General features: G+C 40.2%; 2 protein-coding genes and 1 non-coding gene across 3 annotated transcripts in view; 2 read left to right on the top strand and 1 right to left on the bottom strand.

The window, feature by feature from the left end:
- Positions 1-21,309, bottom strand: part of GPR180 (G protein-coupled receptor 180) — a 26,322-nt gene extending 5,013 nt beyond the window's left edge. The window contains exons 1-6 of the mRNA XM_068984722.1: positions 21,165-21,309; positions 18,895-19,053; positions 11,129-11,329; positions 5,457-5,637; positions 5,265-5,314; positions 2,127-2,284 (exon numbers count right to left, since the gene is read on the bottom strand). Of these exons, the coding sequence (XP_068840823.1) occupies positions 2,127-2,284; positions 5,265-5,314; positions 5,457-5,637; positions 11,129-11,329; positions 18,895-19,053; positions 21,165-21,309 (894 nt within the window). The remainder of the gene's footprint in view (positions 1-2,126; positions 2,285-5,264; positions 5,315-5,456; positions 5,638-11,128; positions 11,330-18,894; positions 19,054-21,164) is intronic.
- Positions 21,310-24,797: 3,488 nt separating this feature from the next.
- Positions 24,798-44,083, top strand: TGDS (TDP-glucose 4,6-dehydratase). Its single transcript, XM_068984495.1, has 12 exons — positions 24,798-24,885; positions 27,151-27,217; positions 27,971-28,039; positions 29,167-29,257; positions 33,656-33,798; positions 34,918-35,016; positions 36,101-36,160; positions 38,309-38,352; positions 38,962-39,127; positions 40,524-40,582; positions 41,141-41,238; positions 42,520-44,083. Exons 1-12 carry the CDS (start codon positions 24,800-24,802, stop codon positions 42,603-42,605), a joined length of 1,068 nt encoding a protein of 355 aa, XP_068840596.1. The 5' UTR covers positions 24,798-24,799; the 3' UTR covers positions 42,606-44,083.
- Positions 44,084-69,056: 24,973 nt separating this feature from the next.
- Positions 69,057-69,129, top strand: TRNAF-GAA (transfer RNA phenylalanine (anticodon GAA)). Its single transcript has one exon. It is a non-coding gene; the product is annotated as a tRNA-Phe (tRNA).
- The last annotated feature ends 2,960 nt before the right edge of the window (positions 69,130-72,089 follow it).

The following is a 72,089-nucleotide window of genomic DNA, read 5'->3' as shown; positions in this document are numbered from 1 at the left end:
CAAAACATCAACTTATGTAGCTTAAATCTATACAATTTCTGGTTTTCAATTATAATCCAACAAAGCAGAAAAAAAATAAACATTTCCCATGATTCACATTTTTACATATTCATATGCTCATATTTTCACATATGTATGCTAAGGCTTGATCTGTAAAATACAGTGTACATATTTACGTGATCTCTCTTTGCCTGTCTTGTCCACCTAGCCTGGCTGTTGTTGAGGATTAGTGCCATGTCTAACACATTGTTCACAAATGCTTTCCTGGTGGCTTAGGCAGTAAAGAATCCGCCTGCAATGTGGGAGACCTGAGTTCAATCTCTGGGTTGCGAAGATCCTCTGGAGGAGGGCATAGCAACCCACTCCAGTATTCTTGCCTGGAATGCCCATGGACAGAGAAGCCTGGTGGGCTACAGTTCATGGGGTCGCAAAGTCAGACACAACTGAAGCAACTAAATTCAGCAGTCCTGTATTTTCACATACATATGCTAATGTGTGACCTGTGGAATATGATATACATATTTACATGATCTCTGTTTGCCTGTCTCATCCTCCTAGTCTGGTTGTTGTTGAGAAACAGTGCCATGTCTAACACAGTCTTCACAAATGTTCACAGAAAGTCTAAGGTAGAGTTATAATCTCAATTTGTATGTTTATGATAATGAATTTAAATTACAATGAAATAATGAAAATTCAGTTTTTAAAAAAGGCTACTGAGAAATGAGACTTGACCTTGATGTAACATTACTCTCCATAAACCCTGGATCAGAAATGTTAAGTTGGTAGGATCTTGTCCTCACTTTAATCACCTCCAATTCAGTTCTTTCTCATTAGCTCTCCCTTGCTGGCATTATCTTCTTTTCAGGTATAAACACCTATGATGTGGTCCCTTTCTAAATCAATCATGTAAATTCAATAGACCATCACTTGGTACTTACAGTACTAGAGGTATAGACATGGATAAAGCGCAGGCTTTACCCTCCACTACTGAGCTTTTCAATCTATTTAATGCATTAAAACAAATTATGATGTCCTAATAGAACCCAAGCGTATATTTCATTTTCATCTGTAACTTATACTGGTCACAAATCCAGTACAAATTTTTATGTTTATATCTTTCATCTAAATTTTTATAAATCCATTGCATATAAGCATACAGAGATCCTAGAATGTCTACATATCACAACAGAGGAAAACAAAGCAAGAGCAGAGAGGACCCTTCTAAGAGACCAAATTTGTTTTGGGTGTTATTTGCATTCAAAAACAAGATCCCCTTTTTTTTTATTCTACATTTTGGTTTTTTCTTTAATCTTATATTCACTTGAATTCTTTCATGTATAAAGTAGATTCCTGCCAATGAATGAATCTAAGATTCTTTAATTGACTGATTTAATACTCAGTACTTACAAAGTGTTAGAAAATATGAAAGAAAGCTCTTAATTAGAAAATGAGAATCTAACTGAATATTAAACATACTGTGCTTAAATACACTGATAGGAAGCTCAGATTCAGGTAAACTACTATGAAATTTTACAATCTACATATACTAGCACTCAGAAAATTAACAGGTTATTTGATCCATCACTCTTTTTTTCCATGTTTTTAAAAAATTGAACTGTAAGTGATTTACAATGTTGTCTTAGTTTCCCATGTACAACAAAGTGATTCAGTTACACATATGTACATACTCTTTCTCATATTCTTTTCCATTGTGGTTTATTACAGGATTGTGAATATAGTTCCCAGTGCTATACAGTAGGACCTTGCTGTTTATCTATTTAATACATAACAGTGTGTATCTGCTAATTCCAAGCTCCTAATTTATCCCTCCTCCACCCTCTTTTCCCTTTGGTAACCATAAATTTGTTTTCTATGTCTGAGAACAAACTCTGTTTCATAGATAATTTCACTTGTGTCATATTTTAGATTCCACATGTAAGTGATACTGTATAGTGTCTGTCTTTCTCTTTCTGACTTACTTCACTTATGATCTATCACATTTTAAACTCATAGTATAAAACAACGCAAATTTCTCATGGGTCCCGGGGTTCAATTTTAACAGGAGAGGTGTTCAAGTCTGCATTTTTGAATAGTATAGAACAGAAATATTTGGCTTCACTGCTCACCTGTGTTATGACCATGAATACGGCAATCCCAGTGGATGCAGGAGTAGAGTCCCACTGGAGAGGTCTGCTCTGAGACTTCTTCATTCTGACTATTGTCCAACCCATGCACAGACTCAGAAGTAGGTACAGCATTTGAATTTGGGAAGCGATGTCAAAAACTAATGGGAAATGAAAACCAAAGTCAGCTGAGCTTTTGCAATACAACAAATCTTTTCTTTTTGTGGCCATGCCACACAGTTTGTGGGATCTTAGTTCCCCAACTGAAGAATGAACCCACACTCTGGGCAGTGAAAGCTCAGAGTCCTAACCACAGGACCGCCAGGGAATTCCCAAATTTTATCCTTTTTGCATTGAGAACATAATTACTTTATTGAGCACAAAAGACAGGCACTTTCGAAAAGAAACTACCGAAATTCAATAATAAATCTAAAGAATTAAAATTCTGCCATTAAATTTGTAAACATTTCTGAAAATAGCTAACACAATGGCAAAACTCCTATTTTTAAAAATATATATGTACCTGTACATATTTTTAAGGCCAGCTTTAAATCTGTTTGTGTTCCTTATTTTGCTTAGTTTTTCTAACTACAATCTATAACTCACTACTTATGAAAACACATTTAAAATATAACTTCTGCAGTGTGGAGAACACTACATATTTCTGGGTTGTTAATGTTTTTTTGATGGCTGAATCACAATGTGAAGAATAGTTTCTAAAACTATTAGTAAGAAATCGCATGACGATAAAGAAACGCAGAGCTTCTGTGACATCCAATTATGCTGGCCTTAGTGTCTGAGTCCTGAAGGCAGATGAAGTGCTCCATGCATTAGCGTGAAGCGCCACCAGGCGGCCATCACTCACACTTCAGGGGCAGTCTGCTGCTGTGGAAAGGACGCAACAAAACTGCCCGTGTCCAGTTCAGCGCTACTGGTAAACAACCATCAGTCGTTTACCTCCACTTATTTATTCCAGAAGTTCTATTTATTGATTTTTTAAAAAAATTATAACCTTTCATCAAAGTGTATTTTGATATGGATTTTGGAATAAACATTTGATCACAATTTAACAAAATAAAACTTCCTTCAAATTGCCATTTATGACCTTGATATCTACAACTTCTCCTTCTTTTATACAAAGATATTCTTAGAGAAACAGATACAACTAGTTGTAGTATAATACTTATATTAAAAGTCACAAGCCAAAAACCTATTAATAATAGATCTTCTCAGATTTATTTTGACACATTTTTCTAACCCTAACCCCAATTAAAACTAGATACTTTACATTTAGGCTTATTTATCTGTAATAGTGAATTCTAATAATGAACTGTCACCACATTTCAATAATATGAGAAACATCATGGCCTTTCAGATTAAGGATAATTTATTTTCACCACAGATTTTAAATGACTGTGATGCTAATTATTTTTATTAAGCATTTTACAAATACATACTCAGTTACTTAAAGAAGTCAGCCAAAGGAATATACCTACATAAGTTGCTACTTAGCTTTTGCTATTTGTTTTTACAAATACAGGGTGTGGGGGGTACATTGATTTTCTGGTTCATTTCTGTGTGTACTAACTAATGCACATATTGACATAATATACTGTAACTGTGATGATAGGCAGAACACGGTGTATCTGTTCTTGGAAAAGCAACTAATTATAGACAAACTACACAGATCACACAAAAACCCCATCCTGTGGAATTTAATTAAAAATCTTGAAATTTTAGGGGCTGGTCTTGTGGTTAAGACTCCGCACTTCCACTGCAGGGGGCAGAGGTTTGATCCCTGGTCTGGGAACTATTAATTAGATCCCACATGCCATGTGGTGCAGCCAAAAATTTTTTTAAAAAGAAATTTTATCATTTAATGAACCTGTTGTCAGAACTACCAAAAATGAGCAATGTTGATTTACTGTAGTTTTTTTAAAAAAGACTTTTGCTTTTACCCTACCATGAAGATGCCAGACAGCCTGAAACTGTTTTGTCTACAGTAAAATTTCAAAAGTCCTTCATTTTAGTAATAGCTTTGCTACTGATGGGCCTCTGTATGCTTTGCCTCTCTGGACCACAATTTCCTCATCTAAAATGCATGAGCTAAATTATTTCTATGTTCTGTCCAGCTTTAAAACTCTAGGACTCTATTATAAACATCCTGAGTCATCTATGAGAAAACACGGGGACAAAGAAGGGTTCTGGTAACATCAAAAGAAAGAGAATCAACCTCTGGTCATGCCCAAGAGGTAACAGTATATACATCTTCTTCACAAGGAAAAGGAGAAGTTACAGAAGTTTTAGAATCTTAAAATAGGCAGCATCAGGACAAGCGGGTCCTGAGATGATTACAGAGATTACTGTAAGACACCCTATTAAAGAGTGAGGAGACTAGAAGAGAAACATGGAAAATATAAGGAAAGTAAATCCTAGAATGGTTGTGTATTCAGGACCTGCTTTTTTAGAGCAAATCTTAACTTGTTTTTCAGAACTGAGAATGACATATGACCTGATGTACCTCTGAAGTTCTCTTTTAAAAGTTATGATTATAGGAAATATTATTTTTTCACCATCATGCTTAATTGAAAAATTACCTCATACGAGTTCCTCTTATAAATCAAAGAACAAAGCTGAGAAGTCAGCTCAATTATAGGTTTATTCTATGGCTCCAGGTTAGAAATACAGAGAAAAAGTCAAAAAAGGGATGATAAAAGGGAAAAAAAATCTTTAGCTTTGTGGTCAGAAAATTAGGTCTAAGTCTTGGCTCTACCATCTACCAGATGACTGACATTTGTAAATGTATTTTCTGTCACTGAGCCCAGATTCTTTATCTGCAAAATAGGGATAAGCATACCTACTTCACTGAGTCTTTATTGAGGGTAAAAATGACAGAAAGGGCATAAATATGCTCTAAAGACAATGAATAGCTAAACACATTATCTATCCCTACAGAAACTAAACAGGATATGTGGAAACTAAATCTGTAATCTTATTTCCAGTTGAGCCAAATCTAATCAACCTCAGATTAAAAAAAAAAAAGAACTGTATTATGACAGAAAATAAGTGATGAAAAAGGAAAACATACAAGAAGCAGATAGCAAGTTTATGTTTTAAAGAAATGCTTAGTAAGATACTCACATTCTGCCAAACTTCCCATAAAAGGTACCCCTATTCCATCTTTGGAGTAACTGAGGAATTGAAGAGGAGAATATTAGCATAAATTACAAATGTGAACAAAATTATTCATAATCAAAGCAAATATAACTTTGGTGGACTAATTATGACTAATTAGACACAATGATGAACACAGTTTTAATGGTTTTGAGTTACCTGGAGAAATGAATGTAATTAGCGAAAGCTGAACCAGCTTGTAACAGCAATGCAGTTGTCAGAACCTTTAAAACCATGTGCATGGGTCCTCCTTTCTTAATAGCCTGCCACAATGACTGAGCATAAATGCAAGCAATCACAAAGTACACTAGGACTAGGAGGAAAAAGAACTCATGTAACCCTGTGAAGAGAAGAAAGGAACAAGCCAGTTACAGTGTTGGGTTGCTTTCAAATCTTCCCATCAACATATTTTCAGAACTTGTCTTTTAATTGGAATCATAGCCTTTATTTACTTTTGCAAGAGAAAAAAAGGAAAACCCGTTGAAACTTAAATAATCTTCTACTCTGGAATAAAGCCTTAACTCTGAGAGCACAGCTTAAACTAAAGTCAATCTATTAAAAAAAAAACAAAAACTACTGGTCAGGAAATAAGCCCACAGACTAACCACAAAATAATAGTTTTGTTTGAAAAAACAATGATTTCAACATTCAGTTACATATGTTTCTTACCCCCAAAACGGGTTTCTTCTGTAAGACATTTAAAAATAGACTTAGTCAGTCAATAATAGTTTACACACCCTGACCATGCTTCTCGAAGTGTGAGCCCTGGGCCAGCAGCAGCACCAGCACTAGGGACCTAGTTGGAAATGCACATTTTTGGACTCATCCTGCATCGAGGGTCTCAGAGACCCTTGGAGTGGGGACCAGCACTCTGGGTTTGAAAAAGTCCTTCAGTGACTCTGATGCAGCTAAAGCCTGAGAGCCACAGCTCTGGGATGGATGGAAGCCTTAAATTCCCACTAGGACAAAGGGTCACAGTATGTGTCATGACCAGAGCCTCCTTCTGAAGGAAAGGGCTTTCGTTCTGTCAAAGAGGAAAACCTATGGAGACCACGTGATTCCACTCCACAGGCGACTGAAACTAAACACCTGACCAAATGGCTACCAATCCAAAGACTAGTCATTGGGCAATAGCATCACTTGGTTCTCAAAGGTAAGAGGCTAAGCATGTTCTCTTGGGACATTAAACCACAAAACACAGAAAGGATGAAGCAAGAAAAACTTAAGTTGGAAAGAACTGATGCTAGGGCAGGTCACAGGCGTCGAGCCAGGCCATACTGAAATAAAGATTCTGAGTGAGCAGAAATTTTGAATGAGCAAAGGGAGTTGGCTGGTAAAGACAAGAACAAAGTAAATGTGCAGAATTTTTAAAATGGTGCTAGGCATTTAGTGACCTCTAGTTTCTACCAGCAACTTTTCAGGATGGTCTGCACACATTCTCAAGATAAACACTCGCTTTTCTGCATGAAGTGGAATCTTTCGACTGTGTCTTCATTTTTCAGAACTTTCAGAAAATTTTTATAACAAACCAGGGCAAGCTCTGAGTTTAACAGTTTACATATACTCTGTTACACTGAAAGTTAGTCCCAAACATTAGGGCTTTTATATTCTATCTAAATAACACTGGACACCGTGACAGTGGCTATGTAGACAGCTGTCTCTATTGAATCTGTGAATGAATAGTCTAAACTGCACTCACTTTCATCCAGCTGTGACCCCTGAACATGCTCCAATTTCCCATGTGGGATAAACTTCAAACAACAGAAGGAAATATTTCCATTATATGGAAAATCATTTTGGAAAAGTAATTCAGGAGATACAAATAGTAGGAAAAATACTCAATAAACAGTTCAATCTCAGTCATGTTTTAGCCATGGTTAGGAGAAAACAGAAAGTCTTTCAGCCACTGGGTGTCTCTCCTGCTCTTCGTACATAAATGCTGTTCGTCCACTTCCCTAGTACAGGTGAGAAAGCACGTTCAGACTTCAGGAACTTCAAATAACAGAATGGGTGTATGTTCTTTTAAAATTCCTGACAGAGAAGTAGAGTATTCTAGTTTTAGAAATAATAGGACCATAAGCCTGCGATTGTTAGAGTAATAGAACAAGGCAGAAAATAAGCTAAACATGTAACTGTGGGCTTCCCTGGTAGCTCAGTTGGTAAAGAATCCACTTGCAACGCGGGAGACCTGGGTTTGATCCCTGGGTTGGGACGATCCCCTGGAGGGCATGGCAACCCATCCAGTGTTCTTGCCTGGAGAATCCCCATGGACAGAGGAGCCTGGTGGGCTACAGTCCATGGGGTTGCAAATAGTCAGACACGACTGAGCAACTAAGCACACCATTATAACTGTGGGTCAGTAAAAGTCTTGATGCTATCCCGTGTTCTGAATCTGTTTTTGTCTTTCCTTCTTAGTATAAAGAAACATGGTATTCTACTTAAGTTTTTATTTATTTATAATACTTTACAGAATATTCATTACAAGTTAAGGTTCCAGGCTCTGTTAGGTTAGAAATGCACTAGAAAAAGAACATTCTCAGACTATTTATTGAGTAACCAGAATAGTGAGCCTCCCAAGTGGCTCAGTGGCAAAGAATCTGCCTGCCAAGCAGGAGACACAAGTTCAATCCCTGGGTCGGGAAGATGCCCAGAGAAGGAAATGGCAACCCACTCCAGCAGTCTTGCCTGGGGAATCCCATGGGGTTTCCCAGGCAAGAATGAGAAATCTTGCCTGAGAAACATGGACTGGTGGGCTGCAGTCCACAGGGTCACAAAGAGTTGGACATGACTCAGACTAAACAACAACTGCAACCAGAATAATAGAGGAAAGGACTTTTGAAAATAAGAAATATGTCACTAGCAAAAAATGTTTTCAGATTATTCAGAAAAGACTAAATGTATTTTCCATAAAAAGCTAACACTGTAACCAAATTACTTCATTGAGATAATATATTAAGTAACTTGAACAAGGACATTTGTCCTATACTTTGCTCATTGCATTCTGCATAAATTATTTACCTTGACTCTGATTCTTTAAAGATAAAACTCTGCTTTTGCACCCAGGGTTCTTTTAAACAAACCACCTCTACGAAAAAAGTCTGTTTCTTTCCTCTTCAACTTTACTTTGTTCTGCCAACATCCCTCAGAGGAAAGCAATCTATGTTCACCTTGAAACTAAAATCTAATTTTAAAACAAGTGGATACTAGGTATTAAGTCTTGCCTATACACAAAAGAAGAAAAACACTCTTAAATCACCATGCAATGGGTGACAAAGGCTTATAAGGGAATGAGTAGATTTTAAGGCAAACTCAATGGGAAGAAGCATTAGCAAAATTCACCGGGAAGAAAACTTTTAAGACAGCTTTAAAAAAATTCACCTCCGGCTAAATGATGGGAGATGGGAGAAAAGAGGGTAAGAGAGGGAGGGAGTCAACAGGTCATGGGGCAACCCCCGGAACAGTCTGGCCTACCAGTGATGTCTGTGGTCTCAGAACCCAAGGTCCATCCCACCCGCAGGTGTCTCAAGATACCTCCTGATGAGTCTAAACCAATTAGAGAAATTCCAATACTCTCTTTGCCTAAAGATGTACGCCTAACCCTAACCCTTTGACTTGTTGGTTTGCCTTTGTCTCCTTTCTGATACCTTCACTTAACATTTCTCTTACCATGTTAGATAACAAGGTCATGTGTAGAGTTCTGGCCAATGAAATGTGATGAGGGACCTTCTGGGAAAAGTTTCCTTGCTCTTAACAAAGAGACACTGAATTTGGCCATTGTCTAGATACAAGGACCAGATAACTGCAGTTAACCGTGAATATGAGGGAGCTGACAAAGCTGACAGTCAGAGGATTTGAGGTAGAGAAATGCTAAATAAACTGCCTTGAAGAAATCGCAGATGTTATCATTATGTAAGAGAATTAATTTCCTTATTGTCTATACTACTTGCAGTAGAGTTTTCCATTAAAGTTACAGAGCTAAAAGTAAGATCGATAACAGAGAGGAAAAAAGGAACAAGAGAAAATAATAAACATATCTGAAGTCTTAAAGACAGTGAGACGGCAGATGTGGAAGAGCATGTAATATTATTCCAAGAAAAATCAAGTCTACTTTAGACAATGATGCTTTAACTCTCAGGATTCTGTGCAACTTTTGGTCTCTACCAACTACAAGTAATTAACAACGATTCTAATTTTTTAAGAGGCGATTTTGGTCTCTACCAACTACAAGTAATTAACAAGGATTCTAATTTTTTAAGAGGCGATTTTATTTTATTCTACCTTGAGGCATGATATTCCTATGTAGTGTTTTGTCAAATAGCATCAAACTTGCCTTAGTCAATATTCAAAAAAACCCCTAAGTTCCTATGTCTGTAAAATATAGGAGTAATTGAAGTCTGGTAGATACATAAAATACCTAATTGGTTTGAAAGGAAACTATAAAATTTAATCAGAGTAACATGTAACATTAATTGCAGCTTTTTGCATCAGGTTATTCTAATTTGAACCTCTAAGATACATGGTTTAACAGTCTATTCTGAGTAAAAAGCATAGCAAATCAATTTTCTCTACTCAGGGCAGAAAATTAGTCAAATGACGAAAAGTTCCTAAACTGAACCTAATTATTCCCTGGAAACAAATTCTATACCTGAGGCTACAGACCAGGAAGAATCCTTCTGCAGGCTTTATGTTAAAACCAACACATTTCTAAAACAACATGGACTATGGACTTCTAGATAAGTGGGTTTGCACAGTAGAATTAGCTAAATGCCTCACTTCCACTCCAAAATCAAGTCTATCTCAGTCTCTGGGGGCAGACATCTATATTTTTCCCTAAGCTCTCCAGATACAACCCACAGCGGTGGGTTGAGAATTAATGAATTAATCCCTCAATGTAGAATTATTCAGATTTTAAGGTATCTAGATATTTAAAGAAAGAAATGATGAGATCCTTGGAAGTTACACCAGCTACCTAGCAATGAATACTTTTGAGTACTTATGGCACCTTTTAAAAATCAATCCCCACATAATAGCCTTGCAAAGAATCCCATGCTTAATGGAAATCCATATTATAGTGAGATTTTTTTTCCCCTTCATTTAAATACTCTTGGTGACATGACCAAAGTAACATTCCCCACTTGAGCAAAAGAAAGACAGATTTCAAACACACTGTTTAAGTATCAAATCAAAATCAGTCACAGGAGGAGATAGACCAGAAGGAGTCAGGACTAAGAACTGAGTCAGAACTTCAAATTCTGTCAACCTAAAATTCTGATGAAATATTTTATGGGAGTAGATTTGGTTTCAGAAAACTTCATCAATTTTGATCATTCCTAAAATGGATGCAAGCTCCAAAGTAGGCAACTCCTAAGAATATTCAAATACACTAGTGAAGGACAGCTATATGAAGTAATGGAGCTTCTATCCTACTTAATCACTGGGTTGCCTATTTAGACTGCTCAGTTTATCAGCATTCTTCTGTTCATAAAAATTAAGCTAGCTTATCATAAAAACAGATTTTAGAATGCAGAAACTATAAACTATCCATAATCCTAACAGCCAAAGTATGGAAACAATCTGTTCATATTTTTGTACTTCTTTGTTGATTCTCTGCATTTTGTAACATAATTGAAATCATACAACATAAAATTTCCAGTTCTGCTTTTAAACTTAATAGTACAGCTGTTACAATTCTATAAGAAGGTTTATTTAACCATTTCTCTACTGTTGGACACAAGTTGTTTTTAATTTTTCAGTATTCGAATAACACAACATAAAGATTCTTGGGCATAAATCTTTTTCTACACTTAGGATATCTAAATACATATTCTTACCAGATTCTCCAGCACTGAAATGATCAAACGGGTTCCCTTCAGCATCCGGGTTTAGTAACATCATTTCAAATGGGATATCTTCCACCTGAGAATCCTCATTGCCCTCTCTGCATGTGTACTTATCTGCATAGAACACGTGCCACTTTTGTGGATAAGGAATCTGGGACACTGTCAGGTTATGTTCCGTCTGATTCATGGCCACTTCAAAGAAAAAAAAAAATAGCACTTTCAAAGCAAAACTCTCAAATGTATTCATTGTTTTAGTCACACAATCAATTTGAAATTAGAATTCTTTTGTTTAGTTCTTATTGCCTCAGCAATCCAAATCCTGATGTATATTGGAGTAAGTTTTGTAAGTCAAAAAGCAGGTAAAAATATTGTATTTAACCAACCAAAGGAATCACTATAAAAGTTCTATGAAAATATGTACACTGAGTCATTCTGCTGTGCACCTGAAACTATCACAACATTGTTAATCGGTTATACTCCAATATAAGAAAAGTTCTATGAAATACCACAAATGACTAGAAAGGTTTCATTGAAATCCTGAATTTCAATTAAATATTTCTGAAGTTTTCAAGTAAGTGAGCAATACTAAAAAATTTTTTGTTGCAGTGGTAAAATGTCTACACAAAAGTTATCATTTTAATCATTTTTATGTGTACAGCTCTGTATTAAATACATTCACAATGCTGTATAAACCATCATGGTGACATTTCTGAAAATTACTTATTTGAGTTATATTTAAATATGGAGCATTCAACTTTGGAAACTATTATATCGAAAAACTATGGCTGACAAACACCTTCAAAAGATTGTCCAAAATCTCTGTTTGGTTATTCCTTTAAAAGGTACTCAAAGCAGAAAAATAGAAATTACAGGAATATAAGAGTTGTTACACTGGGTCAGATCTACATAATGTATTGGGGGGTAGAAACTGTTGGCCTCACACAGACCTGTGCTTGAATCTTGGCTCCAATATTTACCTTCTATATGACTTTGGGCAAGTTACATAAGCAATGACACTCACTTTCTCCATCCAAAAAATGAAGATAATACGTAGAGCAAAGAGCCAATGCAAGCACTAAGTTATACACTCAGCATGGTTGCTGAATACAAGTTGTCCTTTTCCTTTCTTTAAAATAAAGTGATTACACTAATCAATGGTTCTCAATCCAGGGTAATTCTATTCCCCTGTAGAGCATTTGTGGAGAAGGGAATGACAACCCACTCCAGTGTTCTTGCCTAGAGAATCCCACGGGCAGAGGAGCCTGGAGGGCTACAGTCCATGGGGTTGGAACGAGTCGGACACGACTGAGTGCCTAACTCTTGCACTCTCTTGTAGAGCATTTGACAATGTATAGGGACAGTTTTGTTGTCATAGCAGTTGAGAACATACTTGAAGCGAGGCAGTGCTAAACCTCATGCAACCCAACATAGTCTCCCATGATAAAGACCTGTTCCTACCCAAAATGCCAATAGCACTCCCTTTGAGAAACACTAAATGATGTCTGAGATCCCTTCTCAATCTAAAACTATGATTCTGACCTAAGAGAAACTCACTACCACCGTAAGTGTGGTAGGAGAATGAAGTCTCAAACACCACGTGTAATAAAGACAATAGGAGAATTAGAGGGGCAAGTCTTATAACCTTGGGACTCATCATATAAATACAACACTTAACCTCTCTACAAGTGTTTCTTCAGTAGAAAACTTAAGACACTTGCTCTGTCTGACTCAGAATCCTTGTGAGGAGCAAAGGAGACGGTATATGAAAATCCTAAGTGAAGAGTCTGATTCTACACAAAGTGTGCTTAAAATATAGGATTATGATAGGCCCAATTCCCAAGTCCAGACTGCCCCCACTGCATGCCAGCTAGTCTTGACCTTTTCCTCAAGTGAAAACACAAAACTTTTTAATAAATAAAAGACATTTCTTGAGATAACTGTGGAAATTTGCACATGGAAAAGATTTTAGAGGATACTATGAAATTGTTCATTTTCTTAGATGCAGTGATGGTATTGTTATGGTAATATTTATGGAGAAGAATGTCCTTACTCTTATGAGGTGTCTGCTGAAATATGGTGAATTGCTCAACACACCCACAGCTTATTTTGATTTCGGTTCAAAACAAAAATCACACACACACACACAAACATAAAGCAAATGTAACAAAATATTAACATTATTAAACATAAGCCAAGAATATTCAGATGCTGGTTGCACTCTGCTTTCAACTTGTATGTATAAATGAAAGTTTCCCTAATAAAAAGTTGGAAAAACATTTGTAAGTTGTCTTTATCACTGAGACAGGGACTTATCTAGACAGGATTCAAATTTGGAGGACTTAAAACTTTACATTTGGGAATTTCATTAATAGTAGTTAAAAGGGACAAGATGATTTTGCTAAGAATACCACAGCATTGGGTTTTTTTGCTGTCTTAATTTAGCTGACATTTATACTGTTTTTCTTAAGGCACAGCTTCTAGGGGAAAGTAGCAAGGACTCAAATTTCTGTTAAATATTTGAAGACCTTCAATAAGAATTCAATATACGATCAACAAGCAGTTCAGAAATAAGGCTTTTGAAATGTGCAGCTTGCAATTATATAATCTGGGCTTATTATATAAAAGCTCTGCTGTATTGAGGTTTTATCACTTCCATTTTTTCTCTTAGATAAAATAATATAAGAATTTAACCATTATATTTTCATCAATATACTTTTTGATGCTTCATTTTAAATTACCACATCATAAACAGACACTGGCTTGAGTTTTTGTCTTGCTGCCTTTTTCAGTAAGCCTAGGAAATAAGCCTCTTGACAAAATGCATGTTCATTGTTTTTGAAACAAAAGACTATAGCACAGCATGTTCATTGTATGCTGATACAATTAGTACCTCAAATATTAACAAAACTTGAATTGCAGAGAATGGTGTTGAATGGCTAATTGCCCAATAGAATTATAAAACGAAATGAACACTGTTAACAAAATTACTCAAAATAATAAGATACTAACACTTTTAAGCAATTAATAAAATATACCAAATATACAAAAGGAAATATATGCATATGATATAAAAAGACAATACTGAAAATGTTTTATATACAAAATTACATTTAATTCTTGTTATCTGACAGCAAATTTCTTTTGCATAAAACTCATTTTCTGTGCTTTAAATATCTTCTTTGTTTGCTCTAAAAAAAAAAAAACCTACAAAATACTTTTCACCATTTAAAAAAATCTGATGGTTTATGTCATTACTGAAAGAGAAAAAAGGAAGACTGAAAAATAATTCTTCAAACATTAATTTGGGGAGAACGTATAATCAAAGCAACATTCAACACTGAGATTTTTCAAATCTACTAATCTTTTCATAGTTCATGGCAGCAATAAGGTTTTACATAGGAATCAGGCACAGTTAATGAGCTCACCACCAAGCAGGTGAAAGGCTATTAATACTTAAAAGTCTCATTAATGGTCAGGAAATGAGAATTTTTTTAACAAGGAATTATCTTCAAATATGTGATACTACTACACTGTCATTAATGTAAGGATATGCTTTTTGTTTCAATACATCAGAGCTTCTAGATAACAATATACTATAAATATGAAAATAATATGTGAAAGTTAGAGAATACAGATATTGTTAAGACTTGGCTTTAGTTACTGGAAAAAGAACTGATTAAATATGTAGAAAGGAATATATATGCCATCAGTACTTAATTTATTTCAGACCTTCAAATTTAACAAAACAATCTTCATTCCTCAAAAATTCCTGTTTCCTGAGATCTTCCGTTCCACCAATTTCAAAGAATACCCTTCACATAACAGAGTAGGAAGAGGAAGGGAGAATAGAAAAAGAAACAACAGCAAGAGGTTTTATAAATTATAGCTCTCTATACATGCAACTCCACCTAAAGGGTCATAATTAGAATCACAGCATTTTAGACTTTTAGGAACCTTGGAGAAAACTAGTCCAACTTCCTTGTTGCACAGATATGTAAAGTGCAGGTGAAAGATAACAAGATCTTATTACAAGTTACTAACAGTGATTCTCAGTTTAGCGGTCTTTCCACTGCACCAAGTCTCTCCATATACATAAGTTCTGTAACTGAAGGTATTTGACTGATATAAAAATTATGTTTTTGCAAGTGTATATACAATATGGTATAACATTGACCATGTAATATAAGAAAATAAATCGATTCCTATAGCTCAAAGCTTTAAACTGTCCGATCAATTTTTAACAGACAAGCAAAAAGACTTTAGGGTGCCAAATACAAAGAAAATGACCTACTAACCAAAAAACCCTCAAGCACTAAGCTGCATGACAATTCACCCTACAAATACTTAGCCAATGCTTAACTGAGCACTGTAGTAAAGTAATGCTCAAAATTCTCCAACCAGGCTTCAGCAATATGTGAACTGTGAACTTCCAGATGTTCAAGCTGGTTTTAGAAAAGGCAGAGGAACCAGAGATCAAATTGCCAACATCCGCTGGATCATGGAAAAAGCAAGAGAGTTCCAGAAAAACATCTATTTCTGCTTTATTGACTAGGCCAAAGACTTTGACTATGTGGATCACAATTCATTGTGGTAAATTCTGAAAGAGATGGGAATACCAGACCACCTGACATGCCTCTTGAGAAATCTGTATGCAGGTCAGGAAGCAACAGTTAGAACTGGACATGGAACAACAGACTGGTTCCAAATAGGAAAAGGAGTATGTCAAGGCTGTATACTGTCACCCTGCTTATTTAACTTATATGCAGAGTACATCATGAGAAATGCTGGGCTGGAAGAAGCACAAGCTGGAATCAAGATTGCCGGGAGAAGTATTAATAAACTCAGATATGCAGATGACACCACCCTTATGGCAGAAAGTGAAGAGGAACTAAAAAGCCTCTTGATGAAAGTGAAAGAGAGTGAAAAAGTTGGCTTAAAGCTCAACATTCAGAAAATGAAGATCATGGCATCTGGTCCCATCACTTCATGGGAAATAGATGAGGAAACAGTGGAAACAGTGTCAGACTTTATATTTTGGGGCTCCAAAATCACTGCAGATGGTGACTGCAGCCATGAAATTAAAAGATGCTTACTCCTTGGAAGAAAAGTTATGACCAACCTAGATAGCATATTGAAAAGCAGAGACATTACTTTGCCAACAAATGTCCGTCTAGTCAAGGCTATAGTTTTTCCAGTGGTCATGTATGGATGTGAGAGTTGGACTGTGAAGAAAGCTGAGCGCTGAAGAATTGATGCTTTTGAACTGTGGTGTTGGAGAAGACTCTTGAGAGTCCCTTGGACTGCAAGGAGATCTGATCAGTCCATTCTAAAGGAGATCAGCCCTGGGATATCTTTGGAAGGAATGATGCTAAAGCTGAAACTCCAGTACTTTGGCCACCTCATGTGAAGAGTTGACTCATTGGAAAAGACTGATGCTGGGAGGGATTGGGGGCAGGAGGAAAAGGGGATGACAGAGGACGAGATGGCTGGATGGCATCACGGACTCGATGGACATGAGTCTGAGTGAACTCCAGGAGATGGTGATGGACAGGGAGGCCTGGCGTGCTGCAATTCATGGGGTTGCAAAGAATCGGCCACAACCGAGCGACTAAATTGACTGACTGATGGTGATTATAAATTCTCTCTCTCAATCATAATGTAACTAACACTCATACTTCTTACCACAACCTGAGTTTCACATTTACTCACAGTGACCTGATCCATACCCTTAGCAGCCTTAAGCGCTGTGGAGAGTGTCAGGATTTTGGTCCCTTGATTTATCACTATCACTAGTGCCTAGCATAGTATGCGAAGTATTGTGAATAAATGAATGAACAGGTCAAAAGAGCCCTTCTGCTCTCACTGATTGATTTTATACCAAATAAATATAAACTTGTAACTATAACAAGTACTGTGGAAGAAAACAGGCTATAAAACCTCAAGTGTTAACTTAGTGGATGGAAGAGTCAAAGAGGAAGAGCAAACAGAGGAAAAGCCGGTGCAAAGGCCCAGGCGAGCTCTGAAACAAAACCAGCACTACAAACAAAATGAGGCCGAAGTGGACAGTACTGTGAGATGAAGCTGGGGGTTAGCGGCGTTAGTATCAGCCAGGCTCGGATGGCTTTCCTGATCAGGTTAGGAGGGTCATCTCTCCTTGTGCAGTAGGAACCCACTGCAGTATTTCAGGGTGTGGTGAGGGTGTAAAGGTGAGACGATCAAACCTGCTTTTCTGTAACTCTGGTTACAGAGAGGGAACAACACAGCTGCAGTGGCCAGGCAAGAGACTATGCCCTCCTGGAATAACACGATGGGGGTAAGATAAAGAAAAGTAGATGAATTCAAGAGATATTTAGAGGAAACTTACTAGACGGGAAGGGGATAGAGAGGTTAAAGAGAGGAGTGTTGGAAGACTCCTTGGTTTCTAGCTCATTCACTGGCTAGATGGTGGTGCCAGTGTCTCAAACAGGGAACACTGGAAGAGGACCAGGTTTGGACGGCATGGTGGCGGACAGTACGAGAACTGGGAACTGACGGTCAGAACTTTTTATACTTGTGTGGAACACTTAGCTGAGCAAATTGGTGTAGAAAGGCAAAGAAAACTGACAATGACCTTTTGTATGAATTTCCCAGATAAGTTCTATAATTCAGGGTTGGGGTAAATAAGTAACTGTCTCTTTGATATCTGAATCTAGTCACTCAGGCTTCTTCAGCAGACTATCAATGTCATCTCAGAAACCTAGACAAGAGATCCCCACAATAGGCAGTGATGATATGGGACCTGTACTCTCATCCCTACTCAGGCTATGAGGGAACCAGACATCTGCTGACTGACCGCTAAACTGAGAATCACTGTTAGTAACTTGTAATAAGATCTTGTTATCTAATAAACAAAGAACGGATGTTTAGAAATAGCAGTGCTTGACTGACTAGACTAAAAGAAGACTCAAAGACTCATCAATATGTAGAACATGGTGGAGGAAATACAGGGCAAAAGGGGAGAAAGATAATTCCCAGTTTTTCTCATGGATATCCCACATTCCTAACTAATAACCAGTTAACTTCCAAGGGGTGGGATGGGTAGCACGGCATAGGCTCTTCATTTCTGCCTTAAAAATACCTGCACTCACTCTGGATGGCAAACACCCTGAGGCATGGGACAATGTTGAAGACAACAGACCAGATCAAGGATTCAGGCAACCAGAAAAATAAAAGCAAAGCCTCTCCAGAGGTGAACCTAGCAGTTTACAAATGATGTGGTCCTGGGATAATCCAAAATGACACACTGTGGCACCGTGTGACTGGGTCCCAAGTATGCCAACAGCATATTGCAAAACAGTTATTACTTGGGGTAAATTATACAATTAACTGAGATAATGCATGCTTAGTGTTTAGCTCAGTGCTACCAGATAATAAGCATTCAACAAATTTATAATCATTCACTCCCTGCTGCCAATGGGTCAAAATACATCTGCCATATTGGTAGGAATTATGTGGCCTGTAAGAAGTCTGAATGAAGGAAAGTATACCTTTATAAATTATCTGCATATTTTTTTCAAATATTTTGAATAAGAGGGAAAAAAGTCATTCTATCTTTTGACCAAAGAGAAGATTAGTTTCCTTAAAATTTGGCTTAAAATGTATTAGGCAGAGTGTGGTGTATGCTGTGCCATGAAACATCTTGATATGTAAATACTATACTCCTAACATTAAGGAGGAAAAAAAATACATAATGATCAAAGAAAAGGGGAAATACTCACTTGTCAACTGAGCTTTGGATAATTTTTCACTACAGCTATACTCAGGACCACCTTCCTGCAGCTTTAGCCATTCCTGGGCTTGGAACAGGTAGAGTTTAGCTTCCTTTCCAACAGCTACTGCTATGTTGTTGATTCTGACACACAAAAGAGCGTGGTCACCTGGGACATTAAAACAAAAACTATCAATTTGTTTGATCTTGTATGGAGCTGAAATGGTAGGACAATTCAATAACTCTATTTATCAAAATGGGAATTGAAAGAGCACGATTTTTCTTAAATCTCATTTTAACCAGGTACTTCATATTAGAATGACCATCCCATTCAGACACAAGTCAAGTGATTATTCACATTAATTATGCAAAACAATACGCTGTGTTTCCTTATACTTCAGCAGATAACTGATTCCTTTTCACTGAATAAACAGCCACATCTGCTGTAGGTAGACATGCACTGTGATAGAATTTCGCCTCATTTTACAACCATTCCAAATCTTTAACACTTGTTTATAAATTATCTTTAGAAACGTCCTGTCAGTTTCTTTTGGTTTTTAATATAACATGGATGCTAATATTTAATTATTCTTTTACTATAAAAAGCAACCTTATGTATAATATAGCAAGAAAGTTTAAATAAATGAATTTCAGATACATTTGACATCTGTGACTTTTACATAGTAATTTTCAGAACAATATATGTTGTAAGACAACTATACAATGAGCCTTGTTGCACACCGCAACTACATTTAAGGCCTAGAAGAGAAATGGCAAAAAGTAGGTCCCTCTAGGGAAAGGAAGGTCCCTCTGAGTAAGGAAAAGCGAAGCAAGGGACAGTTTTTTCATCTTAAGATCTTTTAATTCTCTTGTTATTGTTTTATACTATTATCACTTTGACAAAACATTTTAAACAAATTTATATGCATAGTGTGCATCAAAAAAGCATTTAAGTCTCTGACATAAACTCATCACATTATAAATTATCAACATCCTTAAAAGTGATTCTATCCCCTATTAACATTTTGAATCATATTCTGAATTACAATTCCTAAGTATGGTCTTGGTACTATTATTTTACTGAATTCGAATTCACTGAAAACTGATAATAGTAAAAACACACACAAAAAGAGAAAGTGTGTATGTTAATATAATTGGAACACTCTATTCCTCAATCTTTCCTCAGAAATCTGGATTTATTACTTGTTTGTCCTTTATATCTATCAGGTAACCATCAGTGAAATATCTGGGCTGTCTAAGCCTGTTTGCAAATCATGAATAAGCCATATCATAGCTTCCCTACATGCCACATTTTCCGACACTGTCCAGATAGTGCCATTTATCGCAGTGACATTACTATCACTTGCGCATGCCACACACGGCACAGCCAAAAAATAAATAAGTAAATAAAATAAGGGTCTTAACCTCATCAAAGCAAATAATTATTTTAAATATAGTAGTAGTCAAATTAAGAGTACTAAGAGTAAGTATCAAGAAAAACATTCAAACTTTGAGGGTGCAATTGAAGCAAAAATTAGAATGAAAGCAGATTCATTCATTTAATAATTATGGATTTTTGAGGGAGACCAGAAGTGAAGAATCAAATGCAATCTCATTTTAGAAGGGTCACATAGGATACAAATTAAGAAGCTTCCAGGACGCTCTTACGTGCATTTCCGTCAAGTTCATTCTAGGCCTCGTGGTCCACAGTAAAGCTAGGGGAGTAACCAAACTATTACAACAATTGTGACAATTATAAGACGTGGTGAGGAGGGGAATCCTAAATTTCTGTGCTGCAAGCAGGTTTTAGCAAACTGATACTAAAACAAAACGGACAAAACCCAGAAAATCTCAGTTCTGAAACTTGTGTTCACGTGTAATTACGGTGTCTTAGTGTACACAATCAAGCTGACAGGAGTGAATAAACGATGCTTCTTTGAGCGAAGGATCTCGAAACTTGCAGCAGGATAGAGAACAGCACATTCGTCAGCACGAGAGGATTGGGGAAACGGTCTTTTAGGTGCAGGATACAATCCCTCATGAGGGAGGGAGCTGACGAGGATCTGGAGGGTGCAACAGAGGGGTTGGTCATAAACGCATCCCACGATTCCGGGAAGCCGCGGTAGGGGAGACAACCGGCGACAGGGGAAGCGCAGGTAAGCTGGCTACAGTCCCCAGCCTTGCCGCTGCCAGCTCCAGGCTCCCAAAGGGAGGAGGGGAGAGAAGGGCCCGCGGGATGGGCCCACGCGCCTTTATCCCTCTCCCCGGCCCCGAACCTACCGTGGAACTCGAAGTGGCCGATGCTCTGGCCCTGAGCGTCTCGGGCTGCGGCGCTACTGAAGCTGCCCCGCAGCGTCTTACCCTGGCTGCCTGGTGGCCACCAGCAGCAGGTGAGGGCCACGGCCAGCAGCCGCAGCCCCCCCATCCCCGCCTCCTGCTCGGTACCCACACCCCAACCCCTAACCGCCCGCGGCCACGGCCCCACGTCGACAGCTCAAGATGGGGGGGAGGGGGATGATGGGAGCAGGACCGGCATCGCGGGCCCGCCCCCAGGAGACTAGCAGCCAATGAGATGGGCCCTTCCGCCACGAGCCAAGGATATTCACCAATCAGAGGCTGACATGGGCGGGACTGCAGATACTGGAGTCCCATCACTCCCCGGCCAGTTGGCTAGTTCCCGCCTTTTTTATGGAGACACAGGAGGATGTTGCTTCTGGTTACGGAAAAATTATTGCCCTCCTCTCTGCCGCGCGCGTGGTGCCACTGCGCCTGCGCCTGCGAGTGGCATCTGCCCGAAAGGTTTTCCCGTGATGTGTGGGTTTCGGAAAGAAGAAACACACAACAGACCATTTCTGGTGAGGTGAGGAATGTTCCACCCAAGAAAGTTCTATGTGCCCAATTTGATCTCTCAAAGGCAGGAAACTGTCCCTGTCCACAGCTTAACGCCTGGCCACTCGGCACCTCCAACCGACTTTTCCCTCCTAGGTTTCCTGTCTTGTGTTATGCCATGATCCAGCAGGCCAGACAGCTGAGACTTGTAACAACCGCTCATCACCACCCTAACCTCCACCCCTAAGCTCCCTGCATCCAATCAGTTAAAAGAAACAGTTTATTAGCGCCTCTTCTGGACGATTAGGTTAAGAAGTACTAGCCACTGTACCGGAGAAGGCAATGGCAACCCGCTCCAGTACTCCTGCATGGCAAATCCCATGGATGGAGGGGCCTGGTAGGCTACAGTCCATGGGGTCTCTAGGAGTCGGACACGACCGAGCGACTTCACTTTCACTTTTCACTTTTATGCACTGGAGAAGGAAATAGCAACCCACTCCAGTGTTCTTGCCTGAAGAATCCCAGGGACGGTGGAGCCTGGTGGGCTGCCGTCTATGGGGTCGCACAGAGTCGGACACGACTGAAGCGACTTAGCAGCAGCAGCAGCAGCCACTGTACTACCCAGGCCACCACCTTACCATCATTTACTTGGCCTATGACAACTGATCTGACAACAGTCAGTTTTCTTCAAGTAGTTACACACAGTCCATCTCTACCCTAGAACCACAGAAAGCTTTGGGAAACACTGTATGACTGCATCACTTGCCTTCAGAGGCTCTCTCCTTAGCACACAACTCAAACTCTTCAGAATGTGACTTTCAAGCCTCTCATATTTCCACCTCTCAGTGTTTGAGGTCCATCCTTATACGGAGCCACTGTCAGTCTGCCAGACACACTCTACAAACGCTCCCCTCTGGGCCTATAGCATTTGCACATCCTTCTGGCTGCAATACTTCACATATTCTACTATTTAACCCCTACTTCATCTCATTTTCCTACTCTACTTTCCCAAGGCACGTTAAGAAGCCATTCTCAAGCCTTCAGATCTGTGTTAGATACCCCAAGAACCAGAATCTCTTACTACCCTACCTGGATATTTAACCAAACTATATCATAAATATCTACTGATTTATCTGAATACCTTAATATATTGTAAGCTCCAGCTGGTCAGAGACTATATCTTGAGAATAGAAGCTCAAAAGCATTTCATGAATAAAGGTATATAAATTATTTTCATTGGACAGCAAGCTTTTATTACATATAAGCAAGTTCTCACAACAGATCTCATAATTTAGAAAGGGAAACCTTGAGGGAAAACTTCATATCATGTATCTAGCATTTTCTATAACTCTGGCTGACTAGGAATAAACTGAAGATATTAATATTATGAGGTTTTAAAAAATAACTTTTAATTATTAAAGTAATTCATGCAGCTTAGAAAAAATTTAGATAAAATTTAGATAAAATTAATTTAGATAATTAATTTAGATAAATTAAGATAAAAATGGAAGTTTTCATTTCCCTGCTCATACTGATACCAAATGTAACTCCTTGTTAATAGTTCAAGGTGGATCCTTTAAGACTTACATTTACAAATTGGTGGTGTTTGTAAACCAAGGACAGGAATAAAATTGGTCCTGAAAAAAAATCTGAACATAGGCCTTGAATACTGTGAAGATTTCTTCTTTTTCTAATCTTCATGGTCAACTTCATTTCTCTCTCATTGAAGACAGGCTTCTTGCTTCCTCATTTCATTTGAATGAGTATAGCTAACAAGTTGCAAATTTTTATAGGTCCTCAGAGTTCAACAAGAGCAACCAGACTATGCTGAAACCTTAGCCCAATTCCAAATCCCAGGAAGAGGATTCAGTTAGCCTATGGTGAGTCAGATGCACATTCTATGGTCTTCCTGGGTAACTTGAGAAGATGATAAAAGGTAGGGAAGTCTGGTCAGATAAAACCATAAGTATTCACTGCAATATATTTTGGCCTTCATTCCATGTTGGAACATCCTTTTTAAAGGCCATTATCATTCAGTTGCATTAAATTAAATTTTATGAGCCCATTGCATTAAATTTTATCAGCCCATTACATTTAAAAAGTGAGACAATACTAGTAGGCATGTACATTGTATCCAGATTTTCATTATTGTAAGCAATATAAAAGTGAACATATGGTTTTTTGCAATATCTATATTATACATCATGAAATTTTGGGATCATAGAGTGGTCTGTCAAAGCTATGGTTTTTCCAGTAGTCATGTTTGGATGTGAGAGTTGGACTGTAAAGAAGGCTGAGCACCGAAGAATTGATGCTTTTGAATTGTGGTGTTGGAGAAGACTCTTGAGAGTCCCTTGGACTGCAAGGAGATCCAACCAGTCCATCGTAAAGGAAGTCAGTCCAGAATATTCATTGGAAGGACTGATGCTGAAGCTGAAATTCCAATACTTTCGCCACCTGATGTGAAGAATTGACTCATTGGAAAATACCCTGATGCTGAGCAAGATTGAAGGCAGGTGGAGGAGGGGTCAACGGAGGATGAGATGGTTGGATGGCATCACCGACTGGATGGACATGAGTTTGAGTAAGCTCCGGGAGTTGGTGATGGACAGGCAGGGAAGCCTGGAGCGCTGCAATCCAGCAGCAAAGAGTGGGACACGACTGAGCGACTGAACTGAACTGAACTGAGAGTGGTCTCTGCGTTTGAAATTTTCATATATGTTACTACTTGTTTCCCCCCAAAAGGCTGTAACAAAAAGACACTTCACGTATACTGAGTATTCCCATTCTTCTTGCGTGCGTGCTAAGTCGCTCCAGTCCTGTCCGACTCTGTGCGACCCTATGAACTACAGACTGCCAGGCTCCTCTGTCCCTAAGATTCTCGGCTGTTCCTGGGCGCGCACACAGGAGGGCCCCGCCCAGCCCTCGGTGGGCGGGGACAAGTCGGTCTAAGCTCCGGAAGCGGCATCTGTCTGCTTCTTTAACGTGTCGCGGGGAGTGGGACGCGTCGCAAAAAGTCGCGGTGGAACTTCCCTACCATCTACAGACCTGGCACTTTACGGTGCCAAGCCCTGCTGAGCTGGGAGATGTCGGCTGCGGGCCGCGCCGAGTCCTTGGGTCCTCCCGACAGCTTTGCGAAGCGGGTCCTGGTGACCGGGGGTGCTGGTTTCATGTAGGTAACGGCGCCGCTGGCCGAGTAGTGGCTCCCCCAAAACCCAAGCCTTTTCCTGCGCCTCTACTTGCCCTTGGCAACTTGGGACCAGCTTTGGGGATCTGATTGACAGGGGGAGGGTCTTAACGCACGACCTGGATCGTTCCACCTTCTCCTTTACTGGCCTACGGAGACGTGGCTCCTTTGAAACTACGACTTCTTTTAAACGTCTCCCAATCAAAAGTAGCTCAGAGGCTAAAGCGTCTGCCCGCAATGCGGGAGACCCGGGTTCGATCTCTGGGTTGGGAAGATCCCCTGGAGAAGGAAATGGCAAGCCACTCCAGTATTCTTGCCTGGAGAATCCCATGGACGGAAGAGCCTGGTGGGCTACAGGCCACGGGGTCGCAAAGAGTCGGACACGACTGAGCCACTTCACTTCACTTCACTTCACTTCAATCGAAGCAGAAGTGCCGTGGTACTGTTCCTCTTTCTACCTGGCCCGACATTTACCTGTCACTCTTTTGAGCACGCCCGCTTTGCAGAAAGTTTCTCATCAACTGTTCCAACCCCGGTCCGGTTCCCACCCCACCTTCACCCCCTCGAAACACAGGCCTTGTACGTGTAGGCTTCATGAAACGGTTCTTGGATTATGAGAGCGGTTTCATTTATGCAGCCGACTTTAAAAAAAAATCCTCTGCAGGTGTTTTGACGTATGCTAGTCTGAAAGCCTCTTTCCGTCTCACACCCGCATTTAATCAGCAAGTCCTCTCTCCACTTCCTAAGCGACCACATCTTACCTTCCTCCCCATTTGACCCTAAACCTTGTTACTGTCTGCTTTTGCCTAGACTACTACTGTAACCTCCTGATGAGTCATACCACTTTCACCCTTGTTCCCTTAGAGTTTGTTCTCACGCACAGAGTCTGTGTTTGTTAAGTAAACGGGTGTCTCATTTCACTCCAAAGGTTTCTTTTGGGCTTAAAATAATATCCAGACTCTTAGTCACATCTAGAAGACTCTCAGGGGCCCAAGCTGGAACCTGATCTCCTGTCTTTCTTCCTCTTGCTTTTCTGTGCCTGCCACCCTTACCCCTTGAAACATGGGAGGCTAGCTCCTCCTCTATTGAGGCCTTGGTCCTTGCTTCCTCTTTGCTGACGCTCTCTGTTTTTGCATCACTCAGTTCAGATGTTTGCTCAGACATCACCTCCACCTGGCCCACCCTATCTAAGTAGCCCCTCTCCCAACTAACACACTTACCACTACCTGAAATAATACTGCATATTTGTGTTTACTTGCTTAGTGTCTGCATTCGCACCCTAGGATGTAAACTGGTGAGGGCAGAGACTATGGTTCTCTCAACACCTGGCGGAATGCTCCCACCCCATTAGTACATTAGATCACCTCTTCTAATGGGACAGTGACTTGGAGGAGGGTACTAGGCAAGCTTCCTCTAGTGAAAGGGAAGCATGGGCATAGAAGGGTTGTAAAGTGCTGGCCCAGAAAAGGCACATCCTAGAAAATTCTGTGAAAGAGCTGTCGGGTACAAACTCTGGATTCATAATTTGTTCCTAGGAGCCCAGCGTTTTGGTGCATATGATAAAATCTGGTGGATTATCTCACAGAGAGATGCCTCTGTCTCCACTTCAGGGTCCTCTGATACTCATGATGTCACTATGGATATTCACCTCAGGATGGTTTCAGCAGTTCTTAGCCTTGGAAACCAAGGTTTACCCTAGAACTTCTCTAGGACCTTCCTTTCTCCCCACCCCCAGGATTCTACTTTACACCACCAAATTCTTCTATCAAGAAATAGGGTTTCTGTAGACATGCAGAAATTGCAATAAGACTACAGTAAACATGGACAATTCCCATGCTCATAAGAGCTTAATTTTTACATAGTTATGCCTACGGTCTCTGCAAAAGCACATTAGAGTTCTAAGTCCATTTGTATTGACCATCACCTGTTGTATTTATGATATTGCTTTATTCCTATACTCAAAGCATGCATGGATAGCATCTTTTGGCTAATTATTTTCTTATATCCAGGACCAATGAATTCTCTCTTCACCATAGTGTAAAAGGGAAGGTAAGACTTTGATATCAATACTGTTGAGAAGATTAATGAAAAGTATGGATCATATATTCAGCATCGTTATTCTTTCTGTTATCTTGCAGTAATTTGATAGCATCTTTGAATAGTTTCCTAATACTCAGTAGCTTAGGGTAACATTTGAAAATTTAAGGAAAAGGTTAAATTTCTACTAACAAGATATGCTTGTTTCTCTAGAGCGTCACATATGATTGTCTCTTTAGTAGAAGATTATCCAAATTATATGATCATAAATCTAGACAAGGTAAGTTTGACAAAAATGAGCTCCATGTAAAAAGAAAATGAACTCTGTGTCCTGAACCTTATTTATATTTTTAAAAAGTATTAGAATCCTGTCATGCTGATATTTTAGTTTTGTATTTAGTCATTTTTAGCAACTTAGGAGCCTACCTAGTCATGTGATCATACAAGTTTTTAATCTTATGTAAAGTCTTGATACTTTTAAATTTGCTACAATAGCCCATAATATAAAGGTTTTAAGTGTGGTATTTTTACTGTAAGAAAGTCTTCACTCTAAATTCAATATTTGGTGTAATATTTTGTGTAATCTTCTGATTGTTAACCTTTTTTGGCATTGAGGTATTCTGATTATTTTATTATATGGTTTTATAACTGCCACCTCCCGAAAATTGTATATTTATTTTAAAAACTAAAGTGTAGTTAAATTAGTTTTGAGAATATTTCTGTAATCTCCCTGGAGATTCTGAAAGCCATGATTCATAATCATTGCATTGTTGACTTTAAGTACAAGATACAATTAGTTACCATAATTTCATAAAGCAAAATAGTAAAAAAATATATAGACAAAAAATAATCTTTAAGTCTTAATTATTATTGCCTGCCAGCCACAGACAGTAAGTTTTCCCCCATTGGTATACACTGATTTGCTAATAATGTTATGGTTAGAAGATCTATAGTATTTAAAATAAATTGATATTTTATAAGAAAAGCTATTTATTATCACTTTTTGTGTTGTTTTTGCCCCCCTTATTTTAAGTTGGATTACTGTGCAAGCTTGAAGAATCTTGAAACCATTTCTAATAAACAAAATTATAAATTTATACAGGTATGAAAATATTCTTATAATTATATAATTATTTTGTACTGTGCCTCTTAGGCATTCAGACTTTATTATAGCTTTCTACTTTATAAACCTGTGTGATATAGGCTTGGAAAGCATGCTTATTTAATAACCTTTTTAATTTTAGAAGCACATGTGCTATAGAGAATATTACTGATACTTGTAGATTGATACTGCGTTATAGTTACATATGATTTTTGATGCCTTGTCAGATCTATGAGTAGCTGATTGAACTTCCATGGTATGTAATTTTTAGGTCCTCACTAGCCTTCTAAATAAGCCCTTGCTAGGATTTAAAGAGATTGAAACAAAGTAGGGTGTTACTCAGGCCAGTCAGTCATCAAAAGCCCAGCTTACAGCCCATGGTAGTTTTTTCCCATGAAGTTGATGAATTGGCCCTGGAAGGCTGATTCTTATTAGCCGCTCTTCGAAGAGTCCAAAAAATAAACCACATCACTAATTCAGAAAGGGAAATTTTAATGTCAAATGGAAGTACCTTGTGATTTATGTTTTTTAAGTAATTGTAAAAACTTTTTTTAACAGCAGATCATAAAGATTATACTAGGCAAACATTTCGTAATTTTTTTCTTCTGTGTGAAAGTGTTTCCTTCAGTTACTAAAGAATTGTTAAGAATACATATTTTTAGAACTAGTATGTACATATAACATTAAAAATATTTACTTAGTTGTGGTGAAATCCATAATTCCAGTTGTTACACTTACTTTAAATATATTTCAATAATGGTTATCTCAAACTTTAAAAAATATGTTTAAATTTTTTCCTGCTAACATAGTTATCTCAGGTTGGCAAGAATATTAAGGGAAAAAAACTAGCACAGTCCATAGTAGTAGTTGGTGCCCAAAAAAATACTGTTTTAGATACTTATTTACAAAAACATATTTTGAATTGATTATCTTGTATACTAGAACACAGGAGAAATACCCCATTACTGTACTTCACCCCTCAATTGAATTTTCAAGATATTCTTTTCTGTACCTGGGGTGGGGATTAACTTTTTCTTATCATTTTTTTTGTTCATGAAATAAAATGGTTATTATGATTGAGAATGCTCGATGAGACTTAGTTTTTTGATGTTTGCTTTTTAATATAGGGTGACATATGTGATTCTCACTTCGTGAAACTACTCTTTGAAACAGAGAAAATAGACATAGTACTACATTTTGCCGCACAAACGCATGTAGGTAAGCATTGTTTTATGTTGCAGCTATGATAGGCAAAGTTTTTTTCCAGTGTCTAGCCAAAATCAAGGTCCAGTAATGGGGTCGAACAAATAGGTACTTAACGTACGTGAAAGAACATATACCATGTTTTATCAGAAAAGCCCGTGGTCACTCTGTCAGGATACTTGGTGCTTTCCAGATTACTTGTGTTAGTGTAGAGTAAAATGTAACCTTGAACATTATCTGAAAACTGAGTTTAACCAAATCCAGAATAGTGATTCCTTCTGGGGAAATGGGCCTTCAGCTGTATTTTTATATTGTTTTTCTTAAGGTGGATGGTTGATACACAGTTAAACCTTATATTATTATCTGTACTATTTTGTTCTGAGATATCTTCTAATAATTTGTTTAGCATTTTATATTGTGAAATATAGCATATATTTAGAAGAATTTAGAAGTAAGGTTAAATAAATGATGATAATAAAATACCCAGGTAGCGATCACCTAAACAAAAGGTAGACTGTTGCTGAACCCTCTTTGGAAGTAGTATTCCTACTGCCTTAGTACTTGATTTTTAAGTTATAATTTCCCTTGGTGTTCTCTGCAGCTTTACTGTCTCTGTTTATCTCTAAATATCTCTGTATTTATCTCTAAAGAGTTTAGGTTAGTTTTGCCTGTTTTTAGATTTTATAAAAAGGCATACATAAGATAACATGTAGGTGTGTTTGGTCTTGATATTCCATGCTGGTAGATTCATCCATACAGTTGGGTGGAGGTATAATTTCTTCATTGTCAGGGACATACAGTATTCATCTCTTTAAGTATATAACACTTCCTCTGTCTGTTTTACTCTTGTTGGTCATTTGGATTATTTGCACTTGGGGGAATTTTGAACAGTACTACCATTAAAACATTCTTACACATGCATCTAGGTACGCATTAATACACATTTCTCTCAGTATAGCACTGGCATCATAAGATCTGCACACTTCAATATAGGGATAATTTCCAATTAGTTCCCAAAGCAACTGTATGAATTTCTTCTCCTTCAGGACTGTAGGAAACCTCCTGTTATTCTAGATGTCACCAAATCTTAGTTTTGTTAGTTTTTTCCATTTTTGTCAATCTGAGTAGTGTGTGCAGAGTGATATCTCATTATGGTTTTAATTTGTATTTCCCTGATTACTAACGAAGCTGTGTACCCTTTATAGGTTTCTTAATAATTTAAATTACTTGTTTTGTGAAATCCTATTGAAATCTTTTGCCTATTTTTAAATTAGGTTAGTTGCCTTTTTCTCATTGATTTGTAGGTGTATATACACATATATATGTATATATGTATGTGTATCACATATACACACACACATATGTATAGACAGGGTACTAGTCCTTTGTTGGATGTATTACAGATATCTTCTTCTCCCACTCTGTGGCTTATCTTTCCATGTTTTTGCTAGTGTGTTCTGATGAACAGATGTTCTTACATAAATTCTTACTTAATTTATGTATCTTTTATGTTATTGTTAATGTTTTCGGGGTCTTAAGAAATTCTCTTTCACCCCAAGGTTTTGAAGATATTCTCCCATATTATTTTTGAAAAGGTTTGCAGTTTTGCCTTTCACATTTCGATTTGTAATCCATCTGAAATAGATTTTTATATGCAGTGTAAGATGAAAATCCAGTTTTATTTTTGAATACTAATTGGACCTCTTCTGTTTATGGGAAAGCTCATCAGTTTTCACTGCCCTGTCATATATCAAGTATCTTTATATAAGGAACTGTTTCTCAACTCCCCATTTGTCTATTTGTCTGTGCCTGTGCTGATTACACAATGTATTGACTAATCTTTGATATCTGTTAGAACAAATTCTTTTACTTGATTAATGACAAAGCAGTTTTCCTTCCAGCAGTTTATGAGATGCTTACCATTACTTCCTGTTGTCAGCCTTTGGTGACTTTATTATGGTTCCCTGATTATGAATGAGGCTAAAACCTTTGCATTGTTTATTGGAGTATTCTCCTCCCTTTCCTATTCGTATATGTCTTTAGAAAGTTTCTGTGTAAGTCTCTATACCATTTTCTAAAGGATTGTCAGTTTTTTTCATTACAGATTTTTATTAGTCATTTATTTGTTTATTTACTTTTGACCTCGCCACATGGCTTATGAAATCTTCGTTCCCTGACCAGGGATCGAATCCTGGGGCCACAGAAGTGAAAATACCTAGTGCTAACCACTGTACCACCAGGGAATTCCTCTGTAAGTCCTTTATATACTCTGAATTCAAGCCTTTTGCCATTACTGTTTTTCAATCTGTGATTGGCCTTTTCACTTTCTTAAAGGTATCTTTTGACCAGCTGAAATTCTTCACTTCAGTGTAGTCCATTTGTCTACATTTTCCTATAGGGTTAGTTCTCTTTGTTATCTGTGTAAGAATTCTTTTCATACCTCCAAGGTCATGGAGATATTCTCTTATATTCTTTTCATAAAAGTTATTGTTTTGCCTTCTACATTCAGATTTTTTTCCCGCATGTCAATATCGGTTTGACCAAACACCGTTTATTGAAAAGACTCAGCCTTTTCCCACTGCCCCTTTATTGGAGATCAGTTCAGTTCAATCGCTCAGTCGTGTCTGACTCTTTGCAACCACATGAACCTCAGCATGCCAGGCCTTCCTGTCCATCACCAACTCCTGGAGTCCACCCAAACCCATGTCCATTGAGTCGGTGATGCCATTCAACCATCTCATCCTTTGTCGTCCCCTTCTCCTCCTGCCCTCAATCTTTCCCAGCATCAGGTCTTTTCAAATGAGTCATCTCTTTGCATCAGGTGGCCAAAGTATTGGAGTTTCAGCTTCAACATCAGTCCTTCCAGTGAACACCCAGGACTGATCTCCTTTAGGATGGACTGGTTGGATCTCCTTGAAGTCCAAGGGACTCTTAAGTCTCCTCCAACACCACAGTTCAAAAGCATCAATTCTTCAGCACTCAGCTTTCTTCACAGTCCAGCTCTCACATCCATGCATGACCACTGGAAAAACCATAGCCTTAACTAGATGGACCTTTGTTGGCAAAGTAATGTCTCTGCTTTTTAATATGTTTAGGTTGGTCATAAGTTTCCTTCCAAGGAGTGTCTTTTAATTTCATGGCTGCAATCACCATCTGCAGTGATTTTGGAGTCCCCAAAAATAAAGTCAGCCATTGTTTCCACTGTTTCCCCATCTATTTCCCATGAAGTGATGGGACCAGATGCCATGATCCTTGTTTTCTGAATGTTGAGCTTTAAGCCAACTTTTTCACTCTCCTCTTTCACTTTCATCAAGAGGCTTTTTTAGTTCTGCCATAAGGGTAGTGTCATCTGCATATCTGAGGTTGTTGATATTTCACCCCTCAATCTTGATTCCAGCTTGTGCTTCCTCCAGCCCAGTATTTCTCATGATGTACTCTGCATATAAGTTAAATAAGCAGGGTGACAATATACAGCCTTGACACACTCCTTTTCCTATTTGGAACCAGTCTGTTGTTCCATGTCCAGTTCTAACTGTTGCTTCCTGACCTGCATACAGGTTTCTCAAGAGACAGGTCAGGTGGTCTGGTATTCCTATCTCTTTCAGAATTTTCCACAGTTGATTGTGATCCATACAGTCAAAGGCTTTGGCATAGTCAATAAAGCAGAAATAGATGTTTTTCTGGAACTCTCTTGCTTTTTTGATGATCCAGCAGATGTTGGCAATTTGATCTCTGGTTTCTCTGCCTTTTCTAAAACCAGCTTCAAGTACCCATATACGCGTGGTTCTGTCTCTGGGCTCCTGTTCTGTTTCACTGGTCTTTTGTCTATCCTTATGCCATTACCACACTGTAATTACTGTAACTTTATAATAATTCTTGATACCATCAAAGCAAACCCTCCTATCTTTTAGTTGTTCCAAAACTTTTAAAATTTAAGAGCACTTAAAATTTTAGCTGTATCATTTCTTCTTTTTCTTTTTAGAATTAAAAACAAAAAGTGTTTCCTGTAAATATAGCACTGATAGTTTTCTAGGTTCTAAGAATGTACATGTAGTATGTAATTTGAGCTTGAAGAAATCATAAATAGCATTTCACTTTTATGTTAGTTTTAACACTGTTGCAGTTGTGGTAAATGAAAAAACGTAAATAGAGCTCTTCTTTGAGACCCCATGGACTATAGCCCCCCAGGCTCCTCTGTCTATGGGATTCTCCAGGCAAGAATACTGGAGTGGGTTGTCACTCCAGTGAAGATCCAGGGGATCTTGCCACCCCAGGGATTGAACCCAAGTCTCCCGCATGGCAGGTGGATTCTTTACCACCTGAGCCACCAGGGAAGCCCACGCCTGAGTCTACTGGTTGCTATTTCCTTTGTCCTTTGAAAGGAACTGTTCTGGATTTTTCTTCTTTTTTTAGACCTTTCATTTGTCCGTGCCTTTGAGTTTACCTACGTTAATGTTTACGGTACTCATGTGTTGGTAAGTGCTGCTCATGAAGCCAGAGTGGAGAAATTTATTTACGTCAGCACAGATGAGGTCTATGGAGGCAGTCTTGATAAGGTGAGCTTAGAAAATGACTGTTTCAACTGCTTATCCTCTACCACCATACAAACTTGTCAGATGAAAATACTCTAGACTTCTTTTTAATCCTCTGATTTTACACACTTGTGGGACTCTTCAGACTGTTATTCCATTGTTTAAATCAAGTAATACCACCCCACATAGGAAACAACAGCCTAGTCTGGTACAGATTTTATATAATTTGACTGACAGTATTTTGAAAGTGAGCTCTCACTGACCACCCAGTCTTACATCATGAATGTCATTCCCATGGGCCAGCGCATGTATAAGTTAGGTTGCAGCGTGAGGCCTGTCTCCCTTATCTTCTTGCTCAGAAAAGCACATTACACTGTCAAGGAGTGAGTGTGAAATTGTTATAGAAGCAGGAATCTGTTCTTCTTTGTTAATCATTTGTAAACATCATACTTTTACACAAAAAGTGGCTGCATTGTTCAGTCTTTATTTTTCATAGTGTTTACAGTGATCTCATTTTATTTTTAAAATATATTTATTTACCAAAACACATATAGAATGGAAAAAAAAAAGTAGCTTGAAAAGACTTATAGTGAGAAAAAGCAGACCTGACCGTTTCTCTTTAATGCCCCATCCGACTTCTGAGAATCAACCGTTGGCAAAATCTCTCTGCAATTTTTATCAAGCAAGCCTCTTCCTTCTTATACTCTCATCGAGCTACATCAGATCTGACACAGTAGCCAGGATGTTTTTTAAAACCTAAGTCAGATCTTGATGTTATTCTGATCAAAAACCCATCAGTGTTTTGAGAGGCCTTCAGGGTTCCACATGCCCTGGCCTCTAGCTTTCCAACCTCATCTCACGTTTCTTCCCTCACACCAGCCTCCTTGTAGTTCCACTGGACGCGGTTCTGTCTCAGGGACTTTGCACTTGCTGTCCTGCCTTCCTTGTAGGGTTGTTGTGAACTATAAAGAAGTGACTACATGTAAAGAAAGTGCTTAGAAAAGTGCCAGGCACGTAGCTGGGTTTCAGTAAATGTCCTTTAAATGTAAGTGGTTAACATTTCAAGTTTGTAATATGTTCTCTGATTTTTCAACTTAGGAAGTGTACATAATACTTACTTTTTAAATATATCTTTAAAATTAGGAATTTGATGAATCTTCACCTAAACAACCTACAAATCCTTATGCATCGTCTAAAGCAGCTGCTGAGTGTTTTGTACAGTCTTATTGGGAACAGTATAAGGTAAGAATTGGCTTCAGAAACTGGAATCATCTCTTTTTTGGACTTAGGTATTAAAACCCCAGGTTATCATTAGCCAGCATTTTATTTTTAGAGTAGAAGGCATAGACTGAGAAAAGTTATATATTAAGGAATTTAAACAACTGATTGTCAACATTTTGTGGGCAAAGCATTGACCTTTCTTCTTATCTAGTCTGTCATTTAAAGGAACAACTTCTGGGGATTTCCCTGGCAGTCCAGTGATTAGGACTTGGCACTTTCACTGCCATGGGCTTTGGTTCAGTCCCTGGTGTGGGAACCAAAATCCTGCAAGCCACGCAGTATGGCCAAAACAGTAAATTAAAAAATAAAGGAACAATTTGGATATATGTTGCTTCTACTTCGCTAATAGGCAGAGTGTGACAGCTAGGGTGAAAAGCCCTGTTGGAAAATCCTGATTCCAAGGAGTCCTCAGAGTGAAGGGAGACAGAGGGAGAGGAGATTCGCTTACCTGCCGCTGCTCCTCTCGGCCCCTCATGAATGGAGCTGGATTTGTCCCTGTGGCTGTGGCAGTGTCCCTGCGGGAGCCTGGCCCACTGTGAATCAACAGCTTGAATCCCTGCACTTCACTTCCCGCTGATCTTCCAGTTATTCGGGACTGGGCCAGACAGGAGAAGCAAGGAATTACTTCAGGTTCTCTAGCCTCTTATGGTACAGTAGCATTGGTCTTGTAGCTCTTTTCATTTGTAAGGATTGGTCCCACAGAGAAAGCCAACTTGGAAGTTTAACATCTCAGATGGTCTTTGAAATAGTCAGGTGGAAATGTCTTTAGTTTCCTGCAATCAGACCTACAAACCTGCCTCCATCTATTTTCATCCTTCCCTTGTCCTAGTAAAGACTCTTCTTTCTCTTGGAGCTTCTGTCTTTTTCTGAATCTCATCCTCTCCTGTCTTTTCAGGAACCTTACATTAGAAAAAAAATCCCTTCGCTTCTGTCCTAAAGGTGTGTGGAATTATTTAGCCAAAAGTGCCCATATTTTAAAACTGCTTATCTTTAGATAATCAATTTTTGGACCTTTCCATGACCTTAATGTCAAATACTCTTTAAGTTTCCAGTTGTCATCACACGAAGCAGTAATGTTTATGGACCACATCAATATCCGGAAAAGGTACATTTTACTTCGAATTCACGTTCTGTTTTAGTGATTGTAACTTCTCATGATTTAAAATAATCTCACTTCAGTTATTTGTACAAAATAATTTGTTGTAATTAACCATAATTATAAATGCTATATAGGCCACATGCAAATCTCGATAGGTTTGGAGTTTGACAACTTAATTTAAGTCTCAGCTTGATACTTACAAGTTGTAATGGCCTTAGTTAGGCCCTTTGAGCATCATCTTTAACTTGATGGGTAATGATAATTTTAGAAAGAATTTTGAAAGATCAGTGAGATGATGTATGTGAAGATGCCTTGTACGTTGCAGGATTCTAAAGCACTATAGAATACTCCCATCATTAATATCTTGCCGGTGAAGACTCCTTTCTAGTTTGCAGTCAGGTCATATGTCAGGCTGTAAAGAAAGGTAGACACTAGTTACAGAGTGATGCAGGAAGCTTGTACATAAATTTGTCTTACAGTCCACTGATTAACTGTTCCCCAACAGTACTTTTGTCTGGAAAATCCCATGGACAGAGGAGCCTGGTAGGCTGCAGTCCATGGGGTCGCTAAGAGTCGGGCACGACTGAGCTACTTCGTTTCACTTTTCCCTTTCATGCATTGGAGAAGGAAATGGCAACCCATTCCAGTATTCTCGCCTGGAGAATCCCAGGGACAGAGGAGCCTAGTGGGCTGCTGTCTATGCGGTCACACAGAGTCGGACACGACTGAAGCGACTTAGCAACAGCGGCAGCAGCAACTCCTCTATATTATGCAGGCCTGAGTGTCTTCCAGAAAGTAGTTTAGCAAATATGACGGGTTGTTAAAAGGCTAAAAATGTGTGTATGGTTGATTCTGTACCATAAAGCCCATTGTTAAGTAACTACTAGTCTCACTGCTAAACTTTTGAGCTGGGTTTTCTTACTTCTTAGCTATTGCATTGATCTATCTGCCCAAAGAAAAGGGCCGTATCATGATCTGCTGATATTAATATATAGTTGGCTTAATTTTTAGAATATTCTTAACATATTTATTATAAATTTAATAATTTGTCTCACTATGTTTAACATGAATTTTCTTTGAATACAGTGGTACTGGAATTGGTTTATATTAATTTCACAATAACTTATTGTGTAGATACTGTATATAAAGTAAGAAGTAAGCTATGATTCGTGCCGATAGAAAACCAACACAAAAGTGATCTTACGTTGAGGTCCTTTAATGGACCGAAACCTGGTGGTCCAGAGTCAACGATAAGAAAGTAAAGGAGAGGAAAAGAGGCTGATATTCCTTGGTTTATGCAGAAAGCCAATAAAGCCCCTGCCACGGGGCTTGCTCTGTTCACGGAGGCCTCAGGCACCCTCTCGATAGAGTGAAGACACAGAGCGCCTTCTCGAGAGGGTCTTAGAAGCCCGGGCAGGAAAGTAGACTCAGAGGGCCTCTGGGCTCCAGGGGATCAGCCTGAAAGAGAGAGGGAGACAGAGAGAGCAAGAGAAAGACACGGGCACCAGAGCTCTGATGGAGCAAAGGTGTTTTAATTAACATGGTGTGGGCATATATACTGTCTTACAAGGTAGTTATTCTCAGCAAAGATAAAAATTAAAATTCCAGACTTACAAAACATAGGAGATCCATATTAAAGAGAGAGAGAGTTGTAAACAATCACTTTTACCACATGGTTCACAAGAAGGAAGAGGGTACTTATCACTGTATAGAAAAACTAATGAAGGAAATAAATGCCTGGATTCTTCAGCCCCCAGGAGAGGCTTGCCTGTCAATTCCTGAATGGAATTAATAAGGAACAGAGAATTCCTGACAGATCCAAAACAGCACACAGGAAGCCTCTTGTTAAATGCTTCCTGACAATCTTACAGTGAGAATAAACTGTTCATGAAGACTTTACCTGAACTCTTTTTCACTATTTATATCATTTTATCTTCATTTTAATCTAGCGATAACTGGTTTTATGAAATAGGAAATGATCTTAGAGTTCTTTTACTTATCAAAATTACAATAGGTATTTTGTGAAGTGATAAGAATTAAAATTTATCCTTACATTTGTTTCTTAATAATAATCTTTTAATGTTATGATGAGTTCAAGTTTATAGTTATGAATGAATTTCCAAAGTCTGAAATGATCTTTAAATATTCTTTTAGGTTATTCCAAAATTTATATCTTTACTACAACACAACAGGAAATGGTATGTTATTTACCTTTATATGCATGTTTTTCTGGTATGTTAGAGTATTTAGTATCAGTCTTTCTTGAAAATCATAAAGCGGTAGAGTTGGAGGCCTTAGAGTTTAGTGTCACAACAAATTTAAGAATGCCTTCTACGATTACTAGTAATAGTTTTTAAAATAATTATAATGATTAATTCATCTTTATAATTTGGTTACTAAGATAATTTTAATCCTTAAATAATCTACCTTAAAACTTTGAGTTATGGCATTACAATTTGTCATCTATCTTTATGTAATTTTATTTTTGCAAAAGATGTGTTTAATTCCTAGAACTGTAGATAGTCTTCAAAATGAACTTAAGGTATAGAATTGATGAATAACTATTTCTGCAGGGGTCACTTAGATGTTTGCCACTTTCTTAATGAGTACCCACAGACGGTTTGGAGATGTGTTAAGAATTATGGATAAAATTTAGAAGTCATGAGAATTTGTATTTTCAGTAAGAGATATCTAGGATCTTTATGGGAATTGGCTTCTCTGAAATTGTACTGTCATTGCATTACCCAGATTTGGGAGAGCTTACTTTTTTACACTTTATGATTCTCTCTTTCATTTCATCTTTTTAGCTGCATTCATGGGTCAGGGCTTCAAACAAGAAATTTCCTTTATGCTACTGATGTAGTAGAAGCATTTCTCACTGTCCTCAAAAAGGGAAAACCAGGTGAAATTTATAACATTGGAACCAATTTTGAAATGTCAGTTCTCCAGCTTGCCAAAGAACTAATACAGCTGGTATGTATATGTTATGAAAGGGTAATATTTTCAAAATAGTCACTGAATTAGTCACAGTAATCACAAATTTTGTCAAAATCAGCAATTTACCATTTACTCACTGGAAAAGTGAACAGGTAAGAGGAAGAACTTCATAATTATGTGCTGAGATGTGTCATTTTGGGTAAGTATATCACTTATTCAATCATGGCTTTCCAGGAAAAAAAATTCCACTATATTAAATGTACATACCCATTATAAGACATAATCAAGTTCAAGAAATCAAATGTTAAATCGTGTGCCCTAGGATCAAGAAACAATGATATATAAATAATAATTTTGCATGTATTAGTGAGCATCAGTTATAAATCTCAGGATGCAATAGAAAGAGTTGACTGAGCAAATGGTAAAGCGTGTTTTCCTTCGCACTACTCACAGAACATGTCTATACTCCAAATGTGTGGGTTTTCCACACCCAACAATTCTCAGTCACCAGCTTAGTAGGGTCCTACAGTTTAACTCAGTTCTGACATACCTACCTGGAGATGGTGTCAGATACCATAGGTTAAGGGTTCAGTCCCCCAAGACTGCCCTCACTTCACATGTCAGTCCCGAGACCTGACTGTCACCTGTGCTTCTGATCAGCCAAGTATAAGTCTGAGATAATCTGCTAGAGGAAGTCACAGAACGCAGGAAAAGAGTTTGCCCACTAGATTACCGGTTTATTACAAACAATAGAGGAGATCCTTAGGGCACACGATACGAGGGAAAGGAGAGGGAGCTTCCTGCCCTCTCCGTGTGTGCCCCCTCCCAGCACCTGGAAGCTTTCCTCTTGGGGTCTTTATGGAGGCTTCATTAAGTAGGCATGATGGATTAAATCATGGCCACTGATTAGTTCAACTTCTAGTCTCCTCCCCTCCTCAGAGGTGGGAGCAGGGAGGCTGAGTTCCATCCTCTAATTGCTGGGTTGCTTCCCTTGGCAACCAGTCTTCATTCTTAGGGACTTTCCAAAAATCACTCATTAACATAAACTGTGATGTAGTTGAAAGGGGCTTGTTATAAATAGCAAACACCACCTTTATCTCTCATCACTTAGGTATTTTTAGGAGCTCTGTGCCAGGAACAGGGATGAACATCAAATAGACGTTTCTGATTTTAAATCATAATATCACACTCAGTAATAATCAAAAGCCAAAAAATTCATTTTTTCCTATGGTTTTTATAATGTGTAATCTTTCTGAGCTTCAGCTAGAATTTAGATTATAAAGTATAGGAAGTGTTAATAAAAATGTTATTCATCTTAGCTGCCTTCCCCACTTGGAGGAGGCTGTTTTTCTTGTCGTTTGAATCAGTTGACTACCATTTTTATTCACTGGTCTCATTTTATAATTTGACTTAAACGTCTTCTTTTTGACAGATCAAAGAGACCAATTCAGAGTCTGAAATGGAAAACTGGGTTGATTATGTTGATGATAGGTGAGTAACAAGTTAAAAAATTGGGGAAAAGTTTTGAAGTCTTAGTTACTTATAAGATTATAAATGTATGTCCTTACCCAGAAAAGTTTTTCTTTTCAGTTTTCTGCTAAATTATTTTTTCCTAATTATAAATGTAATAAGAAGAAAGTATAATATTATTACTTACTACTGGTATGGCTTAAATAAAGTTTATTGACCCTTTCCAAGTCTGAGATTTTCTTGAGTGTGACATAGGGATAATAATATCTTGCTATGGAAGTATTTTAAAATATAATTTCTAATGTCTACAAACTACCAGACCCAGGACATGAAACATAGAGTCCTAACAAGTTACTATGTGGTTGAAATAAGTAAAGGATAAGCCACAGAGGGTTAGGCATCTGAATTATAGATGGTTTTTAACATATACTTTATTTTCTAAATTTTCTATAATGGGGTCATCAGGGGAAAATTTTTGAGAAAAAAAAATTTGAATTATGGACTCATTATTTCTCTTAAGAATTTAAATTTGTAAATATATATCCACAGTGTCATTTTAAATCTGTTTTGTTTTCTAAGACCTACCAATGATATGAGATATCCAATGAAGTCAGAAAAAATACATGGCTTGGGATGGAGACCTAAAGTACCTTGGAAAGAAGGAATTAAAAAAACAAGTATGTTATGAATTGATCCCTTGAGGGTAGGGGGAGATTCAGAAAAATTTTAAAGCACAATAATTTGTATTTTAGGACACTACAAATTTGGCAGAATGTTATGGTAAATCACTTTCGCTTTGGAAGTTTTTGCATTTAATGTATTTCTAACATTAGTAATTAAGTGTCTTGAACTTTAAAGACTAACTTCTGATCAGGCTTCTTCTTCTTAGCATTTGTCAGATACCTATTTCATTGATTCTCAGATGCACATTTTTCACTTTTTTCACCTCCTTCAGAGGTATGTGTTTTACAGTCACTAGTGTCTGATAATTCTTGTTTCAACTTGTTTTCTTTCTTACTAATCTGTAAAGTAATGATTCATCTTAAGATCAGGCATCTGAGATTTGGTAAAAGAGAGACAGTTGCAGTCTTTGAGTCTCTTGAGTCTTTTTATACTGAAACAAACAAATAGGAAACAAATTTAATATGTGCAGCAGAAATATATTAAAATAAATCTATATAAAATCTGTGTATATATATGTATATCTGTTAAATTCTGTTTGGAAATGTACTCATGAGAAAAGATACCCAAGTGTAGGAAAAAAGTCTTGGTTCAGAACTGGACATAGAAAATACTTATATTGAGTTCTAAAAAGCAAATTCAAAGATAATTTATCATTTTTTCAACTGAAAAACTTTATTAATAAAGTTATAGATAGCAGCATAAAGTAAGTTTACATATTAACAGAAGGAAGTTCACATCATCTCACTATGCCTATCATGCAATATTGTGACATTTATTTACATGAACAAAACACTACATGTTTTTCCTTTGACTTTAAAACAAGCGCAAGTGACTTAGTTACCTTTTCCCCTGAATTGTCTAAAATCAGAATGTTTTAACACTTATACCAGCAAATTCAGTATTGAAGGGCTTTTGAAGTTAAAGAGAAAAAGAAATGTTGATTATTTTTCTTTTATTTAGACTTTTTGTTTTGTATGATACAGCCAATTGACCAGGTCGTAAAAGTTTCAGGTGAACAGTGAAGGGACTCAGCCATACATATTCATGTATCCATTCTCCCCCCAAAACTGTTGATTCTTAAATCTAAGTTTTCAGGTGATGAAAGATCTCCTGATTAACATCATTGGTTCAAAATCAAATTGTTTTCATCATTAGGTAATCTTTGCCTACACATTAGCTGATGGGCAAGACTTTTCTTATTTAGTAGGAACTCAGTAAATATTGGTTAACTAATGTTTAGTTTTCTTTACTTTTTTTGTCTTTTGTCTTATCAGTTGAGTGGTACAGAGAGAATTTTCACAACTGGAAGAATGCAGAAAAAGCATTAGAACCCTTTCCAGTACAACCACCATTTGTATAGCTGGGACAGTTTTCAGAGAAAGAAGAAAATTATCCTACCTACCTCGACAAGTGATATGAAATCAAGTGACCAAATGAAGCATCTTCTTTTTCATTTGGAATTAGATTATGACTTTGTGTATAAAATTCAAATGTAAAATGCCTCAATCTTTAGAAGAGGTTCAGTATCAGCATAGGATTTAAATAATCATAATTCTCTCAGAAACATTTTATCCTGAAAATTAGGAACCAGTATGCATAGAAAGACTTCTTGGTAGATGTGGGTCGGGAAGGATGAATCTCCTGTTTCTGAGAACAAGGACAGGTAGTTCTGGGCAGATGACAGCCTTTGCTGACGTTGAACTCTCCAGCTTTTCCCACTGCCTAGAAAGTCTCTAAAGTCTTTTAGGTGATATAGGATGAACCTTATGCCCTAATTTATCTTTTTAAGGTCAGATGTTATGTTACAAGTGCTTTAAAAATGGAACAAATGGAAGCATATCTAGCACTTTTTAACTTTTGATAATTTTTATAAAATTAAGTTATAAAAGAGGTAGTTTTTATATTGTCAAAATCAATCATGGAACTATATAAGTCATCTTGTATCAGAGAAGTTTTATCATGTATTTACTGTTTAAAATGGTTTTATTTATAAAATCAATATTTTCATGTATTTAATGTATCATGTGGCTTTTTAAAAAGTATGTCTTTGTTTTGCTGTACAGAATTTTTAAAAGTACTTGATTATCATGTATTTTATTTCCTCTCTCCCCTAAAGTCTTTAAGATGATTGGAAAAGGTAACTGATTGGATATCACACCGAGAAAAGGAAAAGAGTCAAAGGCTATGCCCAACTTTCTGGCTTCAGTGTATGAGTGATGGCTTGTTTCCTTTGTGGAGTAGAAAGTGAGGTTATTAACTCAGAAGTGGTCGAGGATGGGTGATAGGAGTGGAGAACATGAAGCTTGGGAAAAGAGTAGTAAGCAGATCCAAAATTAGTAAGGGGACTTGCCAAACAGCTTCCCTTGTGGCTCAGCAAGTAAAGAATCGCCTGCAATTCAGGACACCTGGGTTCGATCCCTGGGTTGTGAAGATACCCTGGAGAAGGAAAAGGCTGCCCGCTCCAGTATTCTGGCCTAGAGAATTCCATGGACTAAGCCCATGGGGTCGCAAAGAGTCAGACACGACTGAATGACTTTCACTTTCACTTGCCAAATAAGAATGAAACAAACTGAAGTTAAAACACTGTCATTTCAGAATTCTTATAGCTGTAAGAATAGACTGAGCCAGAGTTGGGCATAGTATGAGGCACAAGGACTAGACCCAAGGACTAGAGTGAGAACTACCGACGTGATGGTCCTCTGGTCTTAGTTATGTTGGGAAGGAGTGCTTCTTGGAGCTCTGGAGAAAATGGATTTGGGGTAAGAGCTCAGGGCAGTGGCTGTAGGAAGCGACAAGCAGAAAATGGAACAAATTGAGAGCAAATTGTCTTCAGTGGAGTTTGGTCATTAAGGGTGCATGACAAAATAAAAACACTTGCTCTGTGTCATTTGTTCTTGCACGTATGTTTGTGATCTTTTCATTCAGTGAAAATACCCTGTATGATGGTATGATGTCCATATGTCAATTTATATCTATTCAACGGCTTCCCTCATAGCTCAGTTGGTAAAGAATCTGCCTGCAATGCAGGAGACCTGGGTTTGATCCCTGGGTTGGGAAGATCCCCTGGAGAAGGGAAAGGCTACCGACTCCAGAATTCCGGGAGAATTCCATGGACTGTATAGTCCCTGGGGTCACAAAGAGTTGGACTCGACAGATTGACTTTCACTTTCAAAGGCAGAGAATGTATAAGAGCCAGAGTGAACCTTAAGAAAAACTATGTACTTAGGGTGATTACTATCGATTTGGATTCATCATTGGTTAAAAAAAAAATAGAAGCGCCATTCTGATGAATCATGTTGATAATAAGGGAGCTATACATATGTAGGCTCAGGGAGTATTAGAGAAATCTTTGTTCCTCCTTTTCAGTTTAGTGGTAAACCAAAAACTGCTCTAAAAAATCATCTTAAAAAAAAAAAAACAACCGGAAGTTCTCTGGTGGTCCGATGGTTACGAATCTGCCTGCCAATGCAGGAGGCCTGGTTTCAATCCCTGATCAGGGGAGATCCCACATGCCATGGGGCAGCTAAGCACGTGCAGTACAACTGCTGAAGCCCCCATGCCCTAGAGCCTGCGCTCTGCAACAAGAGAAGCCACCACGATAGAAGCCTGTGCACTGCAACGAAGACCCAGCAACAACCTAAGTAAGTAAAATGTTCAAAAACAAAAAAACACTTTTAGAAAAGAATGTTGAAAACTTTGTCTCCAAGAGCCCTTTGAAAACAGCCTCCCTTTTCTCCGTGCTGTGTATTCAACTTACTGCTTTCACTGCCTCCATGGCAGGAATTCTCCTTTGGGTCATCAGCCTCAAAAACCTTCCTAAAAGAGACTTCCCTGGTGGTCAACTGGTTAAGACTGCACTTCCACTAATGAAGGGGGCACAGGTTCAATCCCTGGGTGGGGAACTAAGGTCCCAGATGCCATGTAATGTAGCCAGGAAACTGAGAAATTCTTTAAAAAACCTGGGAAATACCATCTACTCTCATTGCTTTAATTACTATCTTTCTTTTTTTTTAGTTCCTTATCTCTACCCAAGATCTCTTCTGAGCTTGTGATCTCCAATCACCTACAGCCAGACATCCTGGAATGTGAAGTCAAGTGGGCCTTAGGAAGCAACACTATGAACAAAGCTATTGGAGGTGATGGGATTCCAGTTGAACTGTTTCAAAACCTAAAAGATGATGCTGTGAAAGTGCTGCACTCAATATGCCAGCACATTTGGAAGACTCAACAGTGGCCACAGGACTGGAAAAGGTCAGTTTTCATTCCAATTCCAAAGAAAGGCAATGCCAAAGAATGCTCAAGCTACCACACAGTTGCACTCATCTGACACGCTAGTAAAGTAATGCTCAAAATTCTCCAAGCCAGGCTTCAACATGAACCGTGAACTTCCAGATGTTCAAGTTGGTTTTAGAAAAGGCAGAGGAACCAGAGAGCAAATTTCCAACATCCGCTGGATCATGGAAAAAGCAAGAGAGTTCCAGAAAAACATCTATTTCTGCTTTATTGACTATGCCAAAGCCTTTGACTGTGTGGATCACAAGAAACTATAGAAAATTCTGAAAGAGATGAGAATATCAGACCACCTGACCTGCCTCTTGAGAAACCTATATGCAGGTCAGGAAGCAACAGTTAGAACTGGACATGGAACAACAGACTGGTTCCAAATAGGAAAAGGAGTATGTCAAGGCTGTATATTGTCACCCTGCTTATTTAACTTCTATGCAGAGTACATCATGAGAAATGCTGGGCTGGATAAAGCACAAGCTGGAATCAAGATTGCCGGGAGAAATATCAATAACCTCAGATACACAGATGATACCACCCTTATGGCAGAAAGTGAAGAGGAACTAAAAAGCCTGTTGATGAAAGTGAAAAAGGAGAGTGAAAAAGTTGGCTGAAAGCTCAATATTCAGAAAACTAAGATCATGGCATCCGATCCCATCACTTCATGGGAAATAGATGGGGAAACCATGGAAACACTGTCAGACTTTATTTTTGGGGGCTCCAAAATCACTGCAGATAGTGACTGCAGCCATGAAATTAAAAGATGCTTACTCCTTGGAAGGAAAGTTATGACCAACCTACACAGCATATTAAAAAGCAGAAACACTTTGCCAACAAATGTCCATCTAGTCAAGGCTATAGTTTTTCCAGTGGTCATGTATGGATGTGAGAGTTGGACTATAAAGAAGGCAGAGCACTGAAGAATTGATGCTTTTGAACTGTGGTGTTGGAGAACACTCTTCAGAGTCCCTTGGGCTGCAAGGAGATCCAACAAGTCCATCCTCAAGGAAATCAGTCCTGAATATTCATTGGAAAGACTGATGTTGAAGCTGAAGCTCCAATACTTTGGCCAGCTGATGCAAAAAGCCAACACATTTGAAAAGACCCTGATATTGGGAAAGATTGAAGGTAGGGGTGACAGAGGATGAGATGGTTGGATGGCATCACTGACTCAATGGATGTGAGTTTGGGTAAACTGGGAGTTGGTGATGGCCAGGGAGGCCTGGCATGCTGCAGTCCATGAGGTCACAAAGAGTTGGACATGACTGAGTGACTGAACTGAACTGATCTCCAGTTTGAAGTAAATTTGATTAAGGGCTCAAAAACTTAAACATAGAATTACCATATGATCCAGCAGTTTAGGTATATTTCCCAAAGAATTGAAAACAGGATCTCAAACAGGTGCTTGTATACCAATGTTCTAATGAACATTCCAGAAGCTGGAACCTACCCAAATGTACATCTACAAATGAATGAAAAGATGTGGTCAATACAAACAATGGAATGGTATGATTCCACTTAATTGAAGTACCCAAAGTAGGCAAATTCATGGACACAGAAAGTAGAGCAGAGATTGAGCAGAGACTGACAGAAAAGGGGAATTATTGCTTAATGGGTATGGAGTTACTATTTGGTATAATGAAAAAGTTCTAAATGTGGATGATCCTGAATGTACTTAATGCCACTGAATTGTACACTTAACAATAATTAACATAGTAAATCTTTTGCTATGTAAATTTTAGCACAATAATAAAAATCTTTTTAATATGTACCCAGACCAACAGCATTTTTATCTGTTGTTAGACCTGCAAATTCCTGGGCTCCATCCCAGACTTACAGAATCTGAAACTTTGGGGATAGGGCTCAGTGGTTCTGATCACTAATGTTTCAGAACCTCTGCTCTATGATGTGAGAGAACGGGGAGAGGAGGCCAGAGAGCAACATGATTGGGCCTTGGAGGGGGTCGTCTGCCATGAAAGAAGTGCTTTTACCTCATTTTTCTGGGTTTCCCTGGTGGCTCAGCAGTGAAGGATCTGCTTGCAATGCAGGAGGCCTCTCAGGAGATGGAGGTTCAGTCCCTGGAAAGGAAGATTCCCTGGTGAAGGAAATGGCAACTCATTCCAGTATTCTTGCCTGGACAATTCCATGGACAGAGGAGACTCGTGGGCTACATTCTATGGGATCGCAAAGAATCGGATATGACTGAGCACTCACTCATACCTCTTTATTCCAGCACCAGCAGAGAGTTAATTCAGAATTTTAAGGAAGAAATCAACATCATTGGATTTGTGAGATTTATCTAATTCTTAATTTCAAACTAATATGTACTCATTGCAGAACACTTGGAAAACTAAATCAATAAAAAACGCAAACCACTCAAGGTCTACCACTGGACAAAGACTCTGGCTAATATTCAGATGTATGTTCTCCATTTCATTTCTTGGAATGTATATACACATTTTAAAAGACCACAATGGGATCAGAATGAACCTACTGTTTGGGAGCCTGCTTTTTTTTTTCATTAAGCAATGTATCATGAACATTTTTACATATTATGAAATCTTTTGCCATTTTTATTGACTGCAAAATTACTTTTTTGATAGCTCATTCTGGCAACAGGATGAAAGATGAATTTAAAGGAAAGCAAGATTGAGCTCCTGCGGGGATCCAAGTTATGAAGCCGTGGCAGTAAATCAGGCTGGTGATGATAAGGCCTGAAGCACCGCACCCCAAACACGTTGCATCGGTGACAGCAGTGAGAACTCTTTAGATTAAAAAACTCATTGATTGATTATACGTGGGAGGTGCACTTTCTTGGGTGGTATTTTAAGGTTTTGAATGTTGAATTGGAAAGAGTGGAGAATGGTAAATTCTATTTCGCAGATGGTAAGCTTTAGGGAACCCACGGTGACTCAGAGGTAAAGAATCCCCCTGCAATGAAGGAGATGAAAGAGACATGGCTTTGATTCCTGGGTCGGGTAGATCCCCTGGAGGAGGAAATGGCTACCCGCTCTAGTATTTTTGACTGAAGAATCTCATGGACAGAGGAGCCTGTCAGTCCATGGGGTTGCAAGAGAGTTGGACATGACTGAGCACATGTGCATGCGTTTTAGGGAAATGTGGGATATCCAAGGATATGGACTCCAGCCCTCCAGGCTCCTCTGTCCATGGAATTCTCCAGGCAAGAATGCAGGAGTGGGTAGCCATTCCCTTCTCCAGGGGATCTTCTCCACCCAGGGATCAAACCCAGGTCTCCTGCATGGCAGGCAGATTCTTTATGGCCTGAGCCACCCTGAGTTGGGGATATCTAGCAAACAGTCCAACATGAACCTCATGTTTGAACTGGTGGGTAGGGTTTGAGATCTACAGAAACATATTTAGGAGTTAAATGGTAAATCTCCACAAGGAGAATATACAAAATAACAAAGTTGATGGCTGATTCACAGACAAGTTATGAAAAATACCAAGATTTTAACTGCAGGCAGGAAAGCTAGGGAGATTAAGAAGGCATGGTTAAAAAAATAAATACAAATGAAAGAGTGGAAGAGAACAAGAGGAAATTATACCACAGACACCAAGGGGACAGATATATAATAACAAGCAGGTGGTGAGTTGAAGTTCAGTAAGGAAAAGACAAAAAGGGCCCACTGGTTTCAGCCATGTACAGGCAAATTTTCTAGTCATCTTAGTGGATGCACTAAGCGCAGGCAGCTGCGACTGGCACACTAAGCGCGGCCGAGAGGAGCTACCCCACGTCTGAGGTCAGGGGCAGAAGCCGGGAGGACCCCATGCCGGAAGGGTGGCGGCCAAGAGGAGTTACCCTACATCCGAGGTCGGGGCAGCGGTTGGGAGTGCTAGGCTGCGACGGCACAGGAACGGCCGAGAGGAGCTACCCTGTGTCCGAAGCCAGGGATGGCGGCAGGGAGGAGCCACCCCGCGCGTGAGGCCAGGGGCGACGGCCAGGAGGAGCCAGCCCACATCCAAGGAGCGGTGGCTGCGTGGGGCACAGGAGGGCCTAGAGGAACTATCCCACGTTGAAGGTCAGGAGGGGCGACGGTGAGGAGATACCCCTCATCCAAGGTAAGGAGCAGCGGCTGCACTTTCCTGAAGCAGCCGTGAAGGGAAACCCCACGCCCAAGGTAAGAGAAACCCAAGTAAGATGGTAGGTGTCGCAAGAGGGCATCAGAGGGCAGACACACTGAAATCATACTCAGAGAAAACTAGTCAATCTAATCACACTAGGACCACAGCCTTGTCTAACTCAAGAAAACTAAACCATGCCCACAGGGCAACCCAAGACTGGCAGGTCATGGTAGAGAGGTCTGACAGAATGTGGTCCACTGGAGAAGGGAATGGCAAGCCACTTCAGTATTCTTGCCTTGAGAACCCCATGAACAGTAGGAAAAGGCAAAATGATAGGATACTGAAAGAGGAGCTCCCCAGGTCAGTAGGTGCCCAATATGCTACTAGAGATCAGTGGAGAAATAACTCCAGAAGGAATGAAGGGATAGAGCCAAAGCAAAAACAATATCCAGCTGTGGATGTGAATGGTGATAGAAGCAACGTCCGATGCTGTAAAGAGCAATATTGCATAGGAACCTGGAATGTCAGGTCCATGAATCGAGGCAAATTGGAAGTGGTCAAACAAGAGATGGCAAGAGTGAACGTCGACATTCTAGGAATCAGGGAACTAAAATGGACTGGAATGGAATCTCAAAAACAACAGAATGATCTCTGTTCATTTCCAAAGCAAACCATTCAATATCACGGTAATCCAAGTCTATGCCCCAACCAGTAACACTGAAGAAGCTGAAGTTGAAGACCTACAAGACCTTTTAGAACTAACACCTAAAAAAAATGTCCTTTTCATTATAGGGGACTGGAATGCAAAAGTAGGAAGTCAAGAAACACCTGGAGTAACAGGCAAATTTGGCCTTGGAATGCAGAATGAAGCAGGGCAAAGACTAATAGAGTTTTGCAAAGAAAATGCACTGGTCATAGCAAACACCCTCTTCCAACAACACAAGACAAGACTCTACACATGGACATCACCAGATGGTCAACACTGAAATCAGATTGATTATATTCTCTGCAGCCAAAGATGGAGAAGCTCTATACAGTCAACAAAAACAAGACCAGGAGCTGACGGTGGCTCACATCATGAACTCCTTATTACCAAATTCAGACTGAAATTGAAGAAAGTAGGGAAAACCACTAGACCATGCAGGTATGAGCTAAATCAAATCCCTTATGATTATACAGTGGAAGTGAGAAATAGATTTAACGGCCTAGATCTGATAGATAGAGTGCCTGATGAACTATGGACTGAGGTTCATGACATTGTACAGGAGACAGGGATCAAGACCATCCCCATGGGAAAGAAATGCAAAAAAGCAAAATGGCTGTCTGGGGAGGCCTTACAAATAGCTGTAAAAACAAGAGAAGCAAAAAGCCAAGGAGGAAAGGAAACATCTAAGCATCTAAATGCAGAGTTCCAAAGAATAGCAAGAAGAGATAAGAAAGCCTTCTTCAGCGATCAATGCAAAGAAATAGAGGAAAACAACAGAATGGGAAAGACTAGAGATCTCTTCAAGAAAATTAGAGATACCAAGGGAACATTTCATGCAAAGATGGGCTTGATAAAGGACCGAAATTGTATGGACCTAACAGAAGCAGAATACATTAAGAAGAGGTGGCAAGAATACACAGGAGAACTGTACAAAAAAGATCTTCATGACCCGGATAATCACGATGGTGTGATCACTCATCTAGAGCCAGACATCCTGGAATGTGAAGTCAAGTGGGCCTTAGAAAGCATCACTATGAACAAAGCTAGTGGAGGTGATGGAATTCCAGTTGAACTGCTTCAAATCCTGAAAGATGATGCTGTGAAAGTGCTGCACTCAATATGCCAGCAAATTTGGAAAACTCATCAGTGGCCACAGGACTGGAAAAGGTCAGTTTTCATTCCAATTCCAAAGAAAGGCAATGCCAAAGAATGCTCAAACTACCACACTATTGCACTCATCTCACATGCTAGTAAAGTAATGCTCAAAATTCTCCAAGCCAGGCTTCAGAAACACGTGAACCGTGAACTCCCTGATGTTCAAGCTGGTTTTAGAAAAGGCAGAGGAACCAGAGAGCAAATTTCCAACATCCGCTGGATCATGGAAAAAGCAAGAGAGTTCCAGAAAAACATCTATTTCTGCTTTATTGACTATGCCAAAGCCTTTGACTGTGTGGATCACAAGAAACTATGGAAAATTCTGAAAGAGATGAGAATATCAGACCACCTGACCTGCCTCTTGAGAAACCTATATGCAGGTCAGGAAGCAACAGTTAGAACTGGACATGGAACAACAGACTGGTTCCAAATATGAAAAGGAGTACGTCAAGGCTGTATATTGTCACCCTGCTTATTTAACTTCTATGCAGAGTACATCATGAGAAACGCTGGACTGGATAAAGCACAAGCTGGAATCAAGATTGCCGGGAGAAATATCAATAACCTCAGATATGCAGATGACACCACCCTTATGGCAGAAAGTGAAGAGGAACGAAAAAGCCTGTTGATGAAAGTGAAAAAGGAGAGTGAAAAAGTTGGCTTAAAGCTCAACATTCAGAAAACTAAGATCATGGCATCTGGTCCCATCACTTCATGGGAAATAGATGGGGAAACAGTGGAAACAGTGTCAGACTTTATTTCGGGGGGCTCCAAAATCACTGCAGATGGTGACTGCAGCCATCAAATTAAAAGACGCTTACTCCTTGGAAGAAAAGTTATGACCAAACTAGATAGTATATTCAAAAGCAGAGACATTACTTTGCCAACAAACGTCCGTCTAGTCAAGGCTATGGTTTTTCCAGTGGTCATGTATGGATGTGAGAGTTGGACTGTGAAGAAAGCTGAGACCCAAAGAATGGATGCTTTTGAACTGTGGTGTTGGAGAAGACTCTTGAGAGTCCCTTGGACTGCAAGGAGATCCAACCAGTCCATTCTGAAGGAGATCAGCCCTGGGCTTTCTTTGGAAGGAATGATGCTAAAGCTGAAACTCCAGTACTTTGGCCACCTCATGAGAATGGTTGAGTCATTGGAAAAGACTCTGATGGTGGGAGGGATTGGGGGCAGGAGGAGAAGGGGACGACAGAAGATGAGATGGCTGGATAGCATCACCGACACGATGGACGTGAGTCTGAGTGAACTCTGGGAGTTGGTGATGGACAGGGAGGCCTGGTGTGCTGCGATTCATGGGGTCGCAAAGAGTCAGACACGACTGAGCGACTGAACTGAACTGACTGAACTGGGGTTTAGGGAGAATGAGAGCATGAAGTTAATAAAGAATTGAGTAGTTAGGCTTCGAGAAATAGAGAAATGGAATTCCAGACCAGTTTTCCAAGGAGCTGAGTAAAGCCAGGTTAGGGCCAACCCCAAGGACGATCTGGGCCCCTGGTGTCTCAGATAATAAAGAGTCTGCCTGCAATGCAGGAAACCTGGATTCGATCTCTGGGTCAGGAAGACTCCCCTGGAGAAGGAAATGACTACCCACTCCAGTGTTCTTGCCTAGAAAAATCCAATGGACGGAGGACCCTGGCAGGCTACAGTCCATGGGGTCCCAAAGAGTTGGATATGACTGAGTGACTTTCACATACTTGTGTAAGGATGACTCAGGTCCAGGAAGCCTTAAGTGGTAAAATAAGGAGTATATTTAAAAAAAAAAAAAAGTAATATATCTTCTCTTTGTCCCAGGCTCCTGGCACTGGCTCCAAAAACCCTTGGTATTTCTTAAATGACAGGAGTGTCTTTGTTTCTCTTAAGGAGCTTTTGATTAACTTTTGATTATAGTTGTTTATGTTACTTAAGTGACAGGGTGGTCCTTTTAGTCCAGGGGTGGGGCGGGTCCCTAGAAAGGCTGCATGATTAGAGACTGGGATCTTTCAGCCCTGCCCACTGACCTACTGGAAAAGAGGATAGAGGGAGCCTGGAGATTGTTCTTGCTCAGTCTTGCAGTTGTGTCTGACTCTTTTGTGACCCCATGGACTGTAGCATGCCAGGCTTCCCTGTCCTTCATCATCTCCCAGGGTATGCTCAAACTCATGTCCATTGAATCAGTGATATCATCCAATCATCTCATCCTCTGTCGTCCCCTTCTCTATAAAAACTCTTCAACGGCAAAGCTTGCTGAGCTTCCAGGTGGGTGAACAAGTGGAGGTGTTGGGAGGAAGATACACCTGCCAAAGGCAGGCCCTTCCCCCATACCTTGCTCTAGGCTTCTCTTCCTTCTGGTGATTCCTGAGTAATATCGTTTGTACTAAACTGGTAAACATAGGTAAAGAGTTTTCCTGAGTGTTGTGAGCCATTCTAGCAAATTCTTGAACACAAGAAGGAGGGTCACAGGAACCTCAGATTTTTATAGCCAATTGGTCAGAAGAACAGGTGGTTCCTGGACTTGCAATTAATGTCTGAATAGGGGGTGGTCTTGTGAGACTGAGCCTTTCACCAATGGAACTGCTGAGTGGCAGTTCTGCTTTTAATTTTTGGGGGGATCCTCCATACTATTTCCTGTAGAGGCTGTGCAGCAAACCAACAAACTCTGGAGAGAGAGTCATCACTGGGTGTCTCATGTTCCCACCTCCTGATCACCTCTGCCCCTCATTATAATCTGATTTTTGCTCCTATTACCTTACCGAGTCTGTTTGCACTTGACTATCATCACTCATAACCTCTTAACTTAGAATGACCAATGTCTTCCTCGTTCTCGGCAGCACGTGGCCCTATTCATACCCTGATTGTTCAAAACCTTTTTTCCCTTTGCCTCCAGCAGCATCCCTCAAACCCATCCCACTCACTGTTTAGATTCCGCTCTTTTTCTTGCTGCGCTCTTATTCTGCTGCCTAGTCCCTTGATCGTGCAGCTGCCCTGTGGACTGAAGGAGAAATTAACAACATCCTGGCTTCTACTCACTGCCCGCAGCTGTGACAACCAAAGAGCCTCCAAACTGCCAAATGTCCCCTAGGGACCAAAAAAACCCTGAATTGAGAAGCACTGTGCCAGGGATGGTGTTTCCCCCTCCTTATGTCCTCTTAGTCACTGCTGTTTCCTTGTCCTCATGATGACCACGATTCCCACATTTCATTTCCCAGCACCTCTTTGTTTTCATCTGGGTTTTCCAGGCTCAGAGCGCCTCTTGCATCCTGGACCTACCCGAATGGAGTTCAGAAGATGCCTCAGCTTTTATAGCTACATTATAGAACATCTCCACAGCCCCACATTGCACTTCCTGCATTCTCAGTCTTGAAAGAAGGTGTCATCAATGACCTTTTCCAAATCTGGCAAATTTGATGCCATTGTTGGCTCTCATCACCCATGTCTAGTCACTAAATCCTATAGATTCCTCCTTAACCAGCTCTGAGATCTGGTATCTCCTCTTCAGCTCTTACTCATCACCACTGCCGTAGTATTTAGGTGACACCCTCCTCGCTGGTTTCCCAGCTTCCAGATCCTGTCCACTCAGATCTTTCCTTCACACTTCCCCAGACTTGTATTTTTATCAATCAAGCCAGTCCCTGATGCAGAAAATATGTTTGGGTTCCCTGTTGCCCAATGCACGAATCTCCAAAGAGTGGTCCATCCCCAGGCTGCCTCCTGCCTTTCAGCTCCATCCACAGTTGCCCTCACACTTGGCCATGCTGGTCTTCTTTGGATGCAAGGCCCTTTCAGGCCCTGGGCCTTAGCACAGTTGTCCATGCTGCCAGAATGCAACTTCCTCTCCATCTGAAGGACTTCTGGTCAACCCTGAAAACCTCATTTAGATGTCAGCCACTCACCAAGGTTGGCCTCACCTGCAGATGGTGAGGTTCTGTCCTCTCTATTACCATCACACATTACTTGGTTGATTCATCTGTTTATAGGTTTGTGTTCGTGTGCCCCGCTAGATCTGTGGTTCCTGGTGGTGCAATTGTTTCTGTATTCCACGACCTGGACACGCAGCATCTCTATTCAATTGTGGGTATTTTAAAAGAGCAGGCTCTTCATCGCTGTCTCTGTCTTTCTTGGATTCTCTCTGCCTCTCTCTCCACACACACATCCCCACTCCACTCAGAACCCCTTGCTTTTTCACATGCCTCTTACCACCTAAAGCTCACATTTTCCTTGAAACCTCGCACTTTAAGAAAGTGGTAAGCCGGTTTTGCATCTTGCGGCTGCTACAGATTTCACTTATGCTCTGTTGTTGTCTAAAAGGACTGCTCTTTAATCCTCACTTTGGTCCTTCACTGTAGAAGCTTATATCTTTGACTAATTCTTTGATGTCTTCCTAGCTTTACTAGCCAGTTTTGTTAATATTGTTGTGTTTATAGCCAAACTCATTATGTTCAAATCAACACACTCCTAGAAAGACGAGTTTTACCCAAGGGCAGAAAATATTCTACTTTACCAATGGAGTCCTTCTATCCCACATGCAGAAAGTAGGAAAGTTCTTTTTCATCATCCTGACTTAATTAGGTCAATTTTGAGGTGCAAAGGGAGCAATTCTAATTCATGGTCTCTTTGTCGACTCCAAACTGATGGCAAACCCTCCAATCAAAAGTCTGATAACAACAGTCCTGGGACTGTGCTTCCTTTGCAGGGGTCATGGGTTCCATCCCTGGTCAGGGAGCTAAGATACCATATGCCAAGCGGCAGCCAAAAAAAAAAGTCTAATAACAGTTTTATATTTTGCTTGGCCCCTCATCTATTTACTTGGAATGAAAACACTGCTCCCTTTCTAGCAACTGTTGTGAGAATTAGATGCCATAGGGGTAGAACAGAAGAGAAAGCACACTTTCAGGGTAAAATGCTGACTAAAATGTACAGATAAAAGAAATTTTTTAAAATAAGAGAGGCCAAGTAAGCCTCTTGAGAAGCATCTTCCTATTTCTAGCAGATTTTTAAACTTTGATTAATGGCTCTGGAGCTCAGCCCTTCACATATTTTTCAACAGAACAAACCTAAATGAAACAATTTTTCTTTGTCCAGAAAAAAGCTTTCAAAGTAAAATTATGTTAGCTATTTGAGTGTTACGTATCAAACGAAAATTCTATGTACTGTTTAGAAATTACACATTTCCCTTTACCTAATCAGCTATTCTTCAGGTTTTCCTTTTGCCCTCCTAACTTTCTAAGTAAGTGTGCTACCTCAGATTTACTCTACAAATATTTCAGCTATCAAAAAAAAAAAAAAAAGAATAATATACTACATAGCTAAAATTAAATCAGTTTAAAATTCTCAGGAGTTGAAATTATGGTTGCGGATGTTAATGGACTAATCAAACCATAGTTTTAGATGATGTTTCTGCAATATTCTAATTACTGCAATCTGATTTTCCTTAGTAATTATGAAGGTCAAAACTGAAAGCCTGATTCAAAAAGGAAATTAAAAGTTAAGAATAAAAGACAAGGAAGACATTTTAATCCCCAACATATGTCATGATAAATTATTAAGGTGACCTTGTAAAGTTAAAGATTTTGCTGTAAATCACATTGGCGTTGACTACAAGGTATGCAACTGTTTTCCAAGTCTTGAAACAGCATAATTTCACTTAACTGTGCTATTTTTCTTTTTCCAGAAAGGAGATTCGATATACATTCAATAAACAAAATCACTTCTACACGTTTTGATTTTTATACCTTTGTAAGGCTTTCATTGGAGAAGGCAATGGCAACCCACTCCAGTACTCTTGCCTGGAAAATCCCATGGATGGCGGAGCCTGGTGGGCTGCCATCTATGGGGTCACACAGATTTGGACATGACTGAAGCGACTTAGCAGTAGCAGCAGCAGCAGCAAGGCTTTCATGTGTGTAAAAGCAGAAGTAGGGGGGAAATATTCTTTGTCAGACCATATCTCCCAATTTGGTGACTAAAAATATGCTCCTGAAATATGTAGGACAAGCACCAGCACTAGATGGACTAAGGGGCCACTTAGACTAATCATGTATTTTGGAAAGGGCTTCTCTGTTCTCGCAAAATAGATTTTTAGCTATATTCTGATGCCTAAGATTCCATCAGTAAGTTCTTACATCTTTAGTAAAAAATAGCATTAGAATTTGGAAATTTCTAGTATCTCTAAGATGAGACTAATATTTATCTTTTTCAAAATTTCACTATGAAAAATGTAAAACATACAGAAAAACTGGGAGGTAAATTTCTCCACTTAGAATTCAACAATCATTAACATTTTGCCATTTGATTTTATCTTTATATGTGTATTTTTGAGACATAAAAGTAAGGTATAGACATCGGTGATACTTCAACCCTAAAAACCTCAGCATAAATCTCCTAAAACCATAGCATAATGACAATACCACTTTCTGACCACTCTTTTCTTTTTAAAATATTTATTTATTTATTTGGCTTTAGTTGTGGCACATTGGATCTTTACTTGTGGCATGTGGGATCTAGTTCCCTGACCAGGGATCAAACCCCAGGCCTCCTGTGCTGGGCATGCAGAGTCTTAGCCACTGGACCACCAGGGAAGTCCCTCTAATTACTTTCGAATTACTTTTTTTCGTTACTCATCACTGGGGGCTTCCGTGAATGAGTATGTGCAAAGCACAGGTTAATAAACAAAATGTTGTTTTTCTCTTGTTAATCTACCTTTTGTTAGAAAAATTTACAGGACTCCATCTAGGAAACCTAAAATGAGTAGAAGGAAAACATTTTTTCCCTCTCTATCCCCCAAATTCTCTCTCTCTCTCTCTCTCTATATATATATATATAGAGAGAGAGGCTCCAAAAAAAGTCCACATGTTACTTTTGGTTATGTCCTTTTATTAACAGTCTCATATAGAGCTCTATCCCCATCTTTTTGATGTTTTGTTTTTTCATAACGCTGGTATCTTGAAGACAGCAAACCAGGTCTTAGAGAATGTCTTATTCTCCAGATTTGTCTAGTTATTTTTCCATGTGTCATCTTACTTATTTCTCCATTTTCTGAATTTCTTATAAACTAGGCCACCCGTGGGATCACAAAGGGTCGGACACGACTGAATGACTGAACTGAACTTCATGGATGATGCCTAGGCACAATCATATTGCAGGATTAGGAAGCCGATAAAAATGGGCTGAAGGACTTCCATTTACACTGAGGTATGAACGATTCCTAGCAGGTCCTTTTCTGAGTCCAGAGTTTCATCAGAGGACTGTGAATTGAAAGCAGTTAGGCCTCAAGATTCTCAGAGCAACATTGGCATGAACTTTGCTCCTGTGCTTGGGGAAATGAGCCTGGTTCGTGTAAACTGCAAGATTCCTCGCTAAGGTCAAGAAGACCACTTGCCTCAAAACCTAACGCCCCCAAAGTGCCTGTGGACCAAAATCCACTGCCATATTTCAGTAAAGCTGGTCTAATACAGGGACAGGCATTATGCAGTGTGACCACCCTGGCCTGGGGCTCAGAACTGAGTTCTGGTCCCAGCTCTGCCACCAAACGACTGTATGACTCAGGGAATCATTAACCTCTGGGGCTTTTATTGACTCACTCACAAACAGGCCACTGTCCCAGCTAATCAATGTGAGATCACCTGTATTTATAACACAAGCACCGGTGTGAATGCATGTCAGTGTTTACTTCTCACGGAGACAGGAAAAAACACTTTGATTTTATGCCTCCCATTCCTTATGGAGCAGCAGGGAAGCCTCAGTCATTCCCAAGTTGAAGCATTCTCCTTTTTCCAACCACCCAGTCATCAAGAGGGCAATAAATCAACCGTCTGAACACTTCTGTCTGTGATGTGATGGTGGCTTCCTTCCTGTCCCTCGAGGAAGCTCTGGACACCCGACCATCTATGGGAAAATGCGTGGAGCTGCCAGCCCTTTCTGAACCCTATGCAGGCTTCGGTGGCTGGAGAAAACTGAGTGTAATGTTTTCCAACTGCTAATGATGGGAAGGTGCTGGATAGCTGAGTGGGAGAGTCTGGGATCAGGGCCCTGCTTACTGTCCCTGTAACTCGAAAAAAGTGAAAATGTTAGTTGCTCAGTCGTGTCTCACTCTTCGAGATCCCGTGGACCATGGCCCTCCAGGCTCCTCTGTCTGTGGGATTCTCTGGGCAAGAATACTGGGGTGGGTAGCCATTCCCTTCTCCAGGGGATCTTCCTGACCCAGGGATCTCTGGTCCCTTGCATTGCAGGCAGATCTTTACCTTCTGAGTAACCTAGGAGTGCCCCGGATGCCTGCCCTGACAGCTCCCCCTGTAGGACAGAGGAGACCATGTTCCAGGAGGCTTCTGCCTCCCACTTCAGGTCCTGAGCACAGCAAACAGCAAAGCTAGCTCCGCAGTCCGTCTCACCCCATCCCTCCAACCAAAAAGGTCCTCTAGAGGAACTCTTGCCTGTGTGTGCAAGGAGGACACGAGGAAGGGTAGAGAAACACTGACTCGTCGCCAAGAGTCCCGAGGAAAAATGAGGTGGGTCAGGAAGTGGCCAGTGGAGGGACACAGAGTTGGGGGTGTAAGGACACAACAGACAGAGCTGGAGTGGTGGATGAAAGCAGAGGAGTCAAGAGTGCTGGGCACCTGGGAGGCTGGAGAAGCATCAGGACCAAATAGCACACGTGCTTCTGTGTCCTCCTTCTCTGAGCCTCTGGTCATTTAACACTGCCTTGTGCATCTTTAGCTTCCCTTGTGGCTCAGATGGTAAAGAATCTGCCTGCCATTCAGGAGATCTGGTTCAATCCCCGGGCTGGGAAGATCCCTTAAAGAAGGGAATGACAACCTACTCCAGTGTTGTGCCTAGAGAATATCATAGACGGAGGAGCCTGGTCTGCTACCGTCCATGAATGAGTAGCAAACACTTTCACTTCGTGCATCTTCAGTGGGGCAAAGGAAGAGACAGATATAGTTCTTATTTCTGGCTTTTTTTTTTTTTTAACAAGGGATTTAGGGAAGTCTTGAATTAAGTTTATTCTGCCTTATTTCTTTGGGTGAATAACCAGGTCTTACTCCTTAATCTCTGGATAGGGTGGAGTAGGGAGATGGAGCAGGGACGCAGGTGGGAGGCTGGCCCAGTTCATCAAGAAAGGAGACAAGACAAGCCGACAATTATTTAAAGCATGGCCAAGCCTCTGAAACTCAAGCTCTGGAGTCCAAGTTCTCTGGCCTTTAAGGCATTGGGCAAAATCCACATGGCTAGTTAAGTGTTTGCTTGATGGATGTGGGAGGATTAGATTAGAACAAAGAAAAAGCTCAGTTGGTTGTTCTTAAGTATAATTTACTTAATTGTTTCTGGCCTTGTAAGTATACCCCAAGGCTTAATATTGATGTCTGTGATTCAACAAAAACAAACAAACAAAAAAACCAATAATGTCTTTACAGACTTGTGGTTTAATGGCTTTAAATAAATTAACTTCTTTTGGATCAATTCAGCACACTAATGATATCTGCAATCTACTAACTTTTTTATATTTCTCCCCTAAGTAACAACTTTAATATATAAGTTTTGGAGAAATCACTTTCTATCCATCAAGAAAAAAATTCTTTCTACATATAGAGAATTTCAAAAGGTATAGAGATGCCCATTAAAAAAAAGCATCTACAAGAAAATCTGAGCCCTAAGCCCCAGACTCCAGATACAGATTTAGACTCATGCCAATTTTTCACTGAAATGGGGTCTTTAAAAAAAAAAAAAAAGAGCATTTGGTAGAGGCTGTAGAATATGCTTTGTGAATCAGTTGTCAGTTCTGCACCAAATTAACTGTGTAACTGGCATGAACTGAACTGTTCTTCTCTTCCAGTTCATATTGAAGCCTAGCTGCCATTGAGACTGTATTTGGAGACGGAACTTTTAGGAGGTACTTAAGGTTAAGGAGGTCATAAAGTAGGGACCTAACCAGATAGGATTAGTGGCTTTAGAAGAAGAGGAAGACAATGAGACAGAGACAGAAGACACAAAGAGACACACACAGAGAGAGAGAGATCTCCATGAACACGTACCAAGGAAAGTCCACATGAGCACACAGTGAGAAGACAGCCATCTGCAAGCAAGGAAGAGCGCTCTCAAGAGGACCTACTCTGTTATCACCTTGATCTTAGACTTCCCAGCCTCCAAACCTTGAGAAAATAAATTTCTGCTGTTAAAGTGCCTCACTCCACCCTCCCAACGTCTATGGGACTTTGTTCTGGCAGCCCAGGCCAACTAAGATGGTATTCTTAAGCAAGTTGTCTATAGCATCTCTGGGTCTCTGTTTCCTGATATGTAAATTTGTGAATCAGGCTAAATAAACTCCATGGTCTCTGCCATATCTAGCATTACCACAATTCTAATGGAAATTTTTTGGCTCCAGAAGAGCCAAATTCTTTTTAATTCTGAGTTTCCAATTTTCATAAAAGTTACAAAACAGTACAGAGAAGTCCCAAGTATCTTTTACCCATGTTCACCAACTTTCAATATTTTCCCCTATTTACATTTTCATATTCTCTCTGTGTGTGTGTGTCTCTCTCTATTTGCCCACACATCATTATTCTATTTTTTTGAACCATTTGAGGGTAAGCTGCAGCTATGATATTTCTTTATACCTGAATACACTGGTATGTTTTTCCTAAAACAAGGATATTTTCTCACCTAGCTATGGTTTTTTAACATTGACATGACACTTTTATGTAATCTACAGCCCATGTTCTAATTTCTTTAATTGCTCTACTACGATCCTTAAAGCATTTTCCCTCCTAAATAGAAACCAGTCCAGCATCACATATTACATTTAGTTGTCATGTCTCTGTTGCCTCCTTCCATCTGGAACAGTGGCCCAGCTCTTCCTTGCTTTCATCACCTTAACAGTTCTGAAGAATATAGGCCAGTCATTTACTTGATTGCCTTTATATCACAATTTGTTTAATGTTACTTCATGATTCCATTCAGGTTATGCATCCCTGACTGGACCATGATTTAAGTGGCAAGCTGTGTCCTTTTGAAGGACTCACATTAGCAGGCACATGGTGTTTCAGTGTCCTTCACTGATGAGGTTCATCTTGATGACAAGATCAAGGGATTGTCCAGTTTCCCCACTGTATACTTTCGATTTCCCCTTTGCAACTATTAAGGAATCTACAAAGAGACACGTTGAGACCATGCCATGATCTTCCTCACTGTATAACTTTCCCTGAAGACATAGCGTCCACTGATGATTCTTGACCCAGCCAGTCTTTACTATCATGCTTGGAAAATGGCGATTTTCAATGCCACCACTCCATCCATATTTTTCAGTCAAAAGTGAAAGTGAAGTCGCTGAGTTGTGTCTGACTCTTTGTGACCCCATGGACTGTAGCCTGCAGGCTTCTCTATCCACGGGATTTTCCAGGCAAGAGTACTGGAGTGCAGCGACCGAACCCAGGTCTTCCACCTTTCAGGCAGATGCTTTACCCTCTGAGCCATTTTTCAGTCAATGCAAATTATTGACCTGTTGGCCAGAACCCTCATTCTCATTCTCTCTGCATTATTATATTCATGGATTCTTATTTTATTCAAGGGGTAAATAGTCTATCACCTTCTTATTTATTTTGAAGCCTAGATTTCCCCAGATTTGGTCAGTAAGAGCCCCTTCAAAATGGCTCTTCTGTCCTTTTGATATACTCCCTTCTTTCTAACATTTTCAAGAAATATTGACTAAAAACAGAGGCAAATAAAAATAAGTGCTACTTTTTTGGACTATGAGGTCCCAGGAGCAAAGTTCAGGACAGATTATCAATCATAGTTGTTCAAAAATCTATTAGACACTGTAAATATATACAACATATTCTCTTCAGTTTTGTTATTTTTAGATCTCCTAAGTTCCCATAATTAGTCTTCATGGTTATCATAGGTAATTAGACTGGAGTTGGCCAGAATCCTTGGACTAATTTGGAGACAAGACTGCAGCCAAAGCTTCTTTTCAACATGGACTCCTTTCACTGATTTAGATGCCAACTTTTTTTTATCATCAGTCCCTTCCAACTGTAAGCATGTCCATAGACTGTTCCCTTCACTTTAGCCCTTGGCATTTGGTCTCTGCAGAAGCCGGATGGTTCTTCTAGCTTCCATAATCTTGAGAACAAAGCAGATTTTTCTCCCAAACTCAGTAGTAATTTTCATTCAACACTGCTATCAACATCAAGGCACTAAGCTAGAGGCTTCCAAACCTTCTCTGTATATAATGCTCCCCTTCTCTCAGCAAATTTTTCCAATGCCCCCAGGCCAAAAGAAATACCAAACAGTTCCTTTCATGAAGTACTCAGGCCCAAACAATTTATTATTTGTGTCCAGTATCTTTGTTTGGAAAAAATGGTAACACATAAATTGAAAAAAAGGTATATATATTTATTTTCATAACGAAGTTTTTCATGTAAGCCATCTCCTGCCATAAACAAAGAAACTGAAGATCAGCATAAACGTCATCACTAGATACAAGAAGGTGAGCTTAAGGTCCCTAATACACACTTTTCTGGTCCATGTGTGCCGAATAATGGTTGAAATTGGCACTATGGTCTCCACTGGGTAGTGGTCCAGATTCTCTCCATTCATCTTTAGAGCCAGTTGGAAGTGGATTCACATGAGGGTGTGGAATAGGGTATGTTTACCATCTCCCCCAGGGAAAGGGCTTAGACCTGATGCAAAGATAGGGATAGGTGATGAACTCCCACGTTTTCCTCATCCCTACACTCACTCCAAATCCCATTAAAACTTACCTGTCACTTTCCTAGTCACCCAGGTTCAAGCCTTCCCTACAGTCTTTAGAGGAGAATGTGAAAGGTAGCTACATTCATGACATTCAAGAAAAACCCTCTTTCCCCACCTCTTTATGTTTGACCTGTGCAAGGAAGCTGCTCCAAATTTATCCTTCTTCCGCTCCAACCTCATCTGAGTTAAATTCACCCATTCCAGTCCATTTTAATTCGCTGATTCCTAGAATGTCGACATTCACTCTTGCCATCTCTTGTTTGACCACTTCTAATTTGCCTTGATTCATGGACCTGACATTCCAGGCTCCTATGCAATATTGCTCTTTACAGCTTTGCACCTTGCTTCTATCACCAGTCACATCCACAGCTGGATATTGTTTTTGCTTTGGCTCCATCCCTTCATTCTTTCTGAAGTTATTTCTCCACTGATCTCCAGTAGCATATTGGGCACCTAATCACCTGGGGAGTTCCTCTTTTGGTATCCTATCATTTTGCCTTTTCATACTATTCATGGGGTTCTCAAGGCAAGAATACTGAAGTGGCTTGCCATTCCCTTCTCCAGTGGACCACATTCTGTCGGCTTCCACCATGACCCACCTTTCTTGGGTTGCCCCGCAGGCATGGCTTGGTTTCATTGAGTTAGACAAGGCTGTGGTCCTAGTGTGATTAGATTGACTAGTTTTCTGTGAGTATGGTTCAGTGTGTCTGCCCTCTGATGCCCTCTTGCAACACCTACCATCTTACTTGGGTTTCTCTTACCTTGGGCGTGGGGTATCTCTTCACGGCTGCTCCAGCAAAGCAGAGCCGCTGCTCCTTATCTTGGACGAGGGGTATCTTCTTACCACCGCCATTCCTGACCTTCAACGTGGGATAGCTCCTCTAGGCCCTCCTGCGCCTGAGCAGCCACTGCTCCTCGGGTTGCTCCTCCCACCCTGGCCTCGGGCTCGGGGTGGCTCCTCAGGGTCACCGCCCCTGGTCTCAGGGGCGAGGTGTCTTCTCCCGGCCACCACTGGCCTCGGACGCAGGGTAGCTCCTCTCGGCAGCGCTTAGTGCGCCAGCTCGCAGCTGCCTGCGCTTAGTGCGCCGGCTCTAATGGGTGAATTTAACTCAGATGACCATTATATCTACTACTGCGGGCAGGAATCCCTCAGAAGAAATGGAGTAGCCATTATGGTCAACAAAAGAGTCCAAAATGCAGTACTTGGATGCAATCTCAAAAATGACAGAATGATCTCTGTTCATCTCCAAGGCAAACCGTTCAATATCACAGTTATCCAAGTCTATGCCCCAACCAGTAACGCTGAAGAAACTGAAGTTGAACGGTTCTATGAAGACCTACAAGACCTTTTTTAGAACTAACACTCAAAAAACATGTCCTTTTCATTATAGGGGACTGGAATGCAAAAGTAGGAAGTCAAGAAACACCTGGAGTAACAGGCAAATTTGGCCTTGGAATGTGGAATGAAGCAGGGCAAAGACTAATAGAGTTTTGCAAAGAAAATGCACTGGTCATAGCAAACACCCTCTTCCAACGACACAAGACAAGACTCTACACATGGACATCACCAGATGGTCAACACCAAAATCAGATTGATTATATTCTTTGCAGCCAAAGATGGAGAAGCCCTATACAGTCAACAAAAACAAGACCATGAGCTGAGTGTGGCTCAGATCATGAACTCCTTATTACCAAATTCAGACTCAAATTGAAGAAAGCAGGGAAAACCACTAGACCATTCAGGTATGAGCTAAATCAAATCCCTTATGATTATACAGTGGAAGTGAGAAATAGATTTAACGGCCTATATCTGATAGATAGAGTGCCTGATGAACTATGGAATGGGGTTCGTGACATTGTACAGGAGACAGGAATCAAGACCATCCCCATGGAAAAAGAAATGCAAGAAAGCAAAATGGCTGTCTGAGGAGGCCTTACAAATAGCTGTGAAAAGAAGAGAAATGAAAAGCAAAGGAGAAAAGGAAAGATATAAGCATCTGAATGCAGAGTTCCAAAGAATAGCAAGAAGAGATAAGAAAGCCTTCTTCAGCAATCAATGCAAAGGAATAGAGGAAAACAACAGAATAGGAAAGACTAGAGATCTCTTCAAGAAAATTAGAGATACCAAGGGAACATTTCATGCAAAGATGGGCTCGATAAAGGGCAGAAATGGTAGGGACCTAACAGAAGCAGAAGATATTAAGAACAGGTGGCAAGAATACACAGAAGAACTGTACAAAAAAGATCTTCACGACCCAGATAATCATCATGATGTGATCACTCACCTAGAGCCAGACATCCTGGAATGTGAAGTCAAGTGGGCCTTAGAAAGCATCACTATGAACAAAGCTAGTGGAAGTGATGGAATTCCAGTTGAGCTATTTCAAATCCTGAAAGATGATGCTGTGAAAGTGCTGCACTCAATATGCCAGCACATTTGGATAACTCAGCAGTGGCCACAGGACTGGAAAAAGTCAGTTTTCATTCCAATCCCAAAGAACGGCAATGCCAAAGAATGCTCAAACTACTGCACAGTTGCACTCCTCTCACATGCTAGTAAAGTAATGCTCAAAATTCTCCAAGCCAGGCTTCAGCAACATGTGAACCGTGAAATCCCTGATGTTCAAGCTGGTTTTAGAAAAGGCAGAGGAAACCAGAGATCAAATTGCCAACATCTGCTGGATCATGGAAAAAGCAAGAGAGTTCCAGAAAAACATCTATTTCTGCTTTATTGACTATGCCAAAGCCTTTGACTGTGTGGATCACAAGAAACTATGGAAAATTCTGAAATAGATGGGAATACCAGACCACCTAACCTGCCTCTTGAGAAATCTGTATGCAGGTCAGGAAGCAACAGTTAGAACTGGACATGGAACAACAGACTGGTTCCAAATAGGAAAAGGAGTACTTCAAGGCTGTATATTGTCACCCTGCTTATTTAACTTCTATGCAGAGTACATCATGAGAAATGCTGGACTGGAAGAAACACAAGCTGGAACCAAGATTGCAGGGAGAAATATCAATAACCTTAGATACGCAGATGACACCACCCTTATGGCAGAAAGTGAAGAGGAACGAAAAAGCCTCTTGGTGAAATTGAAAGAGGAGAGCCAAAAAGTTGGCTTAAAGCTCAACATTCAGAAAACAAAGATCATGGCATCTGGTCCCATCACTTCATGGGAAATAGATGAGGAAACAGTGGAAACAGTGTCAGACTTTATTGTTTTGGCCTCCAAAATCACTGCAAATGGTGACTGCAGCCATGAAATTACAAGACGCTTACTCCTTGGAAGAAAAGTTATGACCAACCTAGATAGTATATTCAAAAGCAGAGACATTACTTTGCTGACTAAGGTCCGTCTAGTCAAGGCTATGATTTTTCCTGTGGTCATGTATGGATGTGAGAGTTGGACTGTGAAGAAAGCTGAGACCCAAAGAATTGATGCTTTTGAACTGTGGTGTTGGAGAAGACTCTTGAGAGTCCCTTCGACTGCAAGGAGATCCAACCAGTCCATTCTGAAGGAGATCAGCCCTGGGATTTCTGTGGAAGGAATGATGCTAAAGCTGAGGCTCCAGTACTTTGGCCACCTCATGCGAAGAGTTGACTCATTGGAAAAGACTCTGATGGTGGGAGGGATTGGGGGCAGGAGGAGAAGGGGACGACCGAGGATGAGATGGCTGGATGGGATCACTGACTCGATGGACGTGAATCTGAGTGAACTCCGGGAGATGGTGATGGACAGGGAGGCCTGGTGTGCTGCGATTCATGGGGTCGCAAAGAGTCGGACACGACTGAGCGACTGAACTGACTGAACTCCAACCTTTCCTAAGCGTGCACAGATACATCCCCAAGCTGGCCTTGGTCTCTTCACTTCCTTAACCAATGACTTCTGATAAATCCCAAGCTGTTCTGTTTGGATTTACAACAAAGGAACTCAGAAAGAGACCTGAGAGATAGCTATCACTCCCCATATTCATACATTTTTTTCTTTCATATTCGTATGCATACATACATCTATCCCTCAAAATTGGCTGTGAAGCTTCCACTTAAGTGGGTAAAACGGCGGTGATAGTCAACCCCGCCTTTGGAGAATTGCAATTTTATTGGAGAGGGGAAAAAAAAGCAAAACAAAACAAACAGGGCATTTGGGGGGTGCAGAATGTCGGTGCTTGACACGTAGCTGGTGCTTCAGAAACATTTAGTATTGATATTGGGTGACCGTGGTCAATGAGCTCGCCAAGCTTTTAAGATGTACCTGGCTGATTCCGTGCAGCGTGGTGGCAGGTAAACGCAGCAGGGCGAGGACCTGGGATCGCGGAGACTGCAGCCCTATCTCCATGCCCTGGCCCATTTCTTGTCTATACCAATAATGAAAAGTGTGCGGTCACAGCTGGAAGGGGCTACTCCTAGGGCAGGGGGCTTGCCAAAGGGACCACCCTCCATCGGGAAAGCTGGAACCAGCTGTGGGCGGACTGAGCCCGCGTGCCGAGGAGCTGTGGAGCCCTGGGGGTGGGGGCGAGCAGCTATCGCTTCTTTTGACCCCGCTCCGCCGGGCTGCGGGCCAGCCCGACCCCCGAATCCTGCAGCCGAGACACCGGCTAGTTCACGCCGCCGGCTGTCGACAATTAAACCAGAGGTTCAGATTATACTGGAAAAAGTTAAGTAACGTATACTTAGCTATTTAGTCATGGCTCATAAAAAGGCAGACTTCTAGGTATAGCCCTTAAAAAAAGAAAACCATTTAATTTGACAAGGAAGAAACACTTTTAAGTGATTACTGAGAAGAGACGGAAGAAGCCAACGCCAGGAGTTCAGTGATAGTTTACTCTGAGGGCGACAAAAAGGGCGCCGAAATAGCTCAGTTGGGAGAGCGTTAGACTGAAGATCTAAAGGTCCCTGGTTCGATCCCGGGTTTCGGCAGAGCTTTCTTTTTTCAACCCAGACATTCGAATTTCGTAAATTCCCTTCTGTAGAGTAGCCTGGCTCATTAATTCCGGCCCAGGTAAAGCATGAGACTTGAAGGGCGAGCGAGAAGTGGAAACAGCCGCTCCGGGGCAACCCTAGGTGGCGTCTCCCGGCCACTTCCGGAGCGTCTCCTGGTCTGGCGTCCGAGGCGCTATTGCGCGTGCGCAATGCGGCGCGTGGGGGCTGCAGCCGCCCCGCTCCAGCGGAGAGCCGGAGGTGCAGGGATCCGGTGACCACAGCGCCCCTAGGTGGTGAGAGGCTGATGTGAGCTGGTTGCCGTGAGAAAACCGTAGATCTTTCTGCCGGGGCGGGGGCGCGGCCAAAAGGAAAAGCTGGTCCTAAATTTCATCCGCGTGCGTGCGTGCGTGCGTGCTAAGCTGCATCAGTCGTGTCCGAGTCTGTGCGACTTTGGGGACTGTAGCCCGTCAGGCTCTTCTGTCCGTGGGATTCTCCAGGCAAGAATACTGGAGGGGGTTGCTGTGCCCTTCTTCAACTTTCATCCGCAAAGCTTCCCAATTTGAAAATCAAAATCCCTACTGTTGAATCAAATGGCATTCCGCTGATCCTGCCCAGGGAGGGAACCGGACGGCTGGGTATTTCTGGTGAAAATACACCAAACGCGGTTCTGGGATGCCACGGTCAGGGCTATTTGTCCAATAGGTAAAAGCACGGCAGCTTTACATCTCCGTGAAATTAATCAGTTCTACGTAGCAACAACTTTACAGTCTCGATTAGAAGTTCGTAAAGTGATCCCAGGGCTAGCAGCCACAACTTCGCAAGTTCTCAGCCGCGCTTGACACCTACTGAATGGGAAACTAGGGTGGGCCCATCGCTAGTTCTTTTAACAAGTATTCAGGGGATATAAAAATCGCGGGTTCTATCCGTGGGCCAGGAAGATCCCCTGGAGGAGGGCATAGCAACCCACTCCAGTATTCTTGCCTGGGGTCCCAAAGAGTCCGAAACGACTGAAGCAGCCCAGCACAGGGGATTCTGAAGCAGCTGAAGTCTGAGGGCCGCTTATCTAGACATTCCTTTCAGGTTTTAAAACAGCCCTTTCCTAAGACTGTTTTTGTGGACAGACTTTTCCCTTTTGCTTTCCCCCTGCAAGTTTGAAATAAAGCTTTGACATCTGCTCTGAATTAATGTTTCTGAGAATTTTTGCTTTCATGGTGAATGTGTGTGTTGGTGGTGGGATGTGTTGGGGTTACGGACCCATGGGACCCATTCCAAGGCTAATGTAGGTGCTTCTGAGTAAAGAAAAGGGAACCGGGGGGCCTGATATATATTGTGCAGGCTCCTGGGAGCTGAGCCAGGATCTGAAGGTAGAAGTTGTAAGGATGCAGATTTTAATTGAAGGAAGAAGAAATTTCAGTCTATTGTGAAGTCAAAGTCGCTCAGTCGTGTCCGACTCTTTGAGACCCCATGGACTGTATAGTACAAATTCTCCAGGCCAGAATACTGGAGTGGGTAGCATTTCCCTTCTCTAGGGGATCCCAACCCAAGGATTGAACCCAGGTCTCCTGCATTGCAAGCAGATTCTTTACCAGCTGAGCCACAAGAGAAGCCCTCAGTCTATTGGAAAGGGAAGATGCATTTTAGCGAGGAGATGAGTTGCTGGTCAACAGATCAAAGACAGTCATTTGTGGGACCTATGCATGAAATCTTGCGTATATTCTGCTTCTCTTTGGTTGAAAAGGAAGGCAACTCACATTATGAAATCTTGTGTGCACTCAGGTTGTTATTTCACTCATTGATTGAACACCAATTATATACCTCCCTCTATGTGATCTTTAAAACTGCCCTGTGAAGTTGCTTATTATTATCTTCATTTTACATATAACAGTCGTGGGAGTGCAAGGATTAAACATATGTCAGGTGTCTACATCCTAAATGTTATTAAGAGTGAACAGATGTTGGGATGTTTGGGTGCATAAAAGTAAGAATAGTTTCAGTGAAAGCCTCTTAGTCATGTCTGACTCTTTGTAACCACATGGACTATACAGTCCATGGAATTTTCCAGGCCAGAATACTGGAATGGGTAGCCATTCCCTGCTCCACGGGTTCTTCCTACCCCAGGGATCAAACCCAGGTCTTCTGCACTTCAGGCAGATTCTTTACCATCTGAGCTACCAGGGACATCAACAGTTGCAGAAGTAAACTTAAACCTTGCTGGTTAATCAGGAATGGCTCTCTGGGCAAATAGGTCTTGATTGGGCTCTCAGAGGAAGGTTTCTTGGTTAGGGAATCCCCAAACTGGAGTGCACCCAGACATCCACCTGTTCAGATGGGAGGAGAATGGTGTGGGTGCCAGGCAGTGACAGTGAGTGTTCATTTCAGGCAGCCCGAGGCCCGATTACCTTGTGGGCAGACACAATAAGACTGTGTATCTGCTGCAGGAACACAGACTTTTGTATGGGAGGTGGGCTTGAGGCACACACTGGGTTAGAACTCTGAAGAGGTGTTGGAAAACACGTTTTAACTGAGTAACTTTTAAAGATCACGTTGGCTTTCTTCAGCAATTCAGGAACCAGGGAGCGTCCCTGCTAGGAAATAAAAAGGGGTCTGAGAAGCTGTTCAGAAGGCAGAAGGAGGCAGGACAGGAAGTTATTCTAGCAGAGATCTGATTGTTTCAGACAAGACGAATTGAGGGCTTCCCTTGTTGGCTCAGCTGATGAATCTGCCTGCAATGCGGGAGACCTGGGTTCGATCCCTGGGTTGGGAAGATCCCCTGGAGAATACTCCAGTATTTGGGCCTGGAGACATGACTGAGTGACTTTCACTTCACTTCACCTCTGTTGGAGATGGAGAATTTCCCTTCTACCCCTCCTGAGTTCTTATGGCTGGACTAATAATAAAATTGACCCAAGACAGATTGACAAGAGAAAAAGAGACATGTTTTAATACATGCTCATGGA

Source organism: Capricornis sumatraensis, chromosome 12 (genome assembly GCF_032405125.1).
Source record: "Capricornis sumatraensis isolate serow.1 chromosome 12, serow.2, whole genome shotgun sequence".
In the NCBI taxonomy this organism is placed as follows: Eukaryota; Metazoa; Chordata; class Mammalia; order Artiodactyla; family Bovidae; genus Capricornis; species Capricornis sumatraensis.
The sequence above is the reverse complement of the archived record's forward strand: the minus strand, read 5'-3'. Positions and strand labels throughout refer to the sequence as shown.

Excerpts from the sequence above, each read along its gene's own strand:
- TGDS (XM_068984495.1), top strand. The coding sequence starts at position 24,800 with ATGTCGGCTGCGGGCCGCGCCGAGTCCTTGGGTCCTCCCGACAGCTTT. Across the intron at positions 24,886-27,150 it reads ACCGGGGGTGCTGGTTTCAT|AGCGTCACATATGATTGTCT; the intron begins GTAGGTAACGGC and ends TTGTTTCTCTAG. Across the intron at positions 40,583-41,140 it reads GTTGATTATGTTGATGATAG|ACCTACCAATGATATGAGAT; the intron begins GTGAGTAACAAG and ends TTGTTTTCTAAG.